The sequence below is a fragment of the Pelobates fuscus genome, chromosome 3 (assembly GCF_036172605.1).
Source record: "Pelobates fuscus isolate aPelFus1 chromosome 3, aPelFus1.pri, whole genome shotgun sequence".
NCBI classification, from domain to species: Eukaryota; Metazoa; Chordata; class Amphibia; order Anura; family Pelobatidae; genus Pelobates; species Pelobates fuscus.
Window position 1 is genome coordinate 6,031,910 of NC_086319.1, and position 72,089 is coordinate 6,103,998.

The window sequence follows — 72,089 nt, forward strand, 5'->3', positions numbered from 1 at the left end:
CAGGCCGAATGGGGTGACAAAGGCGGACTTGGGGATGGCGTCCGGGGCCAGGGGAATCTGCCAATACCCTTTGCACAGATCAATCGTGGTAAGGTATTGCCCCCTGGCCATCCGGTCTAGTAACTCATCGATCCTAGGCATCGGGTATGCGTCGGATACGGTCTTCTCATTCAATCTCCTGTAGTCCACGCAAAAGCGGGTCGTGCCGTCCCGCTTTGGTACGAGGACCACTGGAGATGCCCAGGGACTATCTGAGGGCTCAATCACTCCTAACTGTATCATCTCCTCAATTTCTTTGCGCATATTCTCCCGGACCGCTTCAGGGATGCGGTACGGGGTCTGGCGCATGGGGAGTTGACCTGGGGTGTCTACTCGGTGGGTAGCCAGAGGGGTGTATCCAGGTACATTAGAAAAGGTTTCCTGCTTTTCCTGCAGTAGCTGTTGTACCTCGATACGCTCCTGTGGGCTCAACCGATCCCCCAATACAACTGCTCCTAAATCCCCAGCCAGCTGTCCGTCTTCTAACAGATCGGGGAGGGGTAGGCTGTCGCTCTCTTCAGAGGTGGGGGCGCAGATCGCTGTCACCTCCTCTGAACGTTCCTGGTAAGGTTTCAGCATGTTCACATGGATCATGCGTCGCCCCCCATTCCCTGCGCAGTGGCCAATTATATACGTGGTGTCACATCGTTGTTCTACCACTCTATAAGGACCTTGCCAGGCGGCCTGTAGCTTATCGTGTCGAACAGGTTTTAAAATTAAAACTTTCTGTCCGACCTGAAAGCTGCGGTCCCTGGCGCCTCTATCGTACCAGGTGCGCTGCCGCGTCTGAGCTGCCTGTAGGTTTTCCTTTACCGTCTTGGTGAGTGCTTCCAGGCGATCTCGGAGGGCCAACACATATGGTACAATAGGGGTACCGTCCACGCTACGGTCTCCCTCCCAGTGCTCTCTAATCAAGTCTAGGGGTCCCCTTACTCTCCTCCCGAATAGCAGCTCAAAAGGGGAAAATCCCGTAGATTCCTGCGGCACTTCCCTGTAAGCAAACAGTAAGTGCGGCAGGAATTTTTCCCAGTCTCGGTGAGTCTCTGCGAAGGTTCGGAGCATTTGCTTTAAGGTGCCATTGAACCGTTCGCAGAGCCCATTAGTCTGGGGGTGGTACGGAGCACTAATTATAGGCTTAATTTTACAGAACTTCCAGAGTTGTTGGGTAACCTCTGCCGTGAACTGAGTGCCCTGATCCGAGATGATCTCCCTGGGTAGCCCCATCCGGGAGAAAACCTGCATCAGCGCCTCAGCCACCGTCTCTGCATGTATATTAGTTAAAGCTACCGCCTCGGGGTAGCGCGTGGCATAGTCCACTACAGTCAGGATGTACCGTTTGCCCGAGGGGCTAGGTTTCCGGAAGGGACCTACAATATCTACGGCAACCCTATGAAAGGGTTCCTCAATTATGGGTAGGGGGTGCAGCTTCGCCTTATGCTTATCCCCCCTCTTTCCCACCTTCTGGCACGTGTCGCAGGTATTACAGTACCTGCGTACCTCCTGGCTAATCCCTGGCCAAAAGAAACTCTGGGTCAATCGATATCTGGTACGGCTGACCCCCAAATGTCCGGATAGCGGAATATCGTGCGCTATCCGGAGTAATTCGGTTCGGTACCTCTGAGGTACCACCAGCTGTCTTGTGGTAATGGGGTCTGACCCGTCTATTTGTTTACTTGATTCCCGGTATAATAACTGTCGGTCCCATACAAATCTTTCCCCCTCCGCCCCCGGTTGGATAGAGGTGACCTTGTCTCGGTATACCTGTAAAGTGGGGTCAGTGACTACCTCGGCTACAAACTCGTCAGGAGGGGCCCAAGGGATACAGTCTAGGGAAGGGGAGGAATCTCTTACCTGGACCTCCGGCAGTGCGTTATTTTGTTGGGTGCGGGCCTGTTGCCTGGTGACTACTGGGTGTGCTTCTTCAGTAGGTTGTGGTTCAAATGCGGAGGTGAGTTTGCCCAGGTCATTCCCCAGGACCACCTCAGCAGGTAGTTGCGGCATTAGTCCCACTTCCACATTCCCGTACCCCGCACCCCAATGCAAATGTACCCTGGCTGTGTCTAGCCGATACACGGCTCCCCCTGCAACCCTGACAGCCACAGTCTTATTCAGTTTAGCCTTATCTGGAACCAAATGGCTTTGCACCAGGGTGATGGTGGCTCCTGAGTCTCTGAGCCCCTGCATAGGCTTCCCTTCCAGATATACGGTTTGCCTATGGTGCTGGCGGTTATCCGCCTGTGCCTGTAAGGGGTTGGCCTCATGCAGCACTTCCCACTGTTCCACAGTCGTGACTGGAACGGCAGAGCTGTAGGGAAGTGGTACCTCGTCCTGGTAATGATGCGCTGCTGCTCTCGGTGGTGGTGGTGGGGGCCCTGGTCGGATCCAGGTGTTGCGTTCCCTGGACTGCGGACAATCTCGTTGGTAATGTCCCCACCTCTGGCATCGGTGGCATTGCACAGAAGCAGGTGTGCGGTATCTCGGCTGCGCTGCGGCTGGTGCTGGTGGAGGAAGGGATCTTGGTGGGGGTTGAGGGTTAGGAGAAAATGAATTTACCCCCAGTGGCCGCATGGCCGGTTTGTTACCCACTGTCTTGGTTTGTCTGCGAGCATCCATAAAGTCATCTGCCTTTTTGGCAGCCTCGGTGAGGGTGGTGGGGTTACGGTCCCTCACCCACTCCTGCAGTTCTGAGGATATCCCCTCATAAAACTGCTCCAACAGCAGCATTTGTAATAAGTCCTCCATGGACCTCGCTTTACTCGACTGCATCCACCCAAGGGCTGCCCTTTCTAGTCGGCAAGCCCACTCCGCATGTGAATCTTTGTCCACCTTTTTCAGTTCCCTGAAACGTCTCCGGTATGCCTCTGCTGTTATTGCATACCGGGCCAAGATAATCTCTTTCACCCTGTTATAGTTCCTAATTTCCACATCTGGTACAGTGCGGTAGGCTTCCGCTGCCCTTCCTGACAGCCGTCCCGCTAATATGGGTACCCACTCTTCCCTTGGTATGTTATGCAGTGTACATAGTCTCTCAAAGTCCTGTAGGAAGGCATCTATATCCTCCTCTGCTTCCACATACGTTTTAAAAGCTTGGTAGGGAATTTTGGGCTTACCCTCTTGTGCTATAGCTCCTGCGGTACCTCTTTCTGGTGTTTGTGGTCTCCTGTTTCTCTTTACAAATTCCTGCACCTCTGTCATGGTTTTAGAGATGATTTCTGTGGGTGGGTTTTCCCCATAGAAGGCCAGTCTGTATTGTAATTGCCTTTGGAACTCCTCCTGTTCTGTTTCAGGTCTTTGTTCCGTGGCCTGGACCTCCTCTGCTCTGTATTCTGCCATTACTTCGGTGATAAGCGTTGCTTTGGATTTGCTGCTGGCAGAAACACCTTTTGCTTCCAGAAGATCTTTCAAGGTGGTTCTTTTTAGCGTAGAAAGGTCAATCTCCATTAATCCTTGTTCCTCTGTGAGTCTGGATCCCAGCGCTGCCAACCAATGTAGCGGAGAGCTGATTTCTCGCAGCTATTCTCCACTTTAGATCCAAGGAAGGCTCAGGAACAAGTCATTAGTAAATCCACAGCAGAGTTTCCAGCAGGTAAAACGGTACAGCAATATCCCCACAGCACTCCCAATAACTGGACGACACACAGTTTCAGGAGTAGAACTAACTATCGTTTATTCCAGGGTTTCTTATAAAGCCTGCTCCCATGCAAGGGAGGGAACTACAACAATTAGGATAGTAACCAATAACATTCTTGTTACCTCCCACACATCTCCTCCCCTCAGAGTGGGTCATAATCCCCTTAAGTTGTACAGTAGTTTCCCCCAAACTTGGATGTACCTCTAAAATATCATATAGCTTTAATATCAGGGTACCGCTGGGTAGCCCTGATCTGGGTGAATATAATATCCAAAATTCACCCAGATCGGACCAGGGGTTCGGCAGTTACCGGCAAGTGAAGTTTGACCGACCGCACACGAGTTGGTATCCGAAAAGGGTTCCATGAGAATGGGCCCTGCGGTCGGTCTCCGTTCAGTAGTTAAAATAGACATTTACAATTGCCATCCACATTTACATTCGCCTAGATAGTGATTCCCTCATTCGGTACTTTATTACTACCGAATGGGGATTCGTTATGTCTCTCCGTTCGGCAGTTACGGAGCTCTGGAGGTCTCAGCGGTGTTTGGTTGTCTGAGTGTCCGATTTGAGTTCCAGGCACTCGACGACCAAACACCGCTGGGATTTTCATGCGTAAGATGGCCGCCGCCACGTGTACGCATGCCGAATGGCGGCCACCCAGACACAAGGTTAATGCCGGTTAACTTGTGGTTTGGGAAAGAATGTGAGCCTTAATTGCTGGCACACTTCTCTCCGGGGTGGCCCCTCCGTTCGGTAGTTTCCATAAGTATGTAGTACGGATGGAAACTACCGAATAACATATAATTCACATAATAAACAGACGAACAGCAATTTTAACATAGGGAAAAATTATACGGACACAGTCACACAGGCATTTTGCAGGACAGGCTTACTGCATTCCGCTACACATGCCCCCTTTTTGGGCATGTTCTCCCCTTTTGGCAGGTCTGGTCACGTGATTCGCACCGGTGGCCACCCTTTTATCCCGCCCATTGACTGCCTGCTTCACTGGACACTGCTGTTAAGGGTTATGGATTTAATTGAAAGATATAAATTAGAGAGATATTAGCATAGCGTATGTGTTTTCCTATAGCTGCATCCTATGAGTTTCCCTCCAGCACCATCTCCATCAGATACATGACGCTTGGGAGGTATGATTGTTTTAATGTTTTTGGTCGATAAGATTCCGTAATTAGGCCCATCATAATTGTCAGCACCAGGCCCAGTGTGCTCTTAATCCGGCCCTGGATGCAGTGTGTGTGTCAGTGTAGTGAATGCAGTGTGTGTTAGTGCAGTGAATGCAGTGTGTGTTAGTGCAGTGGATGCAGTGTGTGTGTCAGTGCAGTGAATGCAGTGTGTGTCAGTGTAGTGAATGCAGTGTGTGTCAGTGTAGTGAATGCAGTGTGTGTCAGTGTAGTGAATGCAGTGTGTGTGTCAGTGTAGTGAATGCAGTGTGTGTGTCAGTGTAGTGAATGCAGAGTGTGTGTCAGTGTAGTGAATGCAGTGTGTGTGTTAGTGCAGTGGATGCAGTGTGTGTGTCAGTGCAGTGGATGCAGTGTGTGTGTGTCAGTGCAGTGGATGCAGTGTGTGTGTTAGTGTAGTGAATGCAGTGTGTGTGTGTTAGTGCAGTGGATGCAGTGTGTGTGTCAGTGTAGTGAATGCAGTGTGTGTTAGTGCAGTGGATGCAGTGTGTGTTAGTGCAGTGGATGCAGTGTGTGTGTCAGTGCAGTGGATGCAGTGTGTGTGTCAGTGCAGTGAATGCAGTGTGTGTATGTGTTTAGTAGTGTATGCATGTAAATGTAGTACTAGTAATGTAATGTATTTTTGTTATTCCCCCCTCCCTGTTTCTTACCTGGTTCAGGGAGGGGGGAAGATTCTTTGATCCCTGGTGGTCCGGTCCGGTGCCATTGTGCCCCCCCCCCCCCCGGCTCCCTATACTTGCAGAGGGGGCCCAGTGGACTGTAGCTGTACTTTACAGCATTTCCTGCTCTCACTTCCGCGAGATGTGGTGTGCGCGCCATGGCAACGCTCTAACGGCCGCAAGTCACGCGGGAGTTAGAGACAGGGAAATGCTGGAAAGTGCTCCTGCAGTCCGCTGGGCCCCCTCTGCAAGTATAGGGAGCCGGGGGGGGGGGGGGGGGGCGGGCCCACAATGGCACCGAACCGGACCACCAGGGATCGCTATATATATGTGCAGAAAGTAATTGTGGGGCCCTGGACTGCCAAAGCAGTCCGGGCCCCCCAGGACCGCCGGGCCCGTGACAACCGTCACGTCACGGTTGTCACCCCCTGATGGCGGCCCTGGTAGTGGTTATTGTGCATGGATTATTTCTTTAAATAATCTACAAGTGCCCCAGTAGCCAGCAAGCCAGCCAGCCCACAGGCCGGCCAGTAGCCAGCCAGCCAGCCCACAGGCCACCAGTTAGGCTTACAGCCAGCAAGCCCACAGCCTGCCAACCGCAGCCAGCAAGCCACAGCCTGCCAGCCAGCAAGCCACAGCCTGCCAGCCGCAGCCAGCAAGCCAACAGCCTGCCAGCCGCAGCCAGCAAGCCCACAGCCTGCCAGTCGCAGCCAGCAAGCCCACAGCCTGCCGGCAGTAGCCAGCAAGCCCACAGCCTGCCAGCAAGCCCACAGCCTGCCAGCCGCAGCCAGTAAGCCCACACCCTTCCAGCAAGCCCACAGACTGCCAGCCAGCAACAGTAATTAAGGTAAGAGGAGCCAACTTGGCCTAGCTATCAGCGAGCTATGTTGTGTTGCTATATTGTGAATAGGAACCAGAGTGTTGGAGAGACCCCCCTCCAGGCCCCATTAGACTCCATTGTAGTCTCTAATGGGACCTGGAGGAAATTCTTTCTAACACACTCTCTAAAGGACACTGAGAATGCCTCTGCTAGAATGCTCCCCCCCTCCATGGCCCATTAGCCCTCAATTGTAGTCTCTACTGGGGCCTGGAGGCGACTGTTTCCAGCAGGGACACTGAGATGGCCTCTGTTAGAAAGACCCCCTTCCAAGCCTATTAGACTCCATTGTAGTCTCTAATAGGGTCTTAGAGGCCTCTTTGCATAGTCTGCACCTTGGGTCTTGCCTGGTGTGGTAGACTCCAGCTTCTATTGATCTGGTGCTGGGTGCCTGCTTCTGTGCTGCTAGGATTAGTGCCTGTCTTTCAGTCCTGCCTTTTCCAACCACTGGTAGGATTTTGTCATGTAAGCCACATCCACTATCTGTCGGTGGTACACCCTATGGGGAGGTTTGTCTTGCCAAGGAACCTCCTCTTTTTCTGCGTCGTCGATTTGTGGAAGTCTCAAGCATTCCCTTAGCAGTTCATCTTTGAGAGTCATGTTCGTGATGTACTTGTGGATGCTCTGTGTTTCATCCAGGACTGTGGCCTTGACACTCATCAGGCCCCAACCTCCTTCCTTCCGGCAGGTGTACAGTCTCTGGGTGCTGGATTTCAGGTGGAATCCTCCATTCATAATGAGTAATTTCCAGGTTTTGACATCCATAGTGACTAGCTCTTCTCTTGGCCAGGTTTTTATTCCAGCTAGGTACCTGATTACCGGTAGGGCATATGTGTTGATGGCTTGGATCTTGTTCTTGCCATTGAGCTGGGACTTCAGGACCTGTCTGGCTCTTTGGAGGTATTTGGATGTTGCTATCCTCCTTGACTCTTCCTCATGGTTGCCATGCGTTTGTGGTAACCCCAGGTACTTGTAGTTGTTCTCTACATCTTCTATTTGGCCTTCTGGAACTTCAGTTCCTTCTGTCCTGATCATCCTCTTTTTGCTATCATCCGCCCGCACATCTCTAGTCCGAATGACATTCCGATGTCCTTGCTGTACATCCTAGTTAGGTGGATCAGTGAGTCAATGTCTTGCTCATTCTTGGCATACAGCTTGATGTCATCCATGTAGAGTAGGTGGCTGATGATATATAGAAGGCGTATGCCTGAAGTTGTGGGAGGGATTTAAGGCCTATATAAACCCAGCAAACCCCTTGCTTACCTGTCTTCGTCGATTCCGGAAATTCCCGCCTTCTCTTTCGGTTCAAGGAGACTTCCGACGTCATTTTTTCGCGACGCGACAAAAATACTGTCAGGAAACTGTACCGCTAATTCGTGAGTATAACACACGAACAGAGGCATTCGTCGAGTTCTACTATAACTGTAAGTAACATTCAGCCATACGAACAGGCTCATTCGTCTTAAAAGCATTTTCGTGCGTTTAGCAGCCGTTATATCATAATTCATACGAACGTATAAACATTTCGGCTCAAACCAATGATCAGGAAATCATTCGTATAAACTAATTCATTAAAAGACTGTCACCTCAGTTTGCATATTTTATTTAATACCTTCATTCGAATAATCTTCGTTATAGGTATACGTTTCGTGCGCATAAATCATTGGACACTCTGGTTCGTGTAATTAATGTACAGCAGTTCGATTTTCTGTAGTTACAATCTCACGTATGGGACCGCACTGCCTAGTATATCTTATGCAAATGTTAAACCATTCCAATACTTAATTATGTCTTTCTCACGATAAGGTCACAAGAGGGGACACTGGATTCTAAGGCTCTTCTTTGCACCTGCATATTGTCATGACTATTGTCATTGATTTAACATATTGTTAGCTTAAACCTGATACATTATAACCATCATCTAAAGGGAAAAATAGATAGACGTCTCAGTTTTTTTAAATTAACTTGAACATTATACATAGACATTTCCAGCTAATATGCATTATTTATAAGGGTTCACATTGAAGATTTTTCAATTTGCAGCTTGATGGGTTCAATTTCTCTATATGCTGCTACTTCTCTTTCAAATTACAGTTTTACATTTGTTGTATTCATGTTCCAGGAATTTTCAATAGCGCAGCTGACGCTTTGTCACGTTTTAATTTGCAGGAATTTTTCAGACTGCACCCAACAGCGAACAAGCAACCCAAAACTCCCCCGCAGTTCAAAGAACTAATCATGCTTTAAACCAATTGTTAGCTCACAGTAGAATTCTTGCTCAGGCTGGTTTATCAGTGGAAAAAAAAAAAAAGCATATAGTAGGGCATTGGACATGTTCAAAATATTTGTTTGCGATTTTAACATAATAAATCAATTTTCTGTAGAAACCATGGTTGCATTTACAACTTGTTGCCACATCTCATTAAAGCTTGCATACAATACCATCAAACTATACTGGACAGGGATACAACACTTCATGCTTACTCTCTACCCGAACAAGACTCCCTTCTTATCCACATACCCCATTAAATACATTCTAAGCACTCACTACATAACAGTTCATGCTATACATACGTTCATTATTACTTAGACTTGGCCTTAATCCAAATTCCTTCTCACGTCATTCATTCCGGATCGGGGCCGCCACTGCCGCCTCAAGTAGTCAAGTGCCAACACATATCATAAAGAGAATGGGATGCTGGAAATCTTCAGTATACAACCAGTACATTCCAAACCCAGAGAAAGAAATCAGACTCGCTTTCTACAAAATGTCTAAATAATGTTATTATTGTGGTAATAAATAAAACGTTACATACTTTTTGGCCCTCTTTTTTGCAGGCCTAACCTCTCGTCGGTTTCGGCACACCTCAACCGACTATTATTTATCAAAACTACACTCACTTTAAATGTGCGCCCCCTTTCATAATCCCGTACACAAATATATATATATATATATATACACACACACACACAGCTCCTTGATAAGCACACCGTTTGCACCAGGGCCCACTCTACGTTAGTTCCACCACTGTGCAGCAGCTTCCCGGCACACAAGCGCTGCCCCTGCATGGAAGATCGCCTCCCTGTACGCCCCGCCACCAATATCTGACTGAGACACACACTGACTGAGACACATACACACAAACACACATTTTCTCACACACTCACAAATTGCTATTTTTTATTTTAATTTAAATCCACCCAGCCTCGGGGAACTGAGTGGATTTTTCCCTGACGTCCAGTGTGTCTCCTCTCAATCTTCCTGCAGTTTCTCTCTGCTCCACTGCGCGCTCTCTGTAGTGATGCCGGGGCCAGAGTGACGTCACGTCACTAAACAGCGCACAAAGGAGCAGAGAGGAACTGCAGGAAGGTTACTGCTCCTTCGAGCTGCCCACCTCCATGCGCCTCGCAGCGGCAGGCTTTAATGTTTCCTGCGCGGCTTAGCAAAGGACTGACAAATGCCAGTCGCCAGGGCGAAATGTCTAGTCGCCATCTCAACCTGGCGCCTGGAACTTGTCAAGCCCTGTGTATGTATGTATATAGATAGATAGATAGATAAAATCTGTATCACTGGATTAATATGGCTACAATCTCTACTTAGAGATACATACATACATACATACATATATAGATATAAACATGTTTTCTAACTGCTCTCCTACCTTTCTCCCTGGCCCCTTACGTATGAATTCTGGAGACGCCACTGTGTATCCTATAAACTCTGATCCTAATTCCTGTCCTCGTGTCATTTCTTAATGCATTACAAAGATAAAATACAATGGACTGATAGCTAATAAACCCTTTCTTCAGTATAAGATCCGTAGGATGTTCGCAATCAGTTTTCAAGAATAACAACGTCTCACAACAAAAACAGGAATGGTCAATTATGCAACTATTCTGTGATCAATTACATTTGAACCAATTTTTGGACTGAATAACCAGGGTGTGACTATTATGCGGGGAAATACGGTATTTCTATTTGAAATTGTCACTTGACACTTTAGTGAGTAATCTGTAAGAATAACAGGTATCTAATGGATATAGAATCAGGTTATTCACAGGACTCTGAAATTCTATTTAAATGGAAAAACGGAGCCACGAATTCTTCAACTCAGCCATAGTCACAACAAGCTATTTTCAAAAAAATGGAACAGACTTTAAATAACAAAGTGAATCGGTTACTAAGTATAACGAAAATAAAAGTAATATTATTACTTTAACAAATAATAATAGCTAAGTGTAAGGTAGTGTGCTGCTTGTGAAACGGTTAATGTTGCACTAAATTCATGCTGTGTAGAACTCACTGAACAATAGTTATTGTATTCTAGAAATGTTGGGATGGGGGGGTCTCCCCCTGCCCCTAGGCCCTGTGTAGCTGTAACTGGTATAAAGAATGGATCTCGACTCCCTCCTGATCCTCACAGCGATGGCTTGAATGAGTGTATCGACTCCTGACGTCAGCTGGAAGACAGGTAAGGAGACTATATAAGAGTGTGTTAAGCTTGTGGCTGTACGGGGGGTTACAGCTTTCTCTAGAGCGTGCTGAGCGACGGATCCTGTTACTGCCCACATCCAGGTAAATAGACCCTTTATTACTTTATAACACAGCGTTGGCTACTAAGACGAAGAATGGCAACACCACTTAGTACCACACAGGATTAACCCTATGTGGTCATAAAACTATTAATGTGTCTGCTCGTTTTTCTCCAGCAGACAGAGAAAGAATGTGTTGCCTGAACATGCCAGCCATACTACTTGTCCTGTCGCTGACAATTAGCTGTCGGAACGCGGCACCCATAGATAGGTGAGCACACAGTAATTAAAATACCTGAGCAGCGGACAATGACGGGAAGAACTTGGTGAACTTGATCTATGTTTTGTTTTTTGCTCTCAGGTTAAAATTAGATGGCACATCCAATGGGACATCGGAGAAGGGATGGCGAATTGACGTACAGGCCAGCTACACGCTCTTCATGCCAAGCCACCAAACGCCACAGCAGGAGGCCACGAGAGAGAACAGGTACCGGACTGATTTTACATGACTTGTCTGCCAGTTGGAGGATGCACCCTTGCCCCCACCCGGGGAGCTCACCTTCCTGCTCACCTTCCTGCCTTTACAATGTGTCTGCTGATATACTAAATGGGTTAAATTATTAACCCTTCCCGTGCCGGGCATGGAGATATCACAGACAGGTTATTATATAATACAATGTGTCTACTGATATACTGAAGGGTTAAATTATTAACCCTTCCCGTGCCGGGCATGGAGATATCACAGACAGGTTATTATATAATACAATGTGTCTACTGATATACTGAATGGGTTAAATTATTAACCCTTCCCATGCCAGGCATGGAGATATCGCAGACAGGTTATTATATAATACAATGTGTCTACTGATATACTGAATGGGTTAAATTATTAACCCTTCCCATGCCGGGCATGGAGATATCGCAGACAGGTTATTACATAATACAATGTGTCTACTGATATACTGAATGGGTTAAATTATTAACCCTTCCCGTGCCGAGCATGGAGATATCGCAGACAGGTTATTATATAATACAATGTGTCTGCTGATATACTGAATGGGTTAAATTATTAACCCTTCCCGTGCCGGGCATGGAGATATCGCAGACAGGTTATTATATCATACAATGAGTGCTGACATACTAAATCGGTTAAATTAAACTGGCGAGGGATGATATTAACCCTTCCCGTGCCAGGCATGGAGACATCACAGACAGGTTATTATATAATACAATGTGTCTGCTGATATACTGAACGAGTTAAATTATTAACCCTTCCCATGCTAGGCATGAAGATATCACAGACAGGTTATTATATCATACAATGAGTGCTGACATACTGAATGGGTTAAATTAAACTGGCGAGGGATGATATTAACCCTTCCAGTGAAATGAATGGAGACATCACAGACAGGTTATTATATAATACAATGTATCTGCTGACATACTAAATGGGTTAAATTATTAACCCTTCCCGTGCCAGGCATGAAGATATCACAGACAGGTTATTATATAATACAATGTGTCTGCTGATATACGTAATGGGTTAAATTAAACAGGCGAGGGATGATATTAACTCTTCCCATGCTGGGCATGGAGATATCGCAGACAGGTTATTTTATAATACAATATGTCTGCTGATATACTGAATGGGTTAAATTATTAACCCTTCCCATGCCGGGCATGGAGATATCGCAGACAGGTTATTATATAATACAATGTGTCTGCTGATATACTGAATGGGTTAAATTATTAACCCTTCCCGTGCCGGGCATGGAGATATCACAGACAGGTTATTATATAATACAATGTGTCTACTGATATACTGAATGGGTTAAATTATTAACCCTTCCCGTGCCGGGCATGAAGATATCGCAGACAGGTTATTATATAATACAATGTGTCTGCTGATATACTGAATGGGTTAAATTATTAACCCTTCCCATGTTGGGCATGGAGATACCTCAGACAAGATATTTTATAATACAATGTGTCTGATGATATAATGAATGGGTTAAATTAAACAGCCGAGGGATGCTATTAACCCTTCCCGTACCAGGCATGGAGATATCACAGACAGGTTATTATATCATACAATGAGTGCTGACATACTAAATCGGTTAAATTAAACTGGCGAGGGATAATATTAACCCTTCCCGTGCCAGGCATGAAGATATCACAGACAGGTTATTATATAATACAATGTGTCTGCTGATATACGGAATGGGTTAAATTAAACAGGCGAGGGATGATATTAACCCTTCCCATGCCAGGCATGGAGACATCACAGACAGGTTATTATATCATACAATGAGTGCTGACATACTGAATGGGTTAAATTAAACTGGCGATGGATGATATTAACCCTTCCAGTGCCATGCATGGAGACATCACAGACAGGTTATTATATAATACAATGTATCTGCTGACATACTAAATGGGTTAAATTATTAACCCTTCCCGTGCCAGGCATGAAGATATCACAGACAGGTTATTATATAATACAATGTGTCTGCTGATATACGGAATGGGTTAAATTAAACAGGCGAGGGATGCTATTAACCCTTCCCGTACCAGGCATGGAGATATCACAGACAGGTTATTATATAATACAATGTGTCTGCTGATATAATGAACGGGTAAAATTAAACAGGCGAGGGATGTTATTAACCCTTCCCGTGCCAGGCAGGGAGATATCACAGACAGGTTATTATATAATACAATGTGTCTGCTGATATAATGAACGGGTTAATTTAAACAGGCGGGGGATGTTATTAACCCTTCCCATGCCAGGCATGGAGATATCACAGACAGGTTATTATATAATACAATGTATCTGCTGACATACTAAATGGGTTAAATTATTAACCCTTCCCGTGCCAGGCATGAAGATATCACAGACAGGTTATTATATAATACAATGTGTCTGCTGATATACTGAACGAGTTAAATTATTAACCCTTCCCATGCCAGGCATGGAGATATCACAGACAGGTTATTATATCATACAATGAGTGCTGACATACTGAATGGGTTAAATTAAACTGGCGAGGGATGATATTAACCCTTCCCGTGCCGGGCATGGAGATATCACAGACAGGTTATTATATAATACAATGTGTCTGCTGATATACGGAATGGGTTAAATTAAACAGCCGAGGAATGTTATTAACCCTTCCCATGCCAGGCATGGAGATATCACAGACAGGTTATTATATAATACAATGAACGTTGACATACTGAATGGGTTAAATTAAACTGGCGAGGGATGATATTAACCCTTCCCATGCCAGGCATGGAGATATCACAGACAAATTATTATATAATACAATGTGTCTGCTGATATACTGAACCGGTTAAATTAAACAGGCGAGGAAAATAATTAACCCTTACCGTGCCAGGCATGGAGATATCACAGACAGGTTATTATATAATACAATGTGTCTGCTGATATAATGAACGGGTAAAATTAAACAGGCGAGGAATGTTATTAACCCTTCCCATGCCAGGCATGGAGATATCACAGACAGGTTATTATATAATACAATGTGTCTGCTGATATAATGAACGGGTAAAATTAAACAGGCGAGGAATGTTATTAACCCTTTCCATGCCAGGCATGGAGATATCACAGACAGGTTATTATATAATACAATGTGTCTGCTGATATAATGAACGGGTAAAATTAAACAGGCGAGGGATGTTATTAACCCTTCCCGTGCCAGGCATGGAGATATCATAGACAGGTTATTATATAATACAATGTGTCTGCTGATATAATGAACGGGTTAATTTAAACAGGCGAGGGATGTTATTAACCCTTCCCATGCCTGGCATGGAGATATCACAGACAGGTTATTATATAATATAATGTGTCTGCTGATATAATGAACCGGTTAAATTAAACAGGTGAGGGATGTTATTAACCCTCCCCATGCCATGCATAGAGATATCACAGACAGGTTATTATATAATACAATGTGTCTGCTGATATACTGAACGGGTTAAATTAAACAGGCTAGGGATGTTATTAACCCTTCCCGTGCCAGGCATGGAGATATCACAGACAGGTTATTATATAATACAATGAATGTTGACATACTGAATGGGTTAAATTAAACTGGCGAGGGATGATATTAACCCTTCCCATGCCAGGCATGTTGATATCACAGACAGGTTATTATATAATACAATGTGTCTGCTGATATAATGAACGGGTAAAATTAAACAGGCGAGGAATGTTATTAACCCTTCCCATGCCAGGCATGGAGATATCACAGACAGGTTATTATATCATACAATGAGTGCTGACATACTGAATGGGTTAAATTAAACTGGCGAAGGATGATATTAACCCTTCCAGTGCCATGCATGGAGACATCACAGACAGGTTATTATATAATACAATGTATCTGCTGACATACTAAATGGGTTAAATTATTAACCCTTCCCGTGCCAGGCATGAAGATATCACAGACAGGTTATTATATAATACAATGTGTCTGCTGATATACTGAATGGGTTAAATTAAACAGGCGAGGGATTATATTAACCCTTCCCGTGCCAGGCATGGAGATATCACAGACAGGTTATTATATAATACAATGTGTCTGCGGACATACTGAACCGGTTAAATTAAACAGGCGAGGCAAGTAATTAACCCTTACCGTGCCAGGCATGGAGATATCACAGACAGGTTATTATATAATACAATGTGTCTGCTGATATAATGAACGGGTAAAATTAAACAGGCGAGGGATGTTATTAACCCTTCCCATGCCAGGCATGGAGATATCACAGACAGGTTATTATATAATACAATGTGTCTGCTGATATACTAAACGAGTTAAATTATTAACCCTTCCCATGCCAGGCATGGAGATATCACAGACAGGTTATTATATCATACAATGAGTGCTGACATACTGAATGGGTTAAATTAAACTGGCGAGGGATGATATTAACCCTTCCCGTGCCGGGCATGGAGATATCACAGACAGGTTATTATATAATACAATGTGTCTGCTGATATACGGAATGGGTTAAATTAAACAGGCGAGGGATGATATTAACTCTTCCCATGCTGGGCATGGAGATACCACAGACAGGTTATTTTATAATACAATGTGTCTGATGATATAATGAATGGGTTAAATTAAACAGCCGAGGATTGTTATTAACCCTTCCCATGCCAGGCATGGAGATATCACAGACAGGTTATTATATAATACAATGTGTCTGCTGATATAATGAACGGGTAAAATTAAACAGGCGAGGGATGTTATTAACCCTTCCCATGCCAGGCATGGAGATATCACAGACAGGTTATTATATAATACAATGTGTCTGCTGATATACTGAACGGGTTAAATTAAACAGGCGAGGGATGATATTAACCCTTCCCGTGCCAGGCATGGAGATATCACAGACAGGTTATTATATAATACAATGAACGTTGACATACTGAATGGGTTAAATTAAACTGGCGAGGGATGATATTAACCCTTCCCATGCCAGGCATGGAGATATCACAGACAGGTTATTATATAATACAATGCGTCTGCTGATATAATGAAGGGGTTAATTTAAACAGGCGAGGGATGTTATTAACCCTTCCCATGCCAGGCATGGAGATATCACAGACAGGTTATTATATAATACAATGTGTCTGCTGATATACTGAACCGGTTAAATTAAACAGGCAAGGCAAGTAATTAACCCTTACCGTGCCAGGCATGGAGATATCACAGACAGGTTATTATATAATACAATGTGTCTGCTGATATAATGAACGGGTAAAATTAAACAGGCGAGGAATGTTATTAACCCTTCCCATGCCAGGCATGGAGATATCACAGACAGGTTATTATATAATACAATGCGTCTGCTGATATAATGAAGGGGTTAATTTAAACAGGCGAGGGATGTTATTAACCCTTCCCATGCCTGGCATGGAGATATCACAGACAGGTTATTATATAATACAATGTGTCTGCTGATATAATGAACGGGTAAAATTAAACAGGCGAGGGATGTTATTAACCCTTCCCGTGCCAGGCATGGAGATATTACAGACAGGTTATTATATAATACAATGTGTCTGCTGATATAATGAACGGGTTAAATTAAACTGGCGAGGGATGATATTAACCCTTCCCGTGCCAGGCATGGAGATATCACAGGCAGGTTATTATATAATACAATGTGTCTGCTGATATACTGAACGGGTTAAATTAAACAGGCGAGGGATGATATTAACCCTTCCCGTGCCAGGCATGGAGATATCACAGACAGGTTATTATATAATACAATGAATGTTGAGATACTGAATGGGTTAAATTAAACTGGCGAGGGATAATATTAACCCTTCCCATGCCAGGCATGGAGATATAACAGACAGGTTATTATATAATACAATGTGTTTGCTGATATAATGAACGGGTAAAATTAAACAGGCGAGGGATGTTATTAACCCTTTCCGTGCCAGGCATGGAGATATCACAGACAGGTTATTATATAATATAATGTGTCTGCTGATATACTGAACGGGTTAAATTAAACAGGCGAGGGATGTTATTAACCCTTCCCGTGCCAGGCATGGAGATATCACAGACAGGTTATTATATAATACAATGAATGTTGACATACTGAATGGGTTAAATTAAACTGGCGAGGGATGATATTAACCCTTCCCATGCCAGGCATGTTGATATCACAGACAGGTTATTATATAATACAATGTGTCTGCTGATATAATGAACGGGTTAAATTAAACAGGCGAGGCAAGTAATTAACCCTTACCGTGCCAGGCATGGAGATATCACAGACAGGTTATTATATAATACAAGGTGTCTGCTGATATACTGAATGGGTTAAATTAAACAGGCGAGGGATGATATTAACCCTTCCCGTGCCAGACATGGAGATATCACAGACAGGTTATTATATAATACAATGTGTCTGCTGATATAATGAATGGGTTAAATTAAACAGGCGAGGCAAGTAATTAACCCTTACCGTGCCAGGCATGGAGATATCACAGACAGGTTATTATATAATACAATGTGTCTGCTGATATACTGAACGGGTTAAATTAAACAGCCGAGGGATGTTATTAATCCTTCCCATGCCAGGCATGGAGATATCACAGACAGGTTATTATATAATACAAGGTGTCTGCCGATATACTGAAAGGGTTAAATTATTAACCCTTCCCGTGCCAGGCATGGAGATATCACAGACAGGTTATTATATAATACAATGTGTCTGCTGATATAATGAACGGGTAAGATTAATACAATGTGACAGGCGCTGGTGCGATAAAAAGCGTGAAATTAAAAGCTTCTTCTTTAAGGAAAATGATGCTAATTTCTCATTTACAGAACCGGTAATAATCCGTAAATAGAGAGACTGTCAGCCAGAACGCTATGTTAACAGCACACTGCCACGGTATGGGTCAGTGATATACTCTAGGATTTTCTGCTAGATTAGATAGATCCTCAAGCAACAAGTAACAGCGTTATTTACTAGACTGAGAATTCAAAGTGAATTTTGAATTAAATTCTTTCAGCCAAAACGTATCCATGTGCTCAAATTTGAATTATAATTTTTACACATAGGGGATACAGTTTACTTAGTAATAATATTTCTTGTCCCATTAGACTGATTTTACTTACTAGATGACTGTGCCTCTCTGCACACAGTGACTACTGCGCATGCTTTGGTATAGGGAAACAATGGAAAATTAGATTGACTCTTATTTGTTTTTTCAGAGTGTGGCTATTGTCATGAATATGGGCGGTAACTTTACCGGCCATTGTGCACACGTCACACTCCACACGTGGGGGATGACGTAGTGCGAATCTGGACATAATTTTGCACGTAAAACCCAGAAGTAGATACATATTATGGGTTAACCTATCAGCTTGATGCGTAGCGTCCTTTATTTTTATAAAAAAAAAATATATATTATTAAAAAGCATCCTTACCCTAGTTCCCCCCATACACACATTTCCCCACAAACACTGACCCCATACACACACTGCCCCACAAACACAGCCACCCATACACACACTGCCTCATACACACACACTGCACACCCATAGACACATTGCCCCCCACACACATACACTGCACACCCATGCACACATTGCCCCCCACACACGGCCCTCCCATACACACATAGACACATACAGTGCCCCACACACACTGCTGCCCCCCCATGCACACATTGCTCCACACACACGACCCCCCAATACACACACTGCCCCACACATACATACAGTGCCCCACACACACACTGCCCCACATACACATAGGTTGCTCCCCATACACACACTGCCCCCATACACACACTGCCCCCCATACACACACTGCCCCCCATACACACACTGCCACCCATACACACATTGCCACACATACACACATTGCCACACATACACACATTGCCCCATACACACATTGCCCCCCCATACACACACTGCCTCACACACACATACAGTGCCCCCATACACACACTGCCCCACACACACGTACAGTGCCCCCATACACACACTACCCCACACACACATACAGTGCCCCCCATACACACACATACAGTGCCCCCATACACACACTGCCCCACACACACGTACAGTGCCCCCATACACACACTACCCCACACACACATTCAGTGCCCCCCATACACACACTGCCCCAAACAAACATACACTGCAAGCCTCACACACACACATGCAACTCTCACACACTGCCCCCCTCACATACACACTGCAGCTCTCTCACACACACACTGCCCCACACCTACACTGCCCTCTAACACACACACTGCAACCTTGACATACACTGCCGCCCTCACACACACACACTCACACTTCACCCCTCACACATACCACTGCTCCTATGCCCTATATTCTTAAACAGTTTGACTACTTACTCTGGGATGGGATCCTGGCACTACTGGCACCATAACTACTACACTGAGCTGTAGTGGTTATTGTGCCTGGATTATTTCTTCAAATAATCTACAAGTGCCCCTCCCGAGATCAGGCTCTGCGGGACATACTTGTGTATTAGGGAGGATAGATATGTGGGAGTAGCATTATGTAGAGATTTGAAAGCTAATTTTATATTGAGCCCTATATCTTATGAAAAGCCAATGCAGGGACTGACAGAGGGGTGAGGCGTGGGAGCGGACAGTAAGATGAGCCTCGCCGCCGCATTCATTATAGACTGCAGTGGGCAAGTTGGGAGCACGTAAGACCACTGAGAAGCGGATTGCAGTAGTCAAGGCGAGAAAGGACAGTGGCATGGAACAGTACCTTTGCCGCATCTGGCGTTAAGTAGGGGTGGATGCGTGCAATGTTTTTGAGATGGAAGCTGCATGATCTGGCGATAGACTCGACATGTGGGGTGAAGAAGAGGTCAGAGTCAAAGAGTACACCTAGGCAGGAAAGACCAGAAGTTTTGTTTTGGACAAGTTGAGCTTAAGGAAGTGGGCAGCCATCCAGTTAGAAATAGCAGAGAGGCAGTCAGAGACAGGAGTCAAGAGGGGCAGAGAGAGATCAGGGGAGGACTATATGTGAATGTAGCAGAATTAACCTTGGACTGTTCGTGCTCATAGTTCCTGGATCATCTTGTTCTTTCCCCTGTCCGTCTAGCCGTTCGGTAAAATAGAGCCACCTCACATTTATTTTTATTTATTATTTATTTATTATTGCCATTTATATAGCGCCAACAGATTCCGTAGCGCTTTACAATATTATGAGAGGGGGATTTAACTATAAATAAGACAATTACAAATAAACTTACAGGAACAATAGGTTGAAGAGGACCCTGCTCAAACGAGCTTACATTCTATAGGAGGTGGGGTGTAAAACACATTAGGACAGGAATTTACACTCAAATAAGGTGGGCTGCCCTTTAGGAGAGGGCAAGAGACAGGTATGTGAGGTAAGGGTTAGTCTTGGAGGCCATAAGCTTTCCTAAAGAGATGGGTTTTAAGGCACTTCTTAAAAGATGCAAGACTAGGGGAGAGTCTGATGGCGGTAGGCAGGCTATTCCATAGGAAGGGAGCTGCCCGCGAGAAGTCCTGCAAGCGCGAGTTGGCCGTACGAGTGCGGACAACGGACAGGAGGTGGTCACGGGCAGAACGGAGAGACCGAGAAGGGACATACCTATGGATCTGTGAGGAGATATAAGATGGGCTAGAGTTGTTCAGTGCTTTATAGGTGTGAGTTAGTACCTTGAATTGACTCCTATTGCATACAGGAAGCCAATGTAAGGACTGGCAGAGGGGTGAGGTGTGAGAGAAACGACTAGAGAGGAAAATCAATCTAGCAGCAGCATTCATTACGGACTGTAAGGGTGCAGTACGGCTATTGGGAAGACCAATCAGGAGAGGGTTACAATAATCCATGCGGGAAATTACTAGAGTATGGACAAGCTCCTTGGTAGTATCTGGTGCAAGAAAGGGGCGGATGCGGGCTATGTTTTTAAGATGGAATCTACAGGATTTGGCAACATGCTGGATGTGAGGCTCAAAGGTGAGACCAGAGTCAAGTATGACGCCAAGACAAGTATGACGTCAAGTATGACGCCAAGACGCCACATATTAACTGCATCTTGTTCGACAACCGAACAAATTACCGAAGTCAGACCACCCATATGTGGAATGTACTGCTCGTTAACCCCAGTAACCTCTGTTCAGACCTCCACCAACCGCCATAACCTGAACATTTCAAGCATTCGGCTGGGTGGATGCCATTCGCATGTGCGAAAATGTGGCGGCGGCCATCTTTAGCCCCGAACAGAGAAGTGGTGTTTGGTCGTTGAGTTTATGGAACTAAAATCGGACACTCGATGGCGCAAACACCGCTGGGACTTCCATCCTCAGTTATGTTCGTGGGGATTCAGACGAACAGAGTGGTGTTTGGGGGGAGCAAACTCCCAAACAAGATACACAGAACTAATGTCTGCAAAAACAGTTCATGCCTTGTCTTTCGCCTATTTGATACTCCCGAAAAAGACCGACCACACAGCTTAATTTCATGGAACCTTTTTGGGCAGGCACCTCGTGTCCGGTCGGTCTAAACTATAACCCGGTGGCGTTTCGGCTGCGTTCGTGGGATCTGAGTGCTTTTCGGATATATTGGGCGATCACACCCAGGTTATCCGGGGATATAGGACTTAAGGGGGTATCTTGTGGGGAACTGTATGTTTTGGGGTGATTATTATTATACATGTCCTGGACCTGAGAGTTAATGTAATTATGTTGTGTATTTTGTCTCAGTCTACTCTCAGGTCCAGTGGGGAAACCCCCTGGAATGTGTGTTTGGAAACCCCTCGCATGGGGATTCTAATAAAAGGCCTTGTGTTGGACTGGGATTAAGTAGAGGGGAGGACTGGGATTTAGTAGAGGGGGTTGGATTTAGTAGAAGGGGGACTCGGGTATAGTATATGAGGGGGGACTATACCCGAGTCCCCCCTCATATATTGAGGGGGGTATTTGGTTTAGTATTTGGAGAAGAACTGGGATTTAGTAGAGGGGGTGCTGTGGTTTAGTAGTGGGGGGACTGGGATTTAGTAGAGGGCGTGCTGTGGTTTAGTAGTGGGGGGACTGGGGTTTAGTAGAGGGGGTGCTGGGATTTAGTAGAGGGGGAGACTGAAATTTAGTAGAGGGGGGACTGGGATTTAGTAGAGGGGTGGGATTTAGTAGGGGGGCTGGGGTTTAGTATATGGAGGGGGACTGGGATTTGTAGAGGGGGTGCTGTGGTTTAGTAGAGGGGGACTGGGGTTTAGTAGAGGGGGGACTGGGATTTAGTAGAGGGGGGACTGGGATTTAGTAGAGGGGGGACTGGGATTTAGTAGAGGGGGGACTGGGATTTAGTAGAGGGGGGACTGTGGTTTAGTAGAGGGGGGACTGGTATTTAGTAGAGGGGGGACTGGGATTTAGTAGAGGGGGGACTGGTATTTAGTACAGGGGATGCTGTGGTTTAGTAGAGGGGGTGCTGTGGTTTAGTAGAGGGGGGACTGGTATTTAGTACAGGGGATGCTGTGGTTTAGTAGAGGGGGGTGCTGTGGTTTAGTAGAGGGGGGACTGGTATTTAGTACAGGGGATGCTGTGGTTTAGTAGAGGGGGGACTGGTATTTAGTACAGGGGATGCTGTGGTTTAGTAGAGGGGGGTGCTGTGGTTTAGTAGAGGGGGGACTGGTATTTGGTACAGGGGATGCTGTGGTTTAGTAGAGGGGGATGCTGTGGTTTAGTAGAGGGGGGACTGGTATTTAGTACAGGGGATGCTGTGGTTTAGTAGAGGGGGATGCTGTGGTTTAGTAGAGGGGGGACTGGTATTTAGTACAGGGGATGCTGTGGTTTAGTAGAGGGAGCTGCTGTTTTTTTTTATATACTGTACTTTTCAAAATAAACCTACGTTTCTATGAAAATGTACGTTTTGGGGTTTTTTTTGCGGCCTTCATAAACTTAAACCTTGTTTATTTGGCCCTTGCTAGACTTTGAGTTTGCCATGCTTGCCTTAGAGTATTCTACTTCATCCTGAGCATTTGTTGGAGAAACCAGCGGAGGAGAGTCCCGACTAGGACTAGGACTCCGCTACAGTGAAGGAGGGGGGTATGGATTTTATGTGAAGGGCTGGGGTGCAGGTTTTTTATGTGGGGGTGGGGGAATTGCAGTGTTTTTATGTGAAGGGGGTTTGTGCATTTTATGGAAGGGGGTGCAGGGTATTTTATGTGAAGGGGTGCATTAATTTTATGAAAGGGGGTACAGGGTTTTTTTGTGAAGGAGAGGAGCAGGGGTTTTGTAAAAGGGGGCAGGACAGGATTTTTTTAGAATGAGGAAGGACAGGGTTATTCTGTGGAAGGGGGACAGAGGATTTGTGGACGGGGGTGCAGTTCTAGTGTTTTCAAGTTGATATACAATTCACAAATTTGTGCAATAAATATGTTTTAAAATATATTTTTTTAAATTGTGAGTATTTTTTACATTTTAAAGAGGGGGGGAGGCGGAGAGGGGTACCAAACACAGGATCCGCCCTGGGTGCCAAATGCTCTAGGTAAGCCCCTGGCTATTTGCACTTTTCATCTACTATTTTGTTATTCAATTACTGGATGAATAAATCTATTTTATATTCAATTACTGGATGAATAAATCTATTTTATATTCAATTACTGGATGAATAAATCTATTTTATATTCAAACTTTCAGGTGTGCTTTGGGTTATTACTTTTCCACGTGCATTGCATCTGGTGAGGATACAGAGTTTCCCCATTAAGCACCCAATATCCTTTTTCTACCACACTTTCACCCATATAAAAGTTGAGCACTCATTATATAATTGTATATGCAAATAGTGTCTACTTTTGCCATAGAGGGGTTAATTCTCATTCCTCGGGTGGGGTTAATTCTCATTCCTCGGGTGGGGTTAATTCTCATTCCTGGGTTACCATACGGTCTCAGAGACAACATTACCAACCTGGCAAATTTCAATGTGTATAAACTGAAAATGGAACATATTTGACCCTGTAACTTCCCAAAACACCATAAAGCCTGTACATAGGGGGACTGTTGTACTGATGAGACAAATATGTGTATTTTATTGCTGTAACAGCAAACAGTATTATGACATTGACATTTAAAATGTCACGTAGAACTAAAAAATAACATTTCTTAATTTCTCACACTTTTTTAGATTTTATTCATATTAAATTGTGTTTCAGATCTCCTGAATAAAATGCTATATGATATGTGTAGGTGCACTTAATATGAAGGAGGTGAATTATGGATGTACAGACATAGTCAAATTCCAGTTTTTTTTTGTGGCGGGTCTGCTGCCCAACTATGAATTGCTCGTTCCCTACGTGTGGATGTGCCCTCCTGGAATGTATGATCCCCCTTTGTAATTCTCTCCCTTTCCTTAATATTGACCTTAAAACATGCAAAATACCTTTTAACCACACGGGGGCCGGACCACCCTGATACCCCATTTAGAAAGTTTAGTTAGAATGTGAAAACCACAGACCACAAGCTTCAACCACGTGGGCAGGGCCGGATTAACATAGGGGCTGATGGAGCTGCAGCTCCAGGCCCAGGCCCATGGAATAGGCCCATTGATTTTTTTTTTTACACACTACTCTTAGGGTTGCCAGGTATTTCTCATGTATTTCTTAGGGTTGCCATGTATTTCTCAGAAGTATTTCTCAGGTATTTGAGACTGCCTAGCCAATGCCGGTATTGCAGTAATACCGGCAATACAAATGTCTCAGTATAAACAGAGATTGTTCTGCAATACCAACACCGGCCAGTAGGGGTCTGTTTGTGTGGAGAGAGGCAGTGATAAGAAGTTAGGGCATCTCCCTCCCTGCCTCTCTCTGCTCACTGAGAGTCCAGACAGCAGCTCCGAGACATGGGGACGCTGAGACATTGGGACACTTGGGAACATGGGCACCCTGAGACACTAGGGACACAGTGGACCCATGTCTCCCAGTGGCCCCTAGTCTGTGTCTCCATGTCTCCCAGCCACTGTCCCTAGTGTCTCAGTGGCCTCATGTCTCCCAGTGGCCCCATGTCTCTAAGTGTCCCCTAGTGTCTTAGTGACATCGGGACACTGGGAGACATGGGGACACAAACACTAGGGGACACTGGGCAACATGGGGACACTGAGACACTAGGGTACACTGAGAGACATGGAGACACTGGGGGACACAGGGAGACATGGGGACACTGGGCGACTGAGACCTAGGAAACATGGGGCACTCCTAGTGTCCCCATGTCTCCCAGCCAGTGTCCATAGTATCTCAGTATCCCCATGTGTCCCTGGTGTCTCTCAGTGTCTGTAGTATGCCAGTGTCCCTAGTGTATCAGTGTTTCCTAGTCTCCTAAAGTCCCCTAGTCTCCCAATGTCTCCTAGTGTCCCCATGTCTCTTAGTGTCTCGGTGTCCCCTAGTATAAAAGAAAAAATCTAAGGCACTCACAGTGATAGATTTAGGCAGGTTTATTGGACACTGCAACGTTTCGACCTGTACCCAGGTCTTTATCAAGTCTCCAATGTCCCTTATGTATAAGAGTCTCTCAGTGCCCCGTGTCTCTTAGTGCCCCGTGACTCTGTGCCGTAGTGTCTGTACCTAGGTCTTTATCAAGTCTCTAGTGTCCCCTATATCACAGTGTCTCAGTGCCCCATGTCTCCCAGTGTCCTATCGTGTCTGTCACCCAGTGTCCCCATGTCTCCCAGTGTCCCCAAGAGTCTCAGTGTCCCCAGGTCTCCCAGTTTTCCCTAGTATATGTGCCCCCATGTCTCCCAGTGTCTCCTTGTCTCTCAATGTCCCCTAGTGTCCTAGTGACATGGGGACACTGGGAGGCATGGGGACACAGACACTAGAGGACTGGGTCACATGGGGACACAGACATGCACCCTTTTTGTGTATGTTCGCCCTTTCGGCCGTTCTGGTTATGTGATTTGTGTCAGTGGCCAACCCTTTTACCGCATCCACAGACTTCCTGCTTTACTGGACACTGCTGTTAGGGGATATGGGTTCACTTGAAAGATGAAAGCGTGAGATTAGCAAAGGGTATGTGTTTTCTCATAGTTGCATCCTATGAGTTTCCCTCCAGCACCATTGCCATCAGATACATGACGCTTAGGAGGTAGGACTGTTTTAGTGTTTTTGGTCAATAAGATTTTGTAATTAGGCCCATCATAATTATCAGCACCAGGCCCACTGGGCTCTTAATCCGGCCCTGCACGTGGGGCACTGTGTGAAAACCACAGACCACAAGCTTCAACCACGCGGGGCACTGTGTGAAAACCACAGACCACAAGCTTCAACCACGTGGGGCACTATGTGAAAACCACAGACCACAAGGGAACAAGCTCCCCACCAGGGGGAGCATATGTCTCCCGAACCGGCCTGCGCGCGCCTTCTTCGATCCCCATGTCGGGGATCATCCTACCTGCTCCCCAAAGGAGCTATAATCATGGTTACCCCCCCTACCTGGCAGCTCATAGTTGCCCAGGAGTACGCTCTCTCTGGCGGATACCTGAGGGGGGTATCCACCGGAGAGTGGGACGCGCACGACCAGGCAATCTCTGGAGTTGTAAGTCAGTCTCACGGCTGCAGGCTCCTGCTGGCTGAATTCTCACGGACAGACAAGCTCATTAATACACAGTCTCACAGACAGACAAGCTCATTCATACACATTCTTACAGACAGACAAGCTCATTCATACACATTCTCACGGACAGATAAGCACATTGATACACATTCTCACGGACAGACAAGCTCATTCATACACATTCTCACAGACAGACAAGCTCAATCATATACATTCTCACAGACAGACAATCACATTGATACACATTCTCACAGACAGACGAGCTCATTCATACACATTCTCATGGAAAGACAAGCTCATTCATACACATTCTCACAAACAGACAAGCTTATTGATACACATTCTCACAGACAGACAAGCTCATTCATACACATTCTCACGGACAGACAAGCTCATTGATACACATTCTCACAAACAGACAAGCTTATTGATACACATTCTCACAGACAGACAAGCTCACTCATACACATTCTCACGGACAGACGAGCTCATTCATACACATTCTCACGGACAGACAAGCTCATTGATACACATTCTCACAAACAGACAAGCTCATTGATACACATTCTCACAAACAGACAAGCTTATTGATACACATTCTCACAGACAGACAAGCTCATTGATACACATTCTCACAGACAGACAAGCTCATTCATACACATTCTTACAGACAGATGAGCTCATTCATATACATTCTCACGGACAGACAAGCTCATTCGTACACATTCTCACATATGAATGCAGTGTGTGTGTATGAATGCAGTGTGTGTGTATGAGTGCAGTGTGTGTATGAATGCAGTGTGTGTATGAATGCAGTGTGTGTGTGAATGCAGTGTGTGTGTGAATGCAGTGTGTGTGTGAGTGCAGTGTGTGTGTGAGTGCAGTGTGTGTGTGAGTGCAGTGCGTGTGTGAGTGCAGTGCGTGTGTGTATATGAATGCAGTGTGTGTATATGAATGCAGTGTGTGTATATGAACAGGCCCGGACTGGCCATCGGGCACACCGGGCAAATGCCCGGTGGGCCGCGATGTCCGTGGGGCCGAGGCCGGCAGGGGAGATCACAGGATCTCCCCTGCCATCCCGTGCAGGGCCAGCGCTATCCGAGCGCCGGCCCTGCTGTGTGTCTCCATGGGCCGGTGGGGAGATCAAAGATCTCCCTCACCGGCCCAGAGACACTGTTACATGCGGCTGCTGGCTGGGGTGTGAGGGAGGGAGGAGAGGGCCGGCGGAGCTCTAGCCAGCAGCTCCGCCGGATCCTCTTGCGAGGTCTGAGCGTTGCCGCGGTTACCGCGGCAACGCTCAGATCTCGCGAGAGTGAACTCTAGCCGGCAGGTTAGAGTTCACTCTCACCACTGGACCACCAGGGAAGGCAGCATGGTCCCCCTCCCAGGCAGACCGGCTCCCCACACCCAGGCAGACCGGCCCAGGCTAAAGGTAAAGTGGGAGGGAGGGGGATATAACTTTTTTTTTTTTACTTATTAATAAAAAACATATTTAAATGTAAAAAAAAAACAGCCCCCTCATACACACACACACATCACCCCCAGAAACACAGCACCCAGACACACACATCACCCCCAGACACACAGCACCCAGACACACACAGCACCCAGACACAAACAGCACCCCCAGACACAAACAGCACCCCCAGACACACACAGCACCCCCAGACACACACAGCACCCCCAGACACACACAGCACCCCCAGACACACACATCACCCCCAGAAACACAGCACCCAGACACACACATCACCCACAGACACACAGCACCCAGACACACACAGCACCCCCAGACACACACAGCACCCCCAGACACACACAGCACCCCCAGACACACACAGCACCCCCAGACACACACAGCACCCCCAGACACACAGCACCCTCAGACACACACATCACCCCCAGACACACACATCACCCCCAGACACACACATCACCCCCAGACACACACATCACCCCCAGACACACACATCACCCCCAGACACACACAGCACCCCCAGACACACACAGCACCCCCAGACACACACAGCACCCCCAGACACACACAGCACCCACAGACGAGCTCATTCATACACATTCTCACGGACAGACAAGCTCATTGATACACATTCTCACAAACAGACAAGCTCATTGATACACATTCTCACAAACAGACAAGCTTATTGATACACATTCTCACAGACAGACAAGCTCATTGATACACATTCTCACAGACAGACAAGCTCATTCATACACATTCTTACAGACAGATGAGCTCATTCATATACATTCTCACGGACAGACAAGCTCATTCGTACACATTCTCACATATGAATGCAGTGTGTGTGTATGAATGCAGTGTGTGTGTATGAGTGCAGTGTGTGTATGAATGCAGTGTGTGTATGAATGCAGTGTGTGTGTGAATGCAGTGTGTGTGTGAATGCAGTGTGTGTGTGAGTGCAGTGTGTGTGTGAGTGCAGTGTGTGTGTGAGTGCAGTGCGTGTGTGAGTGCAGTGCGTGTGTGTATATGAATGCAGTGTGTGTATATGAATGCAGTGTGTGTATATGAACAGGCCCGGACTGGCCATCGGGCACACCGGGCAAATGCCCGGTGGGCCGCGATGTCCGTGGGGCCGAGGCCGGCAGGGGAGATCACAGGATCTCCCCTGCCATCCCGTGCAGGGCCAGCGCTATCCGAGCGCCGGCCCTGCTGTGTGTCTCCATGGGCCGGTGGGGAGATCAAAGATCTCCCTCACCGGCCCAGAGACACTGTTACATGCGGCTGCTGGCTGGGGTGTGAGGGAGGGAGGAGAGGGCCGGCGGAGCTCTAGCCAGCAGCTCCGCCGGATCCTCTTGCGAGGTCTGAGCGTTGCCGCGGTTACCGCGGCAACGCTCAGATCTCGCGAGAGTGAACTCTAGCCGGCAGGTTAGAGTTCACTCTCACCACTGGACCACCAGGGAAGGCAGCATGGTCCCCCTCCCAGGCAGACCGGCTCCCCACACCCAGGCAGACCGGCCCAGGCTAAAGGTAAAGTGGGAGGGAGGGGGATATAACTTTTTTTTTTTTACTTATTAATAAAAAACATATTTAAATGTAAAAAAAAAACAGCCCCCTCATACACACACACACATCACCCCCAGAAACACAGCACCCAGACACACACATCACCCCCAGACACACAGCACCCAGACACACACAGCACCCAGACACAAACAGCACCCCCAGACACAAACAGCACCCCCAGACACACACAGCACCCCCAGACACACACAGCACCCCCAGACACACACAGCACCCCCAGACACACACATCACCCCCAGAAACACAGCACCCAGACACACACATCACCCACAGACACACAGCACCCAGACACACACAGCACCCCCAGACACACACAGCACCCCCAGACACACACAGCACCCCCAGACACACAGCACCCTCAGACACACACATCACCCCCAGACACACACATCACCCCCAGACACACACATCACCCCCAGACACACACATCACCCCCAGACACACACATCACCCCCAGACACACACAGCACCCCCAGACACACACAGCACCCCCAGACACACACAGCACCCCCAGACACACACAGCACCCCCAGACACACACAGCACCCCCAGACACACACAGCACCCCCAGACACACACAGCACCCCCAGACACACACAGCACCCCCAGACACACACAGCACCCAGACACACACAGCACCCAGACACACACAGCACCCAGACACACACACAGCACCCAGACACACACACAGCACCCTCAGACACACACACAGCACCCTCAGACACACACACAGCACCCCCAGACACACACAGCACCCCCAGACACACACAGCACCCCCAGACACACACAGCACCCCCAGACAGACAGCACCATCGCTCACACACACACATATATTTTCTTTGTCTGTTAACTCACTGAGGGTTATTATATATATATATATATATATATATATATATATATATATATATATATATATATATAAAATAACCCTCAGTGAGTTAACAGACAAAGAAAATTAGAAACCTAGAATGTGACGGCAGATAAAAACACCCTCACACACAGCACCCCTCTTACATACACACAAACTGCGCCCCTCACACATACAATACGTCCAAATATATATATATATATATATATATATATATATACGCACACACACACACTACAGCACCCCACACACTGCACCACTACACACATTACGCTCCAGATACACGCTAGATCCCTTACCCTATATGCACTCTTAATCCTCTATACACACACACACACACGATCTCCTATACACACTCTGGGTCCTTTACACACTAGATCTCCTAAACACACACACACACACTGCACCACCTACACACACACTACATTTATTGTCAGCAAACACATACAACATTCTCTAAACACACCTTCTCTACAACCCCTACACACACTACGTCACCTATACACACACACTACAGCCCTTATGCACACACTCGCTACATCCCCTATAACACTATGCCCCCTATACACACACTCTCTACAGCCCCTAGCCACACATATTACTCCACAAACACAAATTAAATTGACCTATTTACACAATACCACACTACGCTCTACACACACGCAATCCCACAAGCAGGCTCCAAACGCATGCACCATACACTTTCCTGGCCCTTTTGTCCTCTGGTATCCCACTTGTGGACACACCAGAGACAATTTAAAAGCAAACACAGCGCAAGCATGTTATTAAATTTGCTTGCGCTGCGCAGAACAAATACAGGGCCCTTTTCTAATGCCAGAGCTCTTCAGCGGGGCTCTCTGAGCATTGAACCAACTTGCTCACTTTGAGAGGGGGCGTGCTTGTCATTAGTGATGACAAAACACACCCTCTCTGGCCCCACCCCCTTCTTAGGGGGCCGCTCTGATTGAAAAATGCCCGGACCTAATTTTTTTCCCAGTCCGGCCCTGTATATGAATGAAGTGTGAGTGTGTGTGATGCAGTGTGTGTTTGTGTATGTGTTGGTGGGGGGTGGGCATTTTGATTATTCTTATTTTATTAATTATTATTTTAATCATTATATTGTTATATTGTTATTTTTTTAATTATTATTATTTTTAATATTTTATTATTATATTTATTTTTTTCGTCCCCCCTCCCTGCTTGATACATGGCAGGGAGGGGGGCTCTCCTTCCCTGGTGGTCCATTGGCATTTGCAGTTCAGTGGGGGGGAGGGGGCTGGCAGAGCGTTTACTTACGTCTCGTGCAGCTCCTGTCAGCTCCCTCCTCCTCCGCGCCGGTCCGTGCAGCTCCCTCTGTCAGCTCACACTGTAAGTCTTGCGAGAGCCGCACTATGACCCCGCAGCTCTCGCGAGACTTACACTGGGAGCTGACAGAGGTGCTGCACGGACCGGCGCGGAGGAGAAGGGAGCTGACAGGAGCTGCAGGAGAGGTAAGCGCTCGCTGCCAGCCCCCAGTCTGTATTATGGCAATGTAAATTGCCATAATACAGACACTGACTCGAGTATAAGCCGAGTTGGGGTTTTTCAGCACAAAAAATGTGCTGAAAAGCTCGGCTTATACTCGAGTATATACGGTAATCCTTAACTTATTATTATTATTATTATTATTATTATTGCCATTTATATAGCGCCAACAGATTCCGTAGCGCTTTACAATATTTTGAGGGGGGGATGTAACAATAAATAAGACAATTACAAGAAAACTTACAGGAATAATAGGTTGAAGAGGACCCTGCTCAAATGAGCTTACAGTCTATAGGAGGTGGGGTATTAGAAACATTAGGATAGGAAATATCAAGTAGGAGTGAAGCAGAGCTGGAGGAGAGAGCAAAGCACTATCCCATAGGAGAGCAAGAGACAGGTATGTAAGGGAGAGATTACTCTGGGAGGCCATACGCTTTCCTGAAGAGATGGGATTTAAGGCCCTTCTTAAATGATTGAAGACTAGGGGAGAGTCTGATGGCAGTAGGCAAGTTATTCGATAGGAGAGGAGCCGCCCGTGAGAGGTCCTGCAAGCGTGAGTTGGCCGTACGGGTGCGAGCAGCGGTCAGAGCGGAGGGTACGAGGAGGGGCATACCTCTGGATCAGTAAAGAGATATAAGAGGGGCTGGAATTGTTCAGTGCTTTAAATGTATGGGTTAGCACTTTCAATTGACTCCTATAGGATACAGGGAGCCAATGTAAGGACTGGCAGAGGGGCGAGGTGTGAGAGGACCGACTGGATAGGAAAATCAGTCTAGCTGCAGCATTCATTACAGACTGTAGCGGGGCAGTACGGCTTTTGGGGAGACCAATCAGGAGAGGGTTACAGTAATCCATGCGGGAAATTACTAGAGCATGGACAAGCTCCTTGGTAGCATCTTGCGTAAGAAAGGGGCGGATGCGGGCTATGTTTTTGAGTTGGAACCTACAGGACTTGGCAACAAACTGGATGTGAGACTCAAAGGTGAGACCAGAGTCAAGTATGACGCCAAGACAGCGCGCTTGTAGGGATGGACTCATGTGGATATCACTGACTTCAAGGGAGAGTGAGAGAGGAGGATCAGTATTAGGAGGAGGAAAGACAAGGAGTGCAGTTTTAGAGAGGTTAAGTTTGAGAAAGCGTGACGACATCCAGTCAGAGATGGAAGAGAGGCAAGCAGTGACACGTTGCAGGACGGCCAGGGAGAGGTCCGGTGAGGAGAGGTATATCTGAGTGTCATCAGCGTACAGGTGGTAGTTGAATCCAAAAGAGGCAATACGTTTTCCAAGAGAGGCAGTATAAAGAGAAAATAGAAGGGGACCAAGGACAGAGCCTTGGGGAACTCCAACCGAGACAGGGCGAGGGGAGGAGGTATCCTTGGAAAAGGAGACACTAAATGAGCGTTGGGAGAGATAGGAGGAAAACCACGAGAGGACAGAGTCACAGAGACCGAGTGATTGAAGAGTTTGAAGGAGGAGAGCATGATCAACTGTGTCAAAGGCAGCAGAGAGGTCAAGGAGAATTAATATGGAGTAGTGACCTTTGGATTTAGCGGAGATTATGTCATTAGTCACTTTGATAAGAGCGGTCTCAGTAGAGTGGAGAGGGTGGAAGCCAGACTGAAGAGGGTCAAGGAGAGAGTTGGAATTAAGGAAGTGAGACACACGGGTAAAGACAAGTCTTTCCAAAAGCTTTGATGAGTAAGGGAGCAGGGATATGGGACGATAGTTCGAGGGGGAGGACGGGTCAAGAGATGGTTTTTTCAGGATAGGTATTACAGTGGCATGTTTAAGGTCAGCAGGAACAGTGCCAGAAGAGAGAGAGCAGTTAAAGATGTGTGTTAGGATAGGCACAAGACAAGGGGAGAGAGATCTGATGAGGTGAGATGGGACAGGATCAAGTGGGCAAGTGGTGGGGCGAGAGGAATGGAGAAGTGCAGCCACCTCTTGTTCAGTAGCTGGGGAGAAAGTCTGAAGGGTAGGGAAAGCATGATTTATGTGTGGTTGAGAAAGAGAACGGCAAGGAGGGGAGAATTGTTTCCTTAGCTGTTCAATCTTGTCAGTAAAGTAATATGCAAAGTTATCAGAAGTAAGGTTAGTTTGGGGGGTGGCCACCAGGGCCGGACTGGCCCACCGGGATACCGGGAAATTTCCCGGTGGGCCGCGGCACCTGGTGGGCTGGAGGGAGAGATGGAGCCTGCTGCACAAGAATATCGCGGCCGCATGTCGGTGCCGCCGGGTGGCCGGTCCGGCGGCACACTATGAGGTGATTACTTGCGGCCGGCGGCCCCATCTCCTGTGCTGACAGCTATGATGCTGTCAGTATCAGTGAGTGTGCCGGGCGGCCGCCTAAGCGATCCAGCAGCACACTCACTGATACTGACAGCAGCATAGCTGTCAGCACAGGAGGACTGAGGGAGGGGGCGGAGCTAACTACCAAGCTCCCTCGCGGTTCCCATAATTCCCAGCTCAGCCACATCATAGAGTAATCCCTACTCTATGATGTGTAGATGCTGGGAATTATGGGAACCGCGAGGGACCTTGGTAGTTAGCTCCGCCCCCTCCCTCAGTCCTCCTGTAAAAAGGTCAGAAGGGGAAGGGGGGGACAAATAGAGAGGGGGGGAGACAAATAGAGGGGAAGGGGGCAAATAGAGAGGAGGGGGGGGCAAATAGAGGGGAATGGGGGGGACAAAGAGGGGAAAGGGGGAGGCAAATAGAGGGGAAGGGGCAGGCAAATAGAGGGGAATGGGGGAGGCAAATAGAGGGGAAGGGGGGAGGCAAATAGAGGGGAAGGGGGGCAAATAGAGGGGAGGGGGCAAATAGGGGGAGGGGGGAAGACAAATAGAGGGGAAGGGGGGCAAATAGAGGGGAAGGGGGGGCAAATAGAGAGGAGGGGGGTCAAATAGAGGGGAATGGTGGGACAAAGAGGGGAAAGGGGGAGGCAAATAGAGGGGAAGGGGGGAGGCAAATAGAGGGGAAGGGGGGAGGCAAATAGAGGGGAAGGGGGGAGGCAAATAGAGGGGAAGGGGGAGGCAAATAGAGGGGAAGGGGGAGAGAAATAGAGGGGAAGGGGGAGAGAGAAATAGAGGGGAAGGGGGGGCAAATAGAGGGGAAGGAGGGGGACAAATAGAGGGGAAGGGGGGATAAATAGAGGGGAAGGGGGGAGAGAAATAGAGGGGAAGGGGGAGAGAAATAGAGGGGAAGGGGGGAGAGAAATAGAGGGGAAGGGGGGGAAATAGAGGGAAAACAAATAGAGGGGAAGGGGGAGAGACAAATAGAGGGGAAGGGGGGAGAGACAAATAGAGGGGAAGGGGGGCAAATAGAGGGGAAGGGGGGCAAATAGAGGGGAAGGGGGGCAAATAGAGGGGAAGGGGGGCAAATAGAGGGGAAGGGGGAGGCAAATAGAGGGGAAGGGGGAAGCAAATAGAGGGGAAGGGGGAAGCAAATAGAGGGGAGGGGGGGAGACAAATAGAGGCGGAAGGGGGAGCAAATAAAGGGGAATGGGGGAGGCAAATATAGGGGAAGGGGGAGACAAATAGAGGGGAAGGGGGAGACAAATAGAGGGGAAGGGGGGGCAAATAATAGAGGGGAAGGAGGGGGACAAGTAGAGGGGAAGGGGGGAGAGAAATAGAGGGGAGGGGGGGCAAATAGAGGGGAAGGGCGGGAGACAAATAGCGGGGAAGGGGAGAGACAAATAGAGGGGTAATAGAAACACAGGGGAAGGGGGACACAGAGACTGAGGGGTAATAGAAAGACACCAGGTTGGGGGACGACGACAAAGAGACAGAGGGGTAATAGAGAGACAGGGGATGGGGGGACAAAGAGGGGTAATAGAGACAGAGGGGTAATAGAGAGACATAGGGGTTGGGGGGACAAAGAGAGGGGTATTAGAGAGACACAGGAGAAGGGGGGACACAGAGACATATGGGGTAATAGAGAGACACAGGGAGGAGATGGGAAAGAGAGACACAGGGAGGAGATGGGGAAGAGAGACACAGGGAGGAGATGGGGAAGAGAGACACACTGACGGTTTGTTGGGGGGACAAAGAGACATACAGTAGGGAAGGGGAACAAAGTGACACAAGATTTGTGGGAGGCAACGCTGGGCTGGGGAAAAAGAGACAGAGAGTGGCTGGGAGAAGAGAAAGAGGCACACAGAGTCTGGAGTTAGAAAGAGACACACAGATGAGATTTGGAAGGGGAGAAAGAGACAAAGTGGCTGGGGCTAAGAACAACACAAAAGGGGCTGGGGGAAAGAGAAATACAGAGGCTGGAGAAGGGTAAAAAGAAACAAACAGGGACTGGGATGAAGTAAAAGATGCACAAGGGTTGCTGTAAGAGGAAAAAAAAGGAGACAATTGGAGACAAGATACACTAAACAAGGTAAAGGTAATAGACGTAAATTGATGTGATCCTGACAGTAATACACACACACATATATATATATATATATGCATGTATATTGATGTGTGTATTAGTAACATATAATTAAGCCTATAATATTTACACATATAGTAATATACATTAATATATGCATAATACACACATAAATGTCATATATGTATGTATGTGTGTATGTGTGTAATGAGCACGTATTGGCCCCGTCTTGTTGCTAGTTGCATACTCATGCACGATAACATATTCAAAGTGAAGAGCGCACCCATAGAACTTCAAAATTAACCAGATCACTTCATTTTTTTTAGTTGTGCAACTGCAGACATTCAGCATTTCAGTATCATTACTAAAATGTCCTTAATAGGCCAAAGTAGTTGTACTGAAACATTGATTATATGCAAATGTACGTCTACTTAAAATAAAGGCGCTCTTTTCATTATTTTGAAGCCCTATATGCGTTCCTTCGTTGGAATAAGAGTTTTCAATTTTAAGTTATTTTTTCACCCTCTATATCAGCACACTATGCTGGCGCGACGCATTATTGGGCTGGTATAGAATTTTTTTCCAGGGCTGATTTTAGTTCCCAGTCCGGCCCTGGTGGCCACAGCAGGGCGGAGAAGGGAATTAAAAGTGTCAAAGAGACGTCTGGGATTGCGGGAGCATGAACTAATGAGAGAGGAAAAGTAGGACTGTTTGGCGAGGGCAAGGGCTGCGCTGTACGAAAGCAACATGAATCTATAATGAAGATAGTCTGCCTGGGTGCGGGACTTCCTCCAGGAGCGTTCAGCACAGCGGGAGCAACTCTGCAGATAGCGTGTTGATTTATTATGCCAAGGTTGGGGTCGTGTTCTCCTCGTGGTGCATGTTTGGAGTGGGGCTGCAGTGTTCAAGGCAGATGTGAGGGTAGTGTTATATGTGGAGATGGCCAGTGAGGGACAGGAGAGGGAAGGGATGGAGAGCAGTTGTGAATCAATGTCAGCCGACAGCTGCTGGAGGTCAATAGAGTTAAGGTTCCTCCTGAGCTGAGGGGGGTTAGGCTGAGGTTGTTGGGTGAGGGGGTAATTGAGAGCAAACAATAAGAGGTGGTGATCAGAGAGAGGAAATGGAGTATTGCAGATATTAGATAATGTACATGAATAGGAGAAAATAAGGTCGAGGGTATTGCCAGCTACATGAGTGGGAGAATTAGCCCACTGCAATAGTCCAAGGGAGGAAGTAATTGAAAGTAGTTTAGAGGCTGCTGGGGTTAAAGGTGGGTTAATGGGAATATTGAAGTCTCCAAGAATTAGGGATGGAATGTTGGAAGAGAGGAAGTAGGGTAGCCAGGCAGCAAAGTGGTCAAGGAAGAGGAGAGGGGAACCAGGGGGACGATAGATGACGGCAATGTTAGCAGAGAAGGGTTTGAAAAGGCGAATTGAATGAATTTCGAATGATGGTAAAGAGAGGGAAGGGGGGGTGGGCAGGGTTTTAAAGGAGCAGTGGGGTGAGAGAAGAAAACCTACACCGCCACCTTTAATCTCCGCTTGTCTTGGATTGTGGGTAAAGTGAAGACCACCAAAGGACAGTGAGGCAGGGGTAGCAGTATCCGAGGGAGAGAGCCATGTTTCTGTTAGTGCAAGTAGGTTTAGGGAGTGTGAGATAAATAGGTCATGGATGGAAGTAGATTTAAAGGTGCTGCACACAGAGCGTGCATTCCAGAGGGCAGCTTTAAAAGAGGAATTATAGTGAGAATTACATGGAATGGGTATTAGGTTGTAGTGGTTTCTGGTGTTTGAACCAGGTGGCTGAGTAGTGGAGGGACCAGGGTTTGGAGAGACATCACCTGCTGCTAGGAGTAGTAGGATGGAAAGGAAGAGAAGGTGCGAGTAAGATTTAAATGTTGGGGATGAGAGCTTGTATTTAAGGGATTTAATTATTAACACCTAGTGCCCCACAGACTTAGCTTACCTAAACGGCCTTGCCAATGAAAGAGACCATGTGCCTATGCACCAACTTTCCCACAGGGTTCTCGCCAAACCAAATTCCCTTTTCCTTTCAATGCCTACCACCAGTCGGCTTCTAGCTCCAAGTCGGTAACTTAAACGTTTACCCTACAGAGCAGGGAGGGGTGAGACCCGACCATGTCCATATCCTGACACTCCATGTAATAGCCCCCAAAACCTATTGGCAAGGACATGCCCCCCGCTTGCTGTGACATAGACAATAACAAACAGAAAAGAGGGTGGGTGGGAGGGAAGCTGTTTGCTGGCCCGACTTCCAAGAGGCACTGAGGTAAGATGATCCCTACCCCACTCCCAAACCCATAACCACTCCCATACACACATACAACCAATCACAATAATCTATCCCCACACTCATGCATGTGCCCTTGTCCGCTTAGCTGCGCTATCTCCCCAGGGCCCAATGCGTGCGTGACAGTCACTGTGCTTGCGCAACAGGTTGCCCATCTTGAAAGAGCCAGCTCTTCTGAGAAATTTCAATGACTTACCAGTGATTTATACAACTAAAATGTAATTTAGTACAAGAACAATGTATCTTATTTACAGACTGATTTCTAAACACATTATTATAGCTGTGGAGCTCTGTTATACACTCAGACACATTACTGGGAGTATTATTGCTGTGGAGCTCTGTTATACACTCAGACACATTACTGGGAGTATTATTGCTGTGGAGCTCTGTCATACACTCAGACACATTACTGGGAGTATTATTGCTGTGGAGCTCTGTCATACACTCAGACACATTACTGGGAGTATTATTGCTGTGGAGCTCTGTTATACACTCAGACACATTACTGGGAGTATTATTGCTGTGGAGCTCTGTTATACACTCAGACACATTACTGGGAGTATTATTGCTGTGGAGCTCTGTTATACACTCAGACACATTACTGGGAGTATTATTGCTGTGGAGCTCTGTTATACACTCAGACACATTACTGGGAGTATTATTGCTGTGGAGCTCTGTTATACACTCAGACACATTACTGGGAGTATTATTGCTGTGGAGCTCTGTTATACACTCAGACACATTACTGGGAGTATTATTGCTGTGGAGCTCTGTTATACACTCAGACACATTACTGGGAGTATTATTGCTGTGGAGCTCTGTTATACACTCAGACACATTACTGGGAGTATTATTGCTGTGGGGCTCTGTTATACACTCAGACACATTACTGGGAGTATTATTGCTGTGGAGCTCTGTTATACACTCAGACACATTACTGGGAGTATTATTGCTGTGGGGCTGTTATACACTCAGACACATTACTGGGAGTATTATTACTGTGGAGCTCTGTTATACATTCAGACACATTACTGGGAGTTTTATTGCTGTGGAGCTCTGTTATACACTCAGACACATAACTGGGAGTATTATTCATGTGGAGGTCGGTTATTCACTCAGACACATTACTGGGAGTATTATTACTGTGGAGCTCTGTTATACACAGACACATTACTGGGAATATTATTGCTGTGGAGCTCCGTGATACACTCAGACACATTACCGGGAGTATTATTGCTGTGGAGCTCTGTTATACACTTAGACACATTACTGGGAGTATTATTGCTGTGGGGTTCTGTTATACACTCAGACACATTACTGGGAGTAGTATTGCTGTGGGGCTCTGTTATACACTCAGACACATTACTGGGAGTATTATTGCTGTGGAGCTCTGTTATACACTCAGACACATTACTGGGAGTGTTATTGTTGTGGAGCTCTGTTATACACTCAGACACATTACTGGGAGTATTATCGCTGTTGAGCTCTGTTACACACCCAGACACATTACTGGGAGTATTATTGCTGTGGAGCTCTGTTATACACCCAGACACATTACTGGGAGTATTATTGCTGTGGAGCTCTGTTATACACTCAGACACATTACTGGGAGTATTATCGCTGTGGAGCTCTTTTACACACCCAGACACATTACTGGGAGTATTATTGCTGTGGAGCTCTGTTATACACCCAGACACATTACTGGGAGTATTATTGCTGTGGAGCTCTGTTATACACTCAGACACATTACTGGGAGTATTATTACTGTGGAGCTCTGTTATACAGGGAGACACATTACTGGGAGTATTATTGCTGTGGACCTCTGTTATACACTCAGACACATTACTGGGAGTATTATTGCTGTGGAGCTCTGTTATACACTCAGTCACATTACTGGGAGAATTATTGCCGTGGAGCTCTGTTATACACTCAGACACATTACTGGGAGTATTATTGCTGTGGAGCTCTGTTATACACTCAGACACATTACTGGGAGTATTATCGCTGTGGAGCTCTGTTACACACCCAGACACATTACTGGGAGTATTATTGCTATGGAGCTCTGTTATACACCCAGACACATTACTGGGAGTATTATTGCTGTGGAGCTCTGTTATACACTCAGACACATTACTGGGAGTATTATTGCTGTGGAGCTCTGTTATACACCCAGACACATTACTGTGAGTATTATTGCTGTGGGGCTCTGTTATACACTCAGACACATTACTGGGAGTGTTATTGTTGTGGAGCTCTGTTATACACTCAGACACATTACTGGGAGTATTATCGCTGTTGAGCTCTGTTACACACCCAGACACATTACTGGGAGTATTATTGCTGTGGAGCTCTGTTATACACCCAGACACTTTACTGGGAGTATTATTGCTGTGGAGCTCTGTTATACACTCAGACACATTACTGGGAGTATTATCGCTGTGGAGCTCTGTTACCCACCCAGACACATTACTGGGAGTATTATTGCTGTGGAGCTCTGTTATACACCCAGACACATTACTGGGAGTATTATTGATGTGGGGCTCTGTTATACACTCAGACACATTACTGGGAGTATTATTGCTGTGGAGCTCTGTCATACACTCAGACACATTACTGGGAGTATTATTGCTGTGGACCTCTGTTATACACTCAGACACATTACTGGGAGTATTATTGCTGTGGGGCTCTGTTATACACTCAGTTACATTACTGGGAGTATTATTGCTGTGGAGCTCTGTTATACACTCAGACACATTACTGGGAGTATTATTGCTGTGGGGCTCTGTTATACACTCAGTCACATTACTGGGAGTATTATTGCTGTGGAGCTCTGTTATACACTCAGACACATTACTGGGAGTATTATTGCTGCGGAGCTCTGTTATACGATCAGACACATTACTGGGAGTATTATTACTGTGGAGCTCTGTTATTCACTCAGACACATTACTGGGAGTATTATTGCTGTGGAGCTCTGTTATTCACTCAGACACATTACTGGGAGTATTATTACTGTGGAGCTCTGTTATACACTCAGACACATTACTGGGAGTATTATTGCTGTGGAGCTCTGTTATTCACTCAGACACATTACTGGGAGTATTATTACTGTGGAGCTCTGTTATACACTCAGACACATTACTGGGAGTATTGCTGGGGAGCTCTGTTATAACACATTACTGGGAGTATTATCGCTGTGGAGCTCTGTTATACACTCAGACACATTACTGGGAGTATTATTGCTTTGGAGCTCTGTTATACACTCAGTCACATTACTGGGAGTATTATTGCTGTGGAGCTCTGTTATACCCTCAGGCACATTACTGGGAGTATTATTACTGTGGAGCTCTGTTATACACAGACACATTACTGGGAGTATTATTGCTGTGGGGCTCTGTTATACACTCAGACACATTACTGGGAGTATTATTACTGTGGAGCTCTGTTATACACTCAGACACATTACTGGGAGTATTATTACTGTGGAGCTCTGTTATACACTCAGACACATTACTGGGAGTATTATTGCTGTGGAGCTCTGTTATACACTCAGACACATTACTGGGAGTATTATTGCTGTGGAGCTCTGTTATACACTCAGACACATTACTGGGAGTATTATTACTGTGGAGCTCTGTTATACACACAGACACATTACTGGGAGTATTATTGCTGTGGAGCTCTGTTATACACTCAGACACATTACTGGGAGTATTATTGCTGTGGGGCTCTGTATACACTCAGACACATTACTGGGAGTATTATTAATGTGGGGCCCTGTTACACATTCAGACACATTACTGGGAGTATTATTGCTGTGGAGCTCTGTTATACACTCAGACACATTACTGGGAGTATTATTACTGTGGAGCTCTGTTATACACTCAGACACATTACTGGGAGTATTATTGCTGTGGGGCTCCGTTATACACTCAGACACATTACTGGGAGTATTATTACTGTGGAGCTCTGTTATACACTCAGACACATTACTGGGAGTATTATTGCTGTGGAGCTCTGTTATACACGCAGACACATTACTGGGAGTATTATTGCTGTGGAGCTCTGTTATACACTCAGACACATTACTGGGAGTATTATTACTGTGGAGCTCTGTTATACACTCAGACACATTACTGGGAGTATTATTACTGTGGAGCTCTGTTATACACTCAGACACATTACTGGGAGTATTATTGCTGTGGAGCTCTGTTATACACTCAGACACATTACTGGGAGTATTATTACTGTGGAGCTCTGTTATACACTCAGACACCGCAACAATATTGATTTCAGCTTTCCTCGGCCCTATATAAGTGATATTGTCACCATGCCATACAGACATGTTCTAAATTGTTCTATTTTCATGATTTATATTTATATATTTATTTATTTTTCTACAGACACCAAATGGAAAAAAGGAAATGTAACACAGCGACTTGCGTCACGCAGCGTCTAGCGGATTTTCTAGTTCGATCCCACAGCAATATTGGAACAATAGACAGACCGACCAACGTGGGTTCCTACACGTACGGGAAGAGGAACGTGGTTGGCGTTTTAAGCAGAGAATCTTTTGACTATCTGCAACACTAGCTCATTCTACAGAAAGTCAAAACGCGTCCGTGTCACCCAATCCTTCTGATTTTCCCTCCCCCCACGCATTCTAACAGTGCCTTGGTATCAATGCTCACACGTTCTCATGGCTTGTTTACCAGTAAACTCTGAAACACAGAAACATTGGTTTTAACTGAAGGGGGTGTTAAATCGTATCTTGCCCCCAAATTTGAAAAAGGCAAAAACTATGTCTGCAAAAATAAAAAAAAAGTATTTTGCTGCAAGTTTTATTATATATTATCGTTTATTAAAAAAATATTGAAAATGGACCGTGTGCATGACATTACTGTTTAAACTGTGCTGGAGGGTTTATTATTCAGAATGCTACATAATAATATTGAGCAAATTCACGGATTTTCCCACAATTTAGAAGGCATGTCCGGAGATCATGAGCTACCCCGTGTAATTCAGGATGTTTTGTTTCACAAACTGAATTCATCTTCCAGATTTGGGCTCCAAAAAGGAGGTAAACAGAAAGGCATTAAATAGCAGCCCCCTCCCGAGTATTTAACACGTTAACACCAGGAGGGCCCACTATTGTAGCACATAGTCAACCCAACATAGAAAAACATTTTAAAACAGACATTATAATTCGATGGTTTACTAAACGTTAATAAAAACCAAAACATTATCAAACTATCCAACTCATTGACTTTTACTTGTAAAATGTAATTTGGAAGAAGAACAATGTATCTTATTTACACAGGCTGATTTCCAAATACACTTATTGTAGTTTAAAGACACATTACTGGGAGTATTATTGCTGTGGAGCTCTGTTATACACTCAGACACATTACTGGGAGTATTATTGCTGTGGAGCTCTGTCATACACTCAGACACATTACTGGGAGTATTATTGCTGTGGAGCTCTGTTATACACTCAGACACATTACTGGGAGTATTATTGCTGTGGAGCTCTGTTATACACTCAGACACATTACTGGGAGTATTATTGCTGTGGAGCTCTGTTATACACTCAGACACATTACTGGGAGTATTATTGCTGTGGAGCTCTGTTATACACTCAGACACATTACTGGGAGTATTATTGCTGTGGGGCTGTTATACACTCAGACACATTACTGGGAGTATTATTACTGTGGAGCTCTGTTATACATTCAGACACATTACTGGGAGTTTTATTGCTGTGGAGCTCTGTTATACACTCAGACACATAACTGGGAGTATTATTCATGTGGAGGTCGGTTATTCACTCAGACACATTACTGGGAGTATTATTACTGTGGAGCTCTGTTATACACAGACACATTACTGGGAATATTATTGCTGTGGAGCTCCGTGATACACTCAGACACATTACCGGGAGTATTATTGCTGTGGAGCTCTGTTATACACTTAGACACATTACTGGGAGTATTATTGCTGTGGGGTTCTGTTATACACTCAGACACATTACTGGGAGTAGTATTGCTGTGGGGCTCTGTTATACACTCAGACACATTACTGGGAGTATTATTGCTGTGGAGCTCTGTTATACACTCAGACACATTACTGGGAGTATGATTCATGTGGAGGTCTGTTATTCACTCAGACACATTACTGGGAGTATTATTACTGTGGAGCTCTGTTATACACAGACACATTACTGGGAATATTATTGCTGTGGAGCTCCGTTATACACTCAGACACATTACCGGGAGTATTATTGCTGTGGAGCTCTGTTATGCACTCAGACACATAACTGGGAGTATTATTGCTGTGGGGCTCTGTTATACACTCAGACACATTACTGGGAGTATTATTACTGTGGAGCTCTGTTATACACTCAGACACATTACTGGGAGTATTATTACTGTGGAGCTCTGTTATATACTCAGACACATTACTGGGAGTATTATTGCTGTGGAGCTCTGTTATACACTCAGACACATTACTGGGAGTATTATTGCTGTGGGGCTCTGTTATACACTCAGACACATTACTGGGAGTATTATTGCTGTGGAGCTCTGTTATACACTCAGACACATTACTGGGAGTATTATTGCTGTGGAGCTCTGTTATACACTCAGACACATTACTGGGAGTATTATTGCTGTGTAGATCTGTTATACATTTAGACACATTACTGGGAGTATTATTACTGTGGAGCTCTGTTATACACTCAGACACATTACTGGGAGTATTATTACTGTGGAGCTCTGTTATACACTCAGACACATTACTGGGAGTATTATTACTGTGGAGCTCTGTTATACACTCAGACACATTACTGGGAATATTATTGCTGTGGAGCTCTGTTATACACTTAGACACATTACTGGGAGTATTATTGCTGTGGGGCTCTGTTATACACTCAGACACATTAATGGGAGTAGGATTGCTGTGGGGCTCTGTTATACACTCAGACACATTACTGGGAGTATTATTGCTGTGGAGCTCTGTTATACACTCAGACACATTACTGGGAGTATTATTCATGTGGAGGTCTGTTATTCACTCAGACACATTACTGGGAGTATTATTGCTGTGTGGCTCTTTTATACACTGAGACACATTACTGGGAGTATTATTACTGTAGAGCTCTGTTATACACTCAGACACATTACTGGGAGTATTATTGCTGTGGAGCTCTGTTATACACTCAGACACATTACTGGGAGTATTATTCATGTGGAGGTCTGTTATTCACTCAGACACATTACTGGGAGTATTATTACTGTGGAGCTCTGTTATACACAGACACATTACTGGGAATATTATTGCTGTGGAGCTCCGTTATACACTCAGACACATTACCGGGAGTATTATTGCTGTGGAGCTCTGTTATACACTTAGACACATTACTGGGAGTATTATTGCTTTTGGGCTCTGTTATACACTCAGACACATTACTGGGAGTAGTATTGCTGTGGGGCTCTGTTATACACTTAGACACATTACTGGGAGTATTATTACTGTGGAGCTCTGTTATACACTCAGACACATTACTGGGAGTATTATTACTGTGGAGCTCTGTTATATACTCAGACACATTACTGGGAGTATTATTGCTGTGGAGCTCTGTTATACACTCAGACACATTACTGGGATTATTATTGCTGTGGGGCTCTGTTATACACTCAGACACATTACTGGGAGTATTATTGCTGTGGAGCTCTGTTATACACTCAGACACATTACTGGGAGTATTATTGCTGTGGAGCTCTGTTATACACTCAGACACATTACTGGGAGTATTATTGCTGTGTAGATCTGTTATACATTTAGACACATTACTGGGAGTATTATTACTGTGGAGCTCTGTTATACACTCAGACACATTACTGGGAGTATTATTACTGTGGAGCTCTGTTATACACTCAGACACATTACTGGGAGTATTATTACTGTGGAGCTCTGTTATACACTCAGACACATTACTGGGAATATTATTGCTGTGGAGCTCTGTTATACACTTAGACACATTACTGGGAGTATTATTGCTGTGGGGCTCTGTTATACACTCAGACACATTACTGGGAGTAGGATTGCTGTGGGGCTCTGTTATACACTCAGACACATTACTGGGAGTATTATTGCTGTGGAGCTCTGTTATACACTCAGACACATTACTGGGAGTATTATTCATGTGGAGGTCTGTTATTCACTCAGACACATTACTGGGAGTATTATTGCTGTGTGGCTCTTTTATACACTGAGACACATTACTGGGAGTATTATTACTGTGGAGCTCTGTTATACACTCAGACACATTACTGGGAGTATTATTGCTGTGGAGCTCTGTTATACACTCAGACACATTACTGGGAGTATTATTCATGTGGAGGTCTGTTATTCACTCAGACACATTACTGGGAGTATTATTACTGTGGAGCTCTGTTATACACAGACACATTACTGGGAATATTATTGCTGTGGAGCTCCGTTATACACTCAGACACATTACCGGGAGTATTATTGCTGTGGAGCTCTGTTATACACTTAGACACATTACTGGGAGTATTATTGCTGTGGGGCTCTGTTATACACTCAGACACATTACTGGGAGTAGTATTGCTGTGGGGCTCTGTTATACACTCAGACACATTACTGGGAGTATTATTGCTGTGGAGCTCTGTTATACACTCACACATTACTGGGAGTATTATTCATGTGGAGGTCTGTTATTCACTCAGACACATTACTGGGAGTATTATTACTGTGGAGCTCTGTTATACACAGACACATTACTGGGAATATTATTGCTGTGGAGCTCCGTTATACACTCAGACACATTACCGGGAGTATTATTGCTGTGGAGCTCTGTTATACACTCAGACACATTACTGGGAGTATTATTGCTGTGGGGCTATGTTATACACTCAGACACATTACTGGGAGTATTATTGCTGTGGAGCTCTGTTATACACTCAGACACATTACTGGGAGTATTATTACTGTGGAGCTCTGTTATACACTCAGACACATTACTGGGAGTATTATTGCCGTGGAGCTCTGTTATACACTCAGACACATTACTGGGAGTATTATTGCTGTGGAGCTCTGTTATACACTCAGACACATTACTGGGAGTATTATTACTGTGGAGCTCTGTTATACACTCAGACACATTACTTGGAGTATTATTGCTGTGGAGCTCTGTTATACACTCAGACACATTACTGGGAGTATTATTACTGTGGAGCTCTGTTATACACTCAGACACATTACTGGGCGTATTATTGCCGTGGAGCTCTGTTATACACTCAGACACATTACTGGGAGTATTATTGCTGTGGAGCTCTGTTATACACTCAGACACATTACTGGGCGTATTATTGCCGTGGAGCTCTGTTATACACTCAGACACATTACTGGGAGTATTATTACTGTGGAGCTCTGTTATACACTCAGACACATTACTGGGAGTATTATTGCTGTGGAGCTCTGTTATACACTCAGACACATTACTGGGAGTATTATTGCTGTGGGGCTCTGTTATACACTCAGACACATTACTGGGAGTATTATTACTGTGGAGCTCTGCTATACACTCACACATTACTGGGAGTATTATTGCTGTGGAGCTCTGTTATACACTCAGACACATTACTGGGAGTATTATTGCTGTGGAGCTCTGTTATACACTCAGACACATTACTGGGAGTATTATTGCTGTGGAGCTCTGTTATACACTCAGACACATTACTGGGAGTATTATAGCTGTGGAGCTCTGTTATACACTCAGACACATTACTGAGAGTATTAACCTATAACTGCCACCTACCATGACCTTTAATCCTATAATAAGTGCCACCTATCGTGACCAATAATCCTATATTAACCCTATAATGACTACCGCCTACCATGACCATTAACCCTATAATAACTGCAGCCTAATATGGCCATTAACCCTATAACTGCCACCTAAAGTGACCATTAACCCTATAATAACTACCGCCTACCGTGACAATTAACCCTATAACTGCCACCTAATATGGCCATTAACCCTATAACTGCCAACTATCATGACTATTAACCCTATAATAACTGCTGCCTACTGTGACATTAACCCTATAATAACTGCCACATACCATGTCTATTAACCCTATATTAACTGGCACCTACCATGACTAGTTACCCTATAATAACTACCGCCTACCATGTCCATTAACCCCATAAAAACTACCCCCTACCATGTCCATTAACCCTATAATAACTGCCGCCTACCATGACCATTAACCCTTTAATAACTGCAGCCTACAGTGACCAATAATTATATAATAACTGCCACCTACCATGACAGTTAACCCTATAATAACTACCGTCTACCGTTACCATTAACCCTATAGTAACTGCCACCTACCATGACAGTTAACCCTGTAATAACTACCACCTACCATGACCATTAACCCTATAATAACTGGCACCTGTGACAGACCCATCTGTATAGCCTAAGATTGCTTGTTCGTCTGTTTGCCCCTTTTCGTCTATTTGCCTGTCCATATACTCCTGTTCGTTTATTTCCTGAAAGAACCGATTAAAATTACCGAACGGACGGCCACCCGGGAGAGAAGTGTGCTGCTGGTTAACCTCTTGGTCCCAATCAGAACGTTGTGGTTAACCGCAGACACCTCTCCATTCCAACCGTATTCAGGGTGGTCATCGTTCGTATGCCGACCATGAGGCGGCGGCCATTTTACACCATACGAAAGACCAGCGGTGTTCGGCGCAGATTCTTTGGAACTAAAAACGGACACTCTTTCTGCCGAACACCGCTCAAAGTACCGACCGCCCCCTTCTCAGTCGACAAGGCATACCAACGCCGGCTGTTCGGGAGTTTGGATTGCACGGATGAACTTAAACCAGATAGCCGTCCCATGGAGTCAATCGCATACCGAAAGACTGTAAGAGACTTTGACTCCATGGCGATTGAACTGTACGTATGGGATCTGAGCGCTGTTCCCTAAGAATATGCAGTCAGATCTAGGCTATCTGGGGATACGTTGCACGAATGTAATATGTTCGGTATTTATAAACTTATGCAATTTTACACAGTTTTTATGTATAATTTAAAATGGCGATTTTCCTCTGTCCTGGAGATAGTTGAATTACTTCTTGATTATCTCCAGGGCAGAGGGGAGGAAACCGGGATGCATTGTGGGAATATTTTGCGCCTGTATGTCTAAAAATGCCATATGTCTGTCTGCCATTACAGTCTCCCATTTGGTCCCCTAGAGGAGTGTCCAGCAAGTGGGAGACCTGCATAAATACGGGCGGGTAGCCCACAGTAAAGCCAGTTCTTATTTTACCCTCAATGCGGAGCTTGGTCTCGTTATTGGAGGGGATATTTACTACACGGCTAGAGACTGATTATTGGGAACGTAAGCCACTTGGATGTTATATTTGATCGTCTGCTAGCCGCGGTTCGTGGATTTCGTATTCGTGAGTTTTGGGATACGTACGGGTCCCGGTCGGGAGACTGGTACATTCCCCTGGTTGCAGTTCGTACGGTTGGAGGATACGAATGGAGATTGCATTATTGGCAGAGGGGAAGTTTAACTAAATGGCGCTTTTACACCTTTATGCCAGAGGGGTCTTAACAACCCCTACGATGACTATTAACCCTATAATAACTACCAAATACCGTGACCATTAACCCTCTAATAACTGCCACCTACCATGACCATTAACCCTATAATAACTGCCGCCTACCGTGACCATTAACCCTATAATAACTGCCGCCTACCGTGACCATTAACCCTATAATAACTGCCGCCTACCGTGACCATTAACCCTATAATAACTGCCGCCTACCGTGACCATTAACCCTATAATAACTGCCGCCTACCATGACCATTAACCCTATAATAACTGCCGTCTACCATGACCATTAACCCTATAATAACTACCATCTCCCAAGACCATTAACCCTATAATAGCTACCATCTCCCATGACCATTAACCGTATGATAACTACCATCTCTCATGACCATTAACCCTATAATAACTACCATCTCCCATGACCATTAACCCTATAATAACTACCATCTCCTATGACCATTAACCCTATAATAACTACCATCTCCCATGACCATTAACCCTATAATAACTACCATCTCCTATGACCATTAACCCTATAATAACTACCATCTCCTATGACCATTAACCCTATAATAACTACCATCTCCCATGACCATTAACCCTATAATAACTACCATCTCCTATGACCATTAACCCTATAACAACTACCATCTCCTATGACCATTAACCCTATAATAACTACCATCTCCTATGACCATTAACCCTATAATAACTACCATCTCCCATGACCATTAACCCTATAATAACTACCATCTCCTATGACCATTAACCCTATAATAACTACCATCTCCTATGACCATTAACCCTATAATAACTACCATCTCCTATGACCATTAACCCTATAATAACTACCATCTCCTATGACCATTAACCCTATAATAACTACCATCTCCTATGACCATTAACCCTATAATAACTACCATCTCCTATGACCATTAACCCTATAATAACTACCATCTCCCATGAATATTAACCAAATGATAAGTTCCATCTCCCATCACCATTAATCGTATAATAACTACCACCTCCCATGACCATTAACCCTATAATAACTACCATCTCTCATTAACATTAACCGTATAATAACTACCATCTCCCATGCCCATTAACCCTATAATAACTACCATCTCCCATGACCATTAAGTTAACCCTATAATAACTACCATCTCCCATGACCATTAACCCTATAATAACTACCATCTCCCATGACCATTAACCCTATAATAACTACCATCTCCCATGACCATTAACCCTATCATAACTACCATCTCCCATCACCATTAATCGTATAATAACTACCACCTCCCATGACCATTAACCCTATAATAACTACCATCTCTCATTAACATTAACCGTATAATAACTACCATCTCCCGTGAACATTAACCGTATAATAACTACCATCTCCCATGACCATTAACCCTATAATAACTACCATCTCCTATGACCATTAATCGTATAATAACTACCATCTCCCGTGAACATTAACCCTATAATAACTACCATCTCCTATGACCATTAACCCTATAATAACTACCATCTCCCATGACCATTAACCCTATAATAACTACCATCTCCCATGACCATTAACCCTATAATAACTACCATCTCCTATGACCATTAACCCTATAATAACTACCATCTCCCATGACCATTAACCCTATAATAACTACCATCTCCTATGACCATTAATCGTATAATAACTACCATCTCTCATTAACATTAACCGTATAATAACTACCATCTCCCGTGAACATTAACCGTATAATAATTACTATCTCCAATGACCTGTTGATGCGCCCCCCTCTCTCATTTTTTGTCCCATTGTCAGTATCGCTCTTTGAATCTGGAAAATGCTGGAACGATGATATTAACCCAGCGAGTGTGAAAATGGATCGTGTCTCCTTCACACCGCGAGCGTTTCATAAAGTGCAATTTAATGTTTTATCTTCTCACCTGAGATCACAAATACAAAAAGAAATTCAGGAATAAATCAGATTTCGTTAGTCGAAGTCACTCGTTAGTGGTCTCTGTCACAGTTACAGGATGTCTGCAAAGTAATAAAATATACCAAATGAATACAGTGGGAAAATCTACCATCAATTCATGTTAAAATGAGGGACGATGTGTAACCGCTCACATTTACACTTTCTGCTCAAATATTGAAGTGCTCTTAGGAGTTCTTTAAACTCAGAGTTAATGCCATTAGCGCCCGTTAACGGAGGGAGGATAGCGCCAACAGAGCTCATCGTGACTTTCAAACACAGCTGTGAGACCTGTGCTACGTCATGTACTTGTTACAACGAATCAAAACATTCAAAGAGTTAACACAGAGACCCGAAGCCATAACTCATGGGAAGAAATGTCTTTTAGCTTGCGATTAAAAATAACATTTCCTAATATTATAAGGTTTATTGTTTTCATTTACAAATGTAGTTTTTATTGAAAATTTCTTAAATAATGGAAAACTAGGAATCCATTTTTGAAAAATTACATATTTTAAGTTGCACAAAAAAAACAATAAAGTGACAGATTGTTTAATTACAATGTCGTTAAATCAGAGACAAAGAGAAGAGGAAAAGACAAATAACTGATCACGGGAATAGTGACCGGCAGCGTTTAACTCTAAATGATGACGGGAATGATCACATAGTGACATTAAATAAAGTCACTATGTTGTCCTCCCAGCCCTACGCGTTTCGTCTTTGAAATGGACTTCCTCAGGGGTATCCAGTGGCAATGCTGTTGATCTCCGTCTGATTTATGTTTGAAAACCTTTTCTGCTGATGGCCGTCCTTGGCTGCCATCAGCCAATCAGGAACGTCGGTTAGATGTAAATCACCTGCGTTTTTCTTTGATTGAGGCTTTGCATCTCAAACCTCATTATGGTATTGAATGTTGATGACGTCTCCCGGGTTTCACCGTGGTCGATTTTGCGTTCCGGAAGTTCATAGTCTGTGAGTTCACCAGTATTAAAGAGTCATCGTTCTCACACAAAACAAAATGAATGAAAGACCAGAACAGAAAAGAGAAAACTAATTACTGTTCTTATATAAAACATCATAAAAAACATCTGTATGGGTACTTATAATATTGGTATAAAGGTATTGGTATAAAGGTGCCCATACAGATGTTTTTTGGTATTCGTACAGAAACTCCTGAAAATAGACAGGCCTCCAACCCTTTCTTGTGGAACTATTCTGAGCTATCACCTCATGGCCGGCTGGTCAAAATTTTACCCGAATGGCGATTTCATTCTACCGAACGGATCTGAGCACTATTTGGACAACTTGGGCGCTCAGATTTAGGCTATTTGGGAATGTAAGATTTGTGGGGTTCCTGTAATATTTTAATATGTTTTGGGGGTATTTTGTATTTTTTCGTATTAGTTCCTGTAACTGATAATTGAGTTAACCTTCTTTTGACTCAATTATCTCCCAGACACAGGGATACCTGGAAGTGGCTTGTACTATTTCCAATGGTGACCCCATGCTGGGGGTCTGTGCATAAAAAGCTGGTTGTGGCTCAATAAACCTCAGTTGACTCCCAGAACTGTGTGACGTCCAGTTACTGGGTGAATGGGCTATAATCACTAAGCAGCGCTTAATTCCAGCTCGAGAGGACTTCACCGGACACAATCGGTCTCAGGATTGCAGCTCCGCTACACCTTCTAAAGGACAAAGGGAAACACTTTAACTTTAGGGCTGAGTGGGTGTGTGACCCGGGGCGGAACTACTCTGAGTGTGAGTGAGGGTGTGTGACCCGGGGCGGAACTACTCTGAGTGTGAGTGAGGGTGTGTGACACGGGGCGGAACTGCTCTGAGTGTGAGTGGGTGTGTGACCCGGGGCGGAACTACTCTGAGTGTGAGTGAGGGTGTGTCACGGGGCGGAACTGCTCTGAGTGTGAGAGGGGGTGTGACAAGGGGCGGAACTGCTCTGAGTGTGAGAGGGGGTGTGACACGGGGCGGAACTACTCAGAGTGTGAGTGAGGGGGTGACCAGGGGCGGAACTGCTCTGAGTGTGAGTGGGGTGTGACAAGGGGCAGAACTGCTCTGAGTGTGAGTGGGGGTGTGACAAGGGGCAGAACTGCTCTGAGTGTGAGTGGGGGTGTGACAAGGGGCGGAACTGCTCCGAGTGTGACTGGGGGTGTGACAAAGGGCGTAACTGCTCTGAGTGTGAGTGGGGGTGTGACAAGGGGCAGAACTGCTCTGAGTGTGAGTGGGGGTGTGACAAGGTGCGGAACTGCTCCGAGTGTGACTGGGGGTGTGACAAAGGGCGGAACTGCTCTGAGTGTGAGTGGGGGTGTGGCCAGGGGCGGAACTTCTCTGAGTGTGAGTGGGGGTGTGACCCGGTGGCGGAACTGCTCTGAGTGTGAGTGGGGGTGTGGCCAGGGGCGGCACTGCTCTGAGTGTGAGTGGGGGTGTGGCCAGGGCCAGAACTGCTCCGAGTGTGACTGGGGGTGTGACAAAGGGCGTAACTGCTCTGAGTGTGAGTGGGGGTGTGACAAGGGGCAGAACTGCTCTGAGTGTGAGTGGGGATGTGACAAGGGGCGGAACTGCTCCGAGTGTGACTGGGGGTGTGACAAAGGGCGGAACTGCTCTGAGTGTGAGTGGGGGTGTGGCCAGGGGCGGAACTTCTCTGAGTGTGAGTGGGGGTGTGACCCGGTGGCGGAACTGCTCTGAGTGTGAGTGGGGGTGTGACAAGGGGCAGAACTGCTCTGAGTGTGAGTGGGGATGTGACAAGGGGCGGAACTGCTCCGAGTGTGACTGGGGGTGTGACAAAGGGCGGAACTGCTCTGAGTGTGAGTGGGGGTGTGACCAGGGGCGGAACTGCTCTGAGTGTGAGAGGGGGTGTGACCAGGGGCAGAACTGCTCTGAGTGTGAGTGGGGGAGTGACAAGGGGCGGAACTGCTCTGAGTGTGAGTGGGGGTGTGGCCAGGGGCGGAACTTCTCTGAGTGTGAGTGGGGGTGTGACCCGGTGGCGGAACTGCTCTGAGTGTGAGTGGGGGTGTGGCCAGGGGCGGAACTGCTCTGAGTGTGAGTGGGGGTGTGGCCAGGGCCAGAACTGCTCTGAGTGCGAGTGGGAGTGTGACAAGGGGCGGAACTGCTCTGAGTGTGAGTGGGGGTGTGACAAGGGGCAGAACTGCTCTGAGTGTGAGTGGGGGTGTGACAAGGGGCAGAACTGCTCTGAGTGTGAGTGGGGGTGTGACAAGGGGCGGAACTGCTCCGAGTGTGACTGGGGGTGTGACAAAGGGCGGAACTGCTCTGAGTGTGAGTGGGGGTGTGGCCAGGGGCGGAACTTCTCTGAGTGTGAGTGGGGGTGTGACCCGGTGGCGGAACTGCTCTGAGTGTGAGTGGGGGTGTGGCCAGGGGCGGCACTGCTCTGAGTGTGAGTGGGGGTGTGGCCAGGGCCAGAACTGCTCCGAGTGTGACTGGGGGTGTGACAAAGGGCGTAACTGCTCTGAGTGTGAGTGGGGGTGTGACAAGGGGCAGAACTGCTCTGAGTGTGCGTGGGGATGTGACAAGGGGCGGAACTGCTCCGAGTGTGACTGGGGGTGTGACAAAGGGCGGAACTGCTCTGAGTGTGAGTGGGGGTGTGACCAGGGGCGGAACTTCTCTGAGTGTGAGTGGGGGTGTGACCCGGTGGCGGAACTGCTCTGAGTGTGAGTGGGGGTGTGACAAGGGGCAGAACTGCTCTGAGTGTGAGTGGGGATGTGACAAGGGGCGGAACTGCTCCGAGTGTGACTGGGGGTGTGACAAAGGGCGGAACTGCTCTGAGTGTGAGTGGGGGTGTGACCAGGGGCGGAACTGCTCTGAGTGTGAGAGGGGGTGTGACCAGGGGCAGAACTGCTCTGAGTGTGAGTGGGGGAGTGACAAGGGGCGGAACTGCTCTGAGTGTGAGTGGGGGTGTGGCCAGGGGCGGAACTTCTCTGAGTGTGAGTGGGGGTGTGACCCGGTGGCGGAACTGCTCTGAGTGTGAGTGGGGGTGTGGCCAGGGGCGGAACTGCTCTGAGTGTGAGTGGGGGTGTGGCCAGGGCCAGAACTGCTCTGAGTGCGAGTGGGAGTGTGACAAGGGGCGGAAATGCTCTGAGTGTGAGTGGGGGTGTAGCCAGAGGCCGGCTGTTCTGACTTACTAATAACAATTTATAGAACTAAAATGTAATGTAGAAGAAGAACAATGTATCTACGCAGACTGATTTCTAAACACACTTATTGCAGTTTAAAGACACATTACTGGGAGTATTATTGCTGTGGAGCTCTGTTATACACTCAGACACATTACTGGTAGTATTATTGCTGTGGAGCTCTGTTATACACTCAGACACATTACTGGGAGTATTATTGCTGCGGAGCTCTGTTATACACTCAGACACATTACTGGGAGTATTATTGCTGTGGAGCTCTGTTATCCACTCAGACACATTACTGGGAGTATTATTGCTGTGGGGCTCTGTTATACACTCAGACACATTACTGGGAGTATTATTGCTGTGGAGCTCTGTTATACACTCAGACACATTACTGGGAGTATTATTGCTGTGGAGCTCTGTTATACACTCAGACACATTACTGGGAGTATTATTGCTGTGGAGCTCTGTTATAGACTCAGACACATTACTGGGAGTATTATTGCTGCGGAGCTCTGTTATAGACTCAGACACATTACTGGGAGTATTATTGCTGCGGAGCTCTGTTATAGACTCAGACACATTACTGGGAGTATTATTGCTGCGGAGCTCTGTTACAGACTCAGACACATTACTGGGAGTATTATTGCTGTGGGGCTCTGTTATACACTCAGATACATTACTGGGAGTATTATTGCTGTGGAGCTCTGTTATACACTCAGACACATTACTGGTAGTATTATTGCTGTGGAGCTCTGTTATACACTCAGACACATTACTGGGAGTATTATTGCTGCGGAGCTCTGTTATACACTCAGACACATTACTGGGAGTATTATTGCTGTGGAGCTCTGTTATCCACTCAGACACATTACTGGGAGTATTATTACTGTGGGGCTCTGTTATACACTCAGACACATTACTGGGAGTATTATTGCTGTGGAGCTCTGTTATAGACTCAGACACATTACTGGGAGTATTATTGCTGCGGAGCTCTGTTATAGACTCAGACACATTACTGGGAGTATTATTGCTGCGGAGCTCTGTTATAGACTCAGACACATTACTGGGAGTATTATTGCTGCGGAGCTCTGTTATAGACTCAGACACATTACTGGGAGTATTATTGCTGCGGAGCTCTGTTATAGACTCAGACACATTACTGGGAGTATTATTGCTGCGGAGCTCTGTTATAGACTCAGACACATTACTGGGAGTATTATTGCTGCGGAGCTCTGTTATAGACTATTACACATTACTGGGAGTATTATAGACTCTGTTATAGACTATTACACATTACTGGGAGTATTATTCATGTGGAGGTCTGTTATTCACTCAGACACATTACTGGGAGTATTATTGCTGTGTGGCTCTTTTATACACTGAGACACATTACTGGGAGTATTATTACTGTAGAGCTCTGTTATACACTCAGACACATTACTGGGAGTATTATTGCTGTGGAGCTCTGTTATACACTCAGACACATTACTGGGAGTATTATTCATGTGGAGGTCTGTTATTCACTCAGACACATTACTGGGAGTATTATTACTGTGGAGCTCTGTTATACACAGACACATTACTGGGAATATTATTGCTGTGGAGCTCCGTTATACACTCAGACACATTACCGGGAGTATTATTGCTGTGGAGCTCTGTTATACACTTAGACACATTACTGGGAGTATTATTGCTTTTGGGCTCTGTTATACACTCAGACACATTACTGGGAGTAGTATTGCTGTGGGGCTCTGTTATACACTTAGACACATTACTGGGAGTATTATTACTGTGGAGCTCTGTTATACACTCAGACACATTACTGGGAGTATTATTACTGTGGAGCTCTGTTATATACTCAGACACATTACTGGGAGTATTATTGCTGTGGAGCTCTGTTATACACTCAGACACATTACTGGGATTATTATTGCTGTGGGGCTCTGTTATACACTCAGACACATTACTGGGAGTATTATTGCTGTGGAGCTCTGTTATACACTCAGACACATTACTGGGAGTATTATTGCTGTGGAGCTCTGTTATACACTCAGACACATTACTGGGAGTATTATTGCTGTGTAGATCTGTTATACATTTAGACACATTACTGGGAGTATTATTACTGTGGAGCTCTGTTATACACTCAGACACATTACTGGGAGTATTATTACTGTGGAGCTCTGTTATACACTCAGACACATTACTGGGAGTATTATTACTGTGGAGCTCTGTTATACACTCAGACACATTACTGGGAATATTATTGCTGTGGAGCTCTGTTATACACTTAGACACATTACTGGGAGTATTATTGCTGTGGGGCTCTGTTATACACTCAGACACATTACTGGGAGTAGGATTGCTGTGGGGCTCTGTTATACACTCAGACACATTACTGGGAGTATTATTGCTGTGGAGCTCTGTTATACACTCAGACACATTACTGGGAGTATTATTCATGTGGAGGTCTGTTATTCACTCAGACACATTACTGGGAGTATTATTGCTGTGTGGCTCTTTTATACACTGAGACACATTACTGGGAGTATTATTACTGTGGAGCTCTGTTATACACTCAGACACATTACTGGGAGTATTATTGCTGTGGAGCTCTGTTATACACTCAGACACATTACTGGGAGTATTATTCATGTGGAGGTCTGTTATTCACTCAGACACATTACTGGGAGTATTATTACTGTGGAGCTCTGTTATACACAGACACATTACTGGGAATATTATTGCTGTGGAGCTCCGTTATACACTCAGACACATTACCGGGAGTATTATTGCTGTGGAGCTCTGTTATACACTTAGACACATTACTGGGAGTATTATTGCTGTGGGGCTCTGTTATACACTCAGACACATTACTGGGAGTAGTATTGCTGTGGGGCTCTGTTATACACTCAGACACATTACTGGGAGTATTATTGCTGTGGAGCTCTGTTATACACTCACACATTACTGGAAGTATTATTCATGTGGAGGTCTGTTATTCACTCAGACACATTACTGGGAGTATTATTACTGTGGAGCTCTGTTATACACAGACACATTACTGGGAATATTATTGCTGTGGAGCTCCGTTATACACTCAGACACATTACCGGGAGTATTATTGCTGTGGAGCTCTGTTATACACTCAGACACATTACTGGGAGTATTATTGCTGTGGGGCTATGTTATACACTCAGACACATTACTGGGAGTATTATTGCTGTGGAGCTCTGTTATACACTCAGACACATTACTGGGAGTATTATTACTGTGGAGCTCTGTTATACACTCAGACACATTACTGGGAGTATTATTGCCGTGGAGCTCTGTTATACACTCAGACACATTACTGGGAGTATTATTGCTGTGGAGCTCTGTTATACACTCAGACACATTACTGGGAGTATTATTACTGTGGAGCTCTGTTATACACTCAGACACATTACTTGGAGTATTATTGCTGTGGAGCTCTGTTATACACTCAGACACATTACTGGGAGTATTATTACTGTGGAGCTCTGTTATACACTCAGACACATTACTGGGCGTATTATTGCCGTGGAGCTCTGTTATACACTCAGACACATTACTGGGAGTATTATTGCTGTGGAGCTCTGTTATACACTCAGACACATTACTGGGCGTATTATTGCCGTGGAGCTCTGTTATACACTCAGACACATTACTGGGAGTATTATTACTGTGGAGCTCTGTTATACACTCAGACACATTACTGGGAGTATTATTGCTGTGGAGCTCTGTTATACACTCAGACACATTACTGGGAGTATTATTGCTGTGGGGCTCTGTTATACACTCAGACACATTACTGGGAGTATTATTACTGTGGAGCTCTGCTATACACTCACACATTACTGGGAGTATTATTGCTGTGGAGCTCTGTTATACACTCAGACACATTACTGGGAGTATTATTGCTGTGGAGCTCTGTTATACACTCAGACACATTACTGGGAGTATTATTGCTGTGGAGCTCTGTTATACACTCAGACACATTACTGGGAGTATTATAGCTGTGGAGCTCTGTTATACACTCAGACACATTACTGGGAGTATTATTGCTGTGGAGCTCTGTTATACACTCAGACACATTACTGGGAGTATTATTCATGTGGAGGTCTGTTATTCACTCAGACACATTACTGGGAGTATTATTACTGTGGAGCTCTGTTATACACAGACACATTACTGGGAGTATTATTACTGTGGAGCTCTGTTATACACTCAGACACATTACTGGGCGTATTATTGCCGTGGAGCTCTGTTATACACTCAGACACATTACTGGGAGTATTATTGCTGTGGAGCTCTGTTATACACTCAGACACATTACTGGGCGTATTATTGCCGTGGAGCTCTGTTATACACTCAGACACATTACTGGGAGTATTATTACTGTGGAGCTCTGTTATACACTCAGACACATTACTGGGAGTATTATTGCTGTGGAGCTCTGTTATACACTCAGACACATTACTGGGAGTATTATTGCTGTGGGGCTCTGTTATACACTCAGACACATTACTGGGAGTATTATTACTGTGGAGCTCTGCTATACACTCACACATTACTGGGAGTATTATTGCTGTGGAGCTCTGTTATACACTCAGACACATTACTGGGAGTATTATTGCTGTGGAGCTCTGTTATACACTCAGACACATTACTGGGAGTATTATTGCTGTGGAGCTCTGTTATACACTCAGACACATTACTGGGAGTATTATAGCTGTGGAGCTCTGTTATACACTCAGACACATTACTGAGAGTATTAACCTATAACTGCCACCTACCATGACCTTTAATCCTATAATAAGTGCCACCTATCGTGACCAATAATCCTATATTAACCCTATAATGACTACCGCCTACCATGACCATTAACCCTATAATAACTGCAGCCTAATATGGCCATTAACCCTATAACTGCCACCTAAAGTGACCATTAACCCTATAATAACTACCGCCTACCGTGACAATTAACCCTATAACTGCCACCTAATATGGCCATTAACCCTATAACTGCCAACTATCATGACTATTAACCCTATAATAACTGCTGCCTACTGTGACATTAACCCTATAATAACTGCCACATACCATGTCTATTAACCCTATATTAACTGGCACCTACCATGACTAGTTACCCTATAATAACTACCGCCTACCATGTCCATTAACCCCATAAAAACTACCCCCTACCATGTCCATTAACCCTATAATAACTGCCGCCTACCATGACCATTAACCCTTTAATAACTGCAGCCTACAGTGACCAATAATTATATAATAACTGCCACCTACCATGACAGTTAACCCTATAATAACTACCGTCTACCGTTACCATTAACCCTATAGTAACTGCCACCTACCATGACAGTTAACCCTGTAATAACTACCACCTACCATGACCATTAACCCTATAATAACTGGCACCTGTGACAGACCCATCTGTATAGCCTAAGATTGCTTGTTCGTCTGTTTGCCCCTTTTCGTCTATTTGCCTGTCCATATACTCCTGTTCGTTTATTTCCTGAAAGAACCGATTAAAATTACCGAACGGACGGCCACCCGGGAGAGAAGTGTGCTGCTGGTTAACCTCTTGGTCCCAATCAGAACGTTGTGGTTAACCGCAGACACCTCTCCATTCCAACCGTATTCAGGGTGGTCATCGTTCGTATGCCGACCATGAGGCGGCGGCCATTTTACACCATACGAAAGACCAGCGGTGTTCGGCGCAGATTCTTTGGAACTAAAAACGGACACTCTTTCTGCCGAACACCGCTCAAATTACTGACCGCCCTTCTCAGTCGACAAGGCATACCAACGCCGGCTGTTCGGGAGTTTGGATTGCACGGATGAACTTAAACCAGATAGCCGTCCCATGGAGTCAATCGCATACCGAAAGACTGTAAGAGACTTTGACTCCATGGCGATTGAACTGTACGTATGGGATCTGAGCGCTGTTCCCTAAGAATATGCAGTCAGATCCAGGCTATCTGGGGATACGTTGCACGAATGTAATATGTTCGGTATTTATAAACTTATGCAATTTTACACAGTTTTTATGTATAATTTAAAATGGCGATTTTCCTCTGTCCTGGAGATAGTTGAATTACTTCTTGATTATCTCCAGGGCAGAGGGGAGGAAACCGGGATGCATTGTGGGAATATTTTGCGCCTGTATGTCTAAAAATGCCATATGTCTGTCTGCCATTACAGTCTCCCATTTGGTCCCCTAGAGGAGTGTCCAGCAAGTGGGAGACCTGCATAAATACGGGCGGGTAGCCCACAGTAAAGCCAGTTCTTATTTTACCCTCAATGCGGAGCTTGGTCTCGTTATTGGAGGGGATATTTACTACACGGCTAGAGACTGATTATTGGGAACGTAAGCCACTTGGATGTTATATTTGATCGTCTGCTAGCCGCGGTTCGTGGATTTCGTATTCGTGAGTTTTGGGATACGTACGGGTCCCGGTCGGGAGACTGGTACATTCCCCTGGTTGCAGTTCGTACGGTTGGAGGATACGAATGGAGATTGCATTATTGGCAGAGGGGAAGTTTAACTAAATGGCGCTTTTACACCTTTATGCCAGAGGGGTCTTAACAACCCCTACGATGACTATTAACCCTATAATAACTACCAAATACCGTGACCATTAACCCTCTAATAACTGCCACCTACCATGACCATTAACCCTATAATAACTGCCGCCTACCGTGACCATTAACCCTATAATAACTGCCGCCTACCGTGACCATTAACCCTATAATAACTGCCGCCTACCGTGACCATTAACCCTATAATAACTGCCACCTACCGTGACCATTAACCCTATAATAACTGCCGCCTACCGTGACCATTAACCCTATAATAACTGCCACCTACATGACCATTAACCCTATAATAACTGCCGCCTACCGTGACCATTAACCCTATAATAACTGCCGCCTACCGTGACCATTAACCCTATAATAACTGCCGCCTACCGTGACCATTAACCCTATAATAACTGCCGCCTACCGTGACCATTAACCCTATAATAACTGCCGCCTACCGTGACCATTAACCCTATAATAACTGCCGCCTACCATGACCATTAACCCTATAATAACTGCCGCCTACCATGACCATTAACCCTATAATAACTACCATCTCCCAAGACCATTAACCCTATAATAGCTACCATCTCCCATGACCATTAACCGTATGATAACTACCATCTCTCATGACCATTAACCCTATAATAACTACCATCTCCCATGACCATTAACCCTATAATAACTACCATCTCCTATGACCATTAACCCTATAATAACTACCATCTCCCATGACCATTAACCCTATAATAACTACCATCTCCTATGACCATTAACCCTATAATAACTACCATCTCCTATGACCATTAATCGTATAATAACTACCATCTCTCATTAACATTAACCGTATAATAACTACCACCTAGCATGACCATTAACCCTATAATAACTACCATCTCCTATGACCATTAACCCTATAATAACTACCATCTCCTATGACCATTAACCCTATAATAACTACCATCTCCTATGACCATTAACCCTATAATAACTACCATCTCCCATGACCATTAACCCTATAATAACTACCATCTCCTATGACCATTAACCCTATAATAACTACCATCTCCTATGACCATTAACCCTATAATAACTACCATCTCCTATGACCATTAACCCTATAATAACTACCATCTCCTATGACCATTAACCTTATAATAACTACCACCTCCCATGACCATTAACCCTATCATAACTACCATCTCCCATCACCATTAATCGTATAATAACTACCACCTCCCATGACCATTAACCCTATAATAACTACCATCTCTCATTAACATTAATCGTATAATAACTACCATCTCCCATGACCATTAACCGTATGATAACTACCATCTCCCATGACCATTAACCCTATAATAAGTACCACCTACCATGACCATGAACCGTATAACTACCATCTCCCATGACCATTAACCCTATAATAACTACCATCTCCTATGACCATTAACCCTATAATAACTACCATCTCCTATGACCATTAACCCTATAATAACTACCATCTCCTATGACCATTAACCCTATAATAACTACCATCTCCTATGACCATTAACCCTATAATAACTACCATCTCCCATGAATATTAACCAAATGATAAGTTCCATCTCCCATCACCATTAATCGTATAATAACTACCACCTCCCATGACCATTAACCCTATAATAACTACCATCTCTCATTAACATTAACCGTATAATAACTACCATCTCCCATGCCCATTAACCCTATAATAACTACCATCTCCCATGACCATTAAGTTAACCCTATAATAACTACCATCTCCCATGACCATTAACCCTATAATAACTACCATCTCCCCTATAATAACTACCATCTCCCATGACCATTAACCCTATCATAACTACCATCTCCCATCACCATTAATCGTATAATAACTACCACCTCCCATGACCATTAACCCTATAATAACTACCATCTCTCATTAACATTAACCGTATAATAACTACCATCTCCCGTGAACATTAACCGTATAATAACTACCATCTCCCATGACCATTAACCCTATAATAACTACCATCTCCTATGACCATTAATCGTATAATAACTACCATCTCCCGTGAACATTAACCCTATAATAACTACCATCTCCTATGACCATTAACCCTATAATAACTACCATCTCCCATGACCATTAACCCTATAATAACTACCATCTCCCATGACCATTAACCCTATAATAACTACCATCTCCTATGACCATTAACCCTATAATAACTACCATCTCCCATGACCATTAACCCTATAATAACTACCATCTCCTATGACCATTAATCGTATAATAACTACCATCTCTCATTAACATTAACCGTATAATAACTACCATCTCCCGTGAACATTAACCGTATAATAATTACTATCTCCAATGACCTGTTGATGCGCCCCCCTCTCTCATTTTTTGTCCCATTGTCAGTATCGCTCTTTGAATCTGGAAAATGCTGGAACGATGATATTAACCCAGCGAGTGTGAAAATGGATCGTGTCTCCTTCACACCGCGAGCGTTTCATAAAGTGCAATTTAATGTTTTATCTTCTCACCTGAGATCACAAATACAAAAAGAAATTCAGGAATAAATCAGATTTCGTTAGTCGAAGTCACTCGTTAGTGGTCTCTGTCACAGTTACAGGATGTCTGCAAAGTAATAAAATATACCAAATGAATACAGTGGGAAAATCTACCATCAATTCATGTTAAAATGAGGGACGATGTGTAACCGCTCACATTTACACTTTCTGCTCAAATATTGAAGTGCTCTTAGGAGTTCTTTAAACTCAGAGTTAATGCCATTAGCGCCCGTTAACGGAGGGAGGATAGCGCCAACAGAGCTCATCGTGACTTTCAAACACAGCTGTGAGACCTGTGCTACGTCATGTACTTGTTACAACGAATCAAAACATTCAAAGAGTTAACACAGAGACCCGAAGCCATAACTCATGGGAAGAAATGTCTTTTAGCTTGCGATTAAAAATAACATTTCCTAATATTATAAGGTTTATTGTTTTCATTTACAAATGTAGTTTTTATTGAAAATTTCTTAAATAATGGAAAACTAGGAATCCATTTTTGAAAAATTACATATTTTAAGTTGCACAAAAAAAACAATAAAGTGACAGATTGTTTAATTACAATGTCGTTAAATCAGAGACAAAGAGAAGAGGAAAAGACAAATAACTGATCACGGGAATAGTGACCGGCAGCGTTTAACTCTAAATGATGACGGGAATGATCACATAGTGACATTAAATAAAGTCACTATGTTGTCCTCCCAGCCCTACGCGTTTCGTCTTTGAAATGGACTTCCTCAGGGGTATCCAGTGGCAATGCTGTTGATCTCCGTCTGATTTATGTTTGAAAACCTTTTCTGCTGATGGCCGTCCTTGGCTGCCATCAGCCAATCAGGAACGTCGGTTAGATGTAAATCACCTGCGTTTTTCTTTGATTGAGGCTTTGCATCTCAAACCTCATTATGGTATTGAATGTTGATGACGTCTCCCGGGTTTCACCGTGGTCGATTTTGCGTTCCGGAAGTTCATAGTCTGTGAGTTCACCAGTATTAAAGAGTCATCGTTCTCACACAAAACAAAATGAATGAAAGACCAGAACAGAAAAGAGAAAACTAATTACTGTTCTTATATAAAACATCATAAAAAACATCTGTATGGGTACTTATAATATTGGTATAAAGGTATTGGTATAAAGGTGCCCATACAGATGTTTTTTGGTATTCGTACAGAAACTCCTGAAAATAGACAGGCCTCCAACCCTTTCTTGTGGAACTATTCTGAGCTATCACCTCATGGCCGGCTGGTCAAAATTTTACCCGAATGGCGATTTCATTCTACCGAACGGATCTGAGCACTATTTGGACAACTTGGGCGCTCAGATTTAGGCTATTTGGGAATGTAAGATTTGTGGGGTTCCTGTAATATTTTAATATGTTTTGGGGGTATTTTGTATTTTTTCGTATTAGTTCCTGTAACTGATAATTGAGTTAACCTTCTTTTGACTCAATTATCTCCCAGACACAGGGATACCTGGAAGTGGCTTGTACTATTTCCAATGGTGACCCCATGCTGGGGGTCTGTGCATAAAAAGCTGGTTGTGGCTCAATAAACCTCAGTTGACTCCCAGAACTGTGTGACGTCCAGTTACTGGGTGAATGGGCTATAATCACTAAGCAGCGCTTAATTCCAGCTCGAGAGGACTTCACCGGACACAATCGGTCTCAGGATTGCAGCTCCGCTACACCTTCTAAAGGACAAAGGGAAACACTTTAACTTTAGGGCTGAGTGGGTGTGTGACCCGGGGCGGAACTACTCTGAGTGTGAGTGAGGGTGTGTGACCCGGGGCGGAACTACTCTGAGTGTGAGTGAGGGTGTGTGACACGGGGCGGAACTGCTCTGAGTGTGAGTGGGTGTGTGACCCGGGGCGGAACTACTCTGAGTGTGAGTGAGGGTGTGTCACGGGGCGGAACTGCTCTGAGTGTGAGAGGGGGTGTGACAAGGGGCGGAACTGCTCTGAGTGTGAGAGGGGGTGTGACACGGGGCGGAACTACTCAGAGTGTGAGTGAGGGGGTGACAAGGGGCGGAACTGCTCTGAGTGTGAGTGGGGTGTGACAAGGGGCAGAACTGCTCTGAGTGTGAGTGGGGGTGTGACAAGGGGCAGAACTGCTCTGAGTGTGAGTGGGGGTGTGACAAGGGGCGGAACTGCTCCGAGTGTGACTGGGGGTGTGACAAAGGGCGTAACTGCTCTGAGTGTGAGTGGGGGTGTGACAAGGGGCAGAACTGCTCTGAGTGTGAGTGGGGGTGTGACAAGGGGCGGAACTGCTCCGAGTGTGACTGGGGGTGTGACAAAGGGCGGAACTGCTCTGAGTGTGAGTGGGGGTGTGGCCAGGGGCGGAACTTCTCTGAGTGTGAGTGGGGGTGTGACCCGGTGGCGGAACTGCTCTGAGTGTGAGTGGGGGTGTGGCCAGGGGCGGCACTGCTCTGAGTGTGAGTGGGGGTGTGGCCAGGGCCAGAACTGCTCCGAGTGTGACTGGGGGTGTGACAAAGGGCGTAACTGCTCTGAGTGTGAGTGGGGGTGTGACAAGGGGCAGAACTGCTCTGAGTGTGAGTGGGGATGTGACAAGGGGCGGAACTGCTCCGAGTGTGACTGGGGGTGTGACAAAGGGCGGAACTGCTCTGAGTGTGAGTGGGGGTGTGGCCAGGGGCGGAACTTCTCTGAGTGTGAGTGGGGGTGTGACCCGGTGGCGGAACTGCTCTGAGTGTGAGTGGGGGTGTGACAAGGGGCAGAACTGCTCTGAGTGTGAGTGGGGATGTGACAAGGGGCGGAACTGCTCCGAGTGTGACTGGGGGTGTGACAAAGGGCGGAACTGCTCTGAGTGTGAGTGGGGGTGTGACCAGGGGCGGAACTGCTCTGAGTGTGAGAGGGGGTGTGACCAGGGGCAGAACTGCTCTGAGTGTGAGTGGGGGAGTGACAAGGGGCGGAACTGCTCTGAGTGTGAGTGGGGGTGTGGCCAGGGGCGGAACTTCTCTGAGTGTGAGTGGGGGTGTGACCCGGTGGCGGAACTGCTCTGAGTGTGAGTGGGGGTGTGGCCAGGGGCGGAACTGCTCTGAGTGTGAGTGGGGGTGTGGCCAGGGCCAGAACTGCTCTGAGTGCGAGTGGGAGTGTGACAAGGGGCGGAACTGCTCTGAGTGTGAGTGGGGGTGTGACAAGGGGCAGAACTGCTCTGAGTGTGAGTGGGGGTGTGACAAGGGGCAGAACTGCTCTGAGTGTGAGTGGGGGTGTGACAAGGGGCGGAACTGCTCCGAGTGTGACTGGGGGTGTGACAAAGGGCGGAACTGCTCTGAGTGTGAGTGGGGGTGTGGCCAGGGGCGGAACTTCTCTGAGTGTGAGTGGGGGTGTGACCCGGTGGCGGAACTGCTCTGAGTGTGAGTGGGGGTGTGGCCAGGGGCGGCACTGCTCTGAGTGTGAGTGGGGGTGTGGCCAGGGCCAGAACTGCTCCGAGTGTGACTGGGGGTGTGACAAAGGGCGTAACTGCTCTGAGTGTGAGTGGGGGTGTGACAAGGGGCAGAACTGCTCTGAGTGTGAGTGGGGATGTGACAAGGGGCGGAACTGCTCCGAGTGTGACTGGGGGTGTGACAAAGGGCGGAACTGCTCTGAGTGTGAGTGGGGGTGTGACCAGGGGCGGAACTTCTCTGAGTGTGAGTGGGGGTGTGACCCGGTGGCGGAACTGCTCTGAGTGTGAGTGGGGGTGTGACAAGGGGCAGAACTGCTCTGAGTGTGAGTGGGGATGTGACAAGGGGCGGAACTGCTCCGAGTGTGACTGGGGGTGTGACAAAGGGCGGAACTGCTCTGAGTGTGAGTGGGGGTGTGACCAGGGGCGGAACTGCTCTGAGTGTGAGAGGGGGTGTGACCAGGGGCAGAACTGCTCTGAGTGTGAGTGGGGGAGTGACAAGGGGCGGAACTGCTCTGAGTGTGAGTGGGGGTGTGGCCAGGGGCGGAACTTCTCTGAGTGTGAGTGGGGGTGTGACCCGGTGGCGGAACTGCTCTGAGTGTGAGTGGGGGTGTGGCCAGGGCCAGAACTGCTCTGAGTGCGAGTGGGAGTGTGACAAGGGGCGGAAATGCTCTGAGTGTGAGTGGGGGTGTAGCCAGAGGCCGGCTGTTCTGACTTACTAATAACAATTTATAGAACTAAAATGTAATGTAGAAGAAGAACAATGTATCTACGCAGACTGATTTCTAAACACACTTATTGCAGTTTAAAGACACATTACTGGGAGTATTATTGCTGTGGAGCTCTGTTATACACTCAGACACATTACTGGTAGTATTATTGCTGTGGAGCTCTGTTATACACTCAGACACATTACTGGGAGTATTATTGCTGCGGAGCTCTGTTATACACTCAGACACATTACTGGGAGTATTATTGCTGTGGAGCTCTGTTATCCACTCAGACACATTACTGGGAGTATTATTGCTGTGGGGCTCTGTTATACACTCAGACACATTACTGGGAGTATTATTGCTGTGGAGCTCTGTTATACACTCAGACACATTACTGGGAGTATTATTGCTGTGGAGCTCTGTTATACACTCAGACACATTACTGGGAGTATTATTGCTGTGGAGCTCTGTTATAGACTCAGACACATTACTGGGAGTATTATTGCTGCGGAGCTCTGTTATAGACTCAGACACATTACTGGGAGTATTATTGCTGCGGAGCTCTGTTATAGACTCAGACACATTACTGGGAGTATTATTGCTGCGGAGCTCTGTTATAGACTCAGACACATTACTGGGAGTATTATTGCTGCGGAGCTCTGTTATAGACTCAGACACATTACTGGGAGTATTATTGCTGCGGAGCTCTGTTACAGACTCAGACACATTACTGGGAGTATTATTGCTGTGGGGCTCTGTTATACACTCAGATACATTACTGGGAGTATTATTGCTGTGGAGCTCTGTTATACACTCAGACACATTACTGGTAGTATTATTGCTGTGGAGCTCTGTTATACACTCAGACACATTACTGGGAGTATTATTGCTGCGGAGCTCTGTTATACACTCAGACACATTACTGGGAGTATTATTGCTGTGGAGCTCTGTTATCCACTCAGACACATTACTGGGAGTATTATTACTGTGGGGCTCTGTTATACACTCAGACACATTACTGGGAGTATTATTGCTGTGGAGCTCTGTTATAGACTCAGACACATTACTGGGAGTATTATTGCTGCGGAGCTCTGTTATAGACTCAGACACATTACTGGGAGTATTATTGCTGCGGAGCTCTGTTATAGACTCAGACACATTACTGGGAGTATTATTGCTGCGGAGCTCTGTTATAGACTCAGACACATTACTGGGAGTATTATTGCTGCGGAGCTCTGTTATAGACTCAGACACATTACTGGGAGTATTATTGCTGCGGAGCTCTGTTATAGACTCAGACACATTACTGGGAGTATTATTGCTGCGGGGCTCTGTTATACACTCAGACACATTACTGGGAGTATTATTGCTGCGGAGCTCTGTTATAGACTCAGACACATTACTGGGAGTATTATTGCTGCGGAGCTCTGTTATAGACTCAGACACATTACTGGGAGTATTATTGCTGCGGAGCTCTGTTATAGACTCAGACACATTACTGGGAGTATTATTGCTGCGGAGCTCTGTTATAGACTCAGACACATTACTGGGAGTATTATTGCTGCGGAGCTCTGTTATAGACTCAGACACATTACTGTGAGTATTATGTCTGCGGAGCTCTGTTATAGACTCAGACACATTACTGGGAGTATTATTGCTGTGGGGCTCTGTTATACACTCAGACACATTACTGGGAGTATTATTGCTGCGGAGCTCTGTTATAGACTCAGACACATTACTGGGAGTATTATTGCTGCGGAGCTCTGTTATAGACTCAGACACATTACTGGG

At 45.6% G+C, this 72,089-nt stretch overlaps 1 protein-coding gene across 2 annotated transcripts; it reads left to right on the plus strand.

Moving 5' to 3' along the window:
* The first annotated feature begins 10,860 nt into the window (after positions 1 to 10,860).
* Positions 10,861 to 43,983, plus strand: IAPP (islet amyloid polypeptide). 2 transcript variants are annotated; one of them, XM_063446643.1, is made up of 4 exons: positions 10,861 to 10,880; positions 11,128 to 11,212; positions 11,303 to 11,428; positions 43,599 to 43,983. In XM_063446643.1, exons 2-4 carry the CDS (start codon positions 11,133 to 11,135, stop codon positions 43,786 to 43,788), a joined length of 396 nt encoding a protein of 131 aa, XP_063302713.1. In that variant the 5' UTR covers positions 10,861 to 10,880; positions 11,128 to 11,132; the 3' UTR covers positions 43,789 to 43,983. The 2 variants fall into 2 exon arrangements, with proteins under 2 accessions (XP_063302713.1, XP_063302712.1); XM_063446642.1 differs by lacking the exon at positions 10,861 to 10,880 and adding an exon at positions 10,932 to 10,984.
* The last annotated feature ends 28,106 nt before the right edge of the window (positions 43,984 to 72,089 follow it).

Bases quoted from the DNA above. Each gene is read 5' to 3' on its own strand.
- IAPP (XM_063446643.1), top strand. From the start codon at position 11,133: ATGTGTTGCCTGAACATGCCAGCCATACTACTTGTCCTGTCGCTGACA. The intron at 11,213-11,302 runs GTGAGCACACAG...TTTTGCTCTCAG, and splicing joins AACGCGGCACCCATAGATAG to GTTAAAATTAGATGGCACAT. The intron at 11,429-43,598 runs GTACCGGACTGA...ATTTTTCTACAG, and splicing joins GAGGCCACGAGAGAGAACAG to ACACCAAATGGAAAAAAGGA.